The sequence below is a fragment of the Melozone crissalis genome, unplaced genomic scaffold, assembly GCF_028551555.1.
Source record: "Melozone crissalis strain CALT ecotype California unplaced genomic scaffold, PUWL_Pcris_2 ptg000004l_1, whole genome shotgun sequence".
NCBI lineage: Eukaryota > Metazoa > Chordata > Aves > Passeriformes > Passerellidae > Melozone > Melozone crissalis.
This window is the reverse complement of record NW_026535782.1, coordinates 17,515,740-17,587,828: the sequence shown is the minus strand read 5'-3', so window position 1 is coordinate 17,587,828 and position 72,089 is coordinate 17,515,740. Positions and strand designations below refer to the sequence as shown.

The 72,089-nt window shown below is 36.8% G+C and overlaps 1 protein-coding gene across 2 annotated transcripts; it reads left to right on the top strand.

Moving 5' to 3' along the window:
- Positions 1 to 18,537: 18,537 nt before the first annotated feature.
- On the top strand, positions 18,538 to 68,974 carry MDFIC (MyoD family inhibitor domain containing). 2 transcript variants are annotated; one of them, XM_054274072.1, is made up of 5 exons: positions 18,538 to 18,625; positions 19,061 to 19,216; positions 30,494 to 30,625; positions 52,746 to 53,021; positions 65,498 to 68,974. In XM_054274072.1, exons 2-5 carry the CDS (start codon positions 19,126 to 19,128, stop codon positions 65,743 to 65,745), a joined length of 747 nt encoding a protein of 248 aa, XP_054130047.1. In that variant the 5' UTR covers positions 18,538 to 18,625; positions 19,061 to 19,125; the 3' UTR covers positions 65,746 to 68,974. The 2 variants fall into 2 exon arrangements, with proteins under 2 accessions (XP_054130047.1, XP_054130052.1); XM_054274077.1 differs by lacking the exon at positions 18,538 to 18,625 and adding an exon at positions 18,766 to 18,812.
- The last annotated feature ends 3,115 nt before the right edge of the window (positions 68,975 to 72,089 follow it).

The following is a 72,089-nucleotide window of genomic DNA, read 5'->3' as shown; positions in this document are numbered from 1 at the left end:
ATTTCTGAAATTAAAAACTTTAGAACTTTAGAGTAATTTAGGTACGAAGATGCTAGATTCTTTACTACAGTGTGCAACCTTTTCTTAAACTGCTTTGCTACCCAATGAATGGATATTTACACATATGTTGCCGTTCAAAAAAAAAAAATTCCAAGGATGATCAATGAATCCATCGTTTCTCATTTGAACTGGGCAATTACAAACAGAATAGAAGAAAAGTATTAGTAGACATGGAACAAATGTGATCTGTTTGGGCAGAGTTAGTGTTGCTTTTGTAAAGAAAAGCCGCATCTAAAATTTTGCATACAATTCATGGGAGGAGTCAGCAACCACACAGACAAGAGCAATCCAGCTGCCAAAGTTGTCTTACAATGCCAAAAGGCTTTTTACAAGGTTCCTTGCCCTTTTTAGAATGCTTCTGAAAAATAGACTATGCTGCCACTGAGTAGCAGGAAAAGTCTTGGAATAGATGGATAATTGCTGAAAAGTTGGAGACAAAATAAGTTTATACAGTCTGCTTTCTCAGTTGGGGGAAGGTGCTAGCAGAGAACTACAAAAGTGTGTGCTAGATCTGTGCTCTTAAACATAGTGGAAAACGAAGTAGAAAGATGGGTGGAAAGAGAGATAATAAAGTTTGCTATATTACAAATTTATTCAGGACAAGAAGAATGAGGACCAGCTGAGAAGAGTTGAAGAACATAATCCTTGTTAATAAAAAAACAAGTGAAATGAAATGGAAATAAATGTTAAATGAGGTTTTTGTGGGGAAAAATAACTTCAGCTCTAGCTATATATATATATATACATATACATATATATGTATATATATATATAAAATTTAACATACACAACCTTCACTCAGGCACTATATCTTCAAGTTACAAAAAGCAGATAACTGTAAAGAAGCAGCTCTAAGAAACAGTCATCTCAAAACAGAAAATATTGTTACACCTCTTTGTAATTTCACAGCGTGAGCTTGTCTTGAACACTGTATATACTTTTTGTTCAGTTTTCTCTCCACTCTCTCCAATCAGAAAGACACAGAATAGACAACAAGGATGATTACAAGTATGAAACAGTTTCTATATGATTGTAAATTAAACATCTTCTTACTCTTCAGACTAGAAAAAAAAAAAAAGACATTAATGGAACAATAGTTTATAAAATCATCAAGATTATGAAGGAGCTAAAAAGGGTATGATTACGTACTGTCTTTTCTAGAGAGAAAAAGCAGCTATCAGATGAAATTTGAATAAGGCAAGTTTGAAACAACAAAAATCCTCTTCATGTAATGAAGTTATTACAGGACACTTGTGGTGTTAGAAGTTGATATAAGCTTGAAAATTTGGAAGAATGAGCTATTCAAAAAAGCTACTGAATAATAGCAACTACTGAGTTTGGCTACTTATAAACTGACAATATGAGTGGCCTGGTATAGTAGACTTAGGATATATAACTTAATAACTTTTTCCACAGCCTGCTGAGAATACTTGGGGCAGATGGTTGATGAAAAAATCAACATGAACTGGCAGTGTGTAGTTGCAGCGCAGAAAACCAACCAAATCCTGGGCAGCTTCAAAGGCAGCATGACTGGTAGATCAGAGGTGATTTTCCTGCTCTACTCTGCTCTTGTGAGACTCCACCTGGAGTACTACATACAGTTCTGGCGTCCCCAACATTAGAACATGGAACTGTTGGAACAAGTCCAGAGGAGGGCCATGAAGCTGATAAGAGGACTAGTGTCCTCTCCCTTGGAAGACAGTCTGAGAAAGCTGGGACTGTTCAGACTGGAGAAGAGAATTTTGGATGGAGACCTTTCATAACAACCTTCCAGCACCTGAAGGTGGCTTACAGGGAAGTTGGAGAAGGACACTTGATCAGGAACTCTAGTGATAGAACAAGGAATGATGGGTACAAGTCACAGAATCACAGAATAAACTGAGTTGGAAGAAACCCAAAAGGATTTTTGAGTCCAAGTCTCAGCCCAGCACAGGAGACCAAGAGCCACATCAAGTACCTGAGAGTTTTGCCCGAATATATCTTGAATTCCATCAGGCTTGGTGCTGTGACCATTTCCCTGGGTAAGTGCCCAATCACTCTCTGTGTGGAGAAACTTTTTCTAATATCCAGCCTAAATCCCCCCTGACACATCTTCAGGCCATTCCCTTGGGCTCCATAGAGAAGAGATCAGTGTCTGTCCCTCCTCTTCCCCTCATGAGGAAGCTGTAACTGCAATGAGGTCTCTTCTCAGTCTCCTCCAGGCTGAACAGGCCAAGTGACCTCAGCCACTCCTCACACGGCTTCCCCTCAAGGCCCTTCACCATCCATATGGTCCTCCTTTGGATGCTCTCTCATAGCTTTATAACTTTCTTATACTGTGGTGCCCCAAAGTGCACAAAATATTCAAGGTGAGGCTGCAGCAGTGCAGAGCAGGACAATTCCCTCCCTTGCCTGGCTGGCGATGCTGTGCCTGATGCACCCCAGGACGCAGGTGATCCTCCTGGCTGCCAGGGCACTGCTGACTCAAATTCCACTGGCCATCAATCAGGACCCTTTCCACAATGCTGCTTTCCAGTATTTCATTCCCCAGATTGTCCATATATCCAGGGTTGCCCTATCCCAAGCGCAGAATCCGTCACTTTTCTTTGATGAAATTCATGCGGTTGATGATTGCCCAGTCCTCTAATTTAGGTTAGATATTAGGAAAAAATTATTTTCCATGAGGGTGGTGAGCCACTGGAAGAGGCTGCCCAGGGAGGGCAGTGTGTGTCCCAGCCCTGGCAATGTTCAGAGCCAGCTTGGATAAAGCCTTGACTAATCTGGGCTAGTGGGAGGTGTCCCTGTGCACGGCAGTGGGGGTTGGGAATAGATGATCTTTAAGGTCCATTTCAACCTCTTAACATTCTATTATTCTATGAAATATAATTGTTTTTGCAGAGGCACCTTCTCCAGGCTAATATTAGAGACAAGGTAACGAGGTACTTTGAATTTGGTTTTACCTGATTCAGGGATGAGTGTTCTCTTATGTTCTCTCCTTATTTTACATATTTCCTTAAAAGAACCATTGATTTCCTTATATATTCCTATAAACAGGATTAATAAGTGCTCAGTTCTGCTTCATGTTGTATTTGGTATAGTTTTATTTCTAGAAAAGTTAATTTAATTGATTAAGATATGCAAATGCACCTCAAGTTTCATGCTATGGATGGAGAACAGGACATTGTTACTGTAGACAAAAAGAATAGTGACATTTTAGTTTTCAGGTATTCACTGTAATATTGCTATTAATAATCAGCTTCTTTTGGTACTAAGATCTGGCTTAAGACTGCTTATGTTTGATGAGTCAGGGATTTCTTAGTATTTCTTTGTTTTAAGGAGTCCATTTGCCCCATAAATTAGAATTCAATAAGAAACTGGAACATGATATATGAGCTACACCTATACAGACAAGCTGATCGTTCCCTGTTTTGCTTGAGGGTCCAATTTGTCTGGTTAACATCTGTGAATATACATTAAGATTCAACCCCAGCTAAAAGTACTTTTGACAGAGAAGCCCAAGTGGGAATGAGAACTTTATGCAAGGCTCAACACCTCACCTGCTATAAGGACACGGAAGCAGTCTGCAGAAATGCCCTCTGGCTGAGGGCCACAGGGCATTTCCCACTGTGGATTAGAAAGAGGACACTGTCCTTGAGACCCCTTCCTTCTGCCCTAGTGTTTTCTGAGAAGTGACAAAGCAAGGGCCTTAAAGCCAACAGACACCACCAGAAAGTTTCTCCTGCACAGCTTGATAGCAGCACCCTAACTTCCACAATTGAAACCTGTTTGCTAGCACATTTCATATTTCACAATGCATGCAAATGAATTAATCTTCAGAGCATTCCTATGCAGTAGGTAAATGTTGCTCTAAAATAAAAAACCCCAACCAGCCAACTCATGAGAAGACAGGAGACAGGCAGTGACAGGAAGGCTTCTGAAATTGCCTTGCATCTGGGCTCAGAATTCAGGAAATATTTTCATTCCTGCTATTGCATAGAGGTCATCTTGCTCTTTGATGTAGTCTAGAAAATGAAATGAGCTATTAAAGTCTGGATACATTGCCCCATTAAATTAGAAACATTTACAAGCCCAGCACTGCACATAAAACGTAGATACCACTTCTCATGATAAAACTATAACCAGACTTTGTTTCTTCATTTTGGATAGTGTGACCTGTGGTCTCTTTTCTATCTGGCTTGTAGTTTACTGCATTATGTAATTTTACACTCACTTAAAGGCCAGCCAAAGTAAAATACTTTGCTGGAAGTGAGATGTAAACAAATGTTTGATCTTGCCCTGCCATTTTTCTTAGGTCTTCTGCAGAGCTGGGTTACAACATGCCAGTATTCATTAAAGGAAATATATTTTAGAATCCATACTGTATTGCTCATAAATATTTCAAGGTACCTGCAAACCTAGGTTAAGAGCTATCTTGTCTTAGAAAACTAAAAAGACAGCTATTGTACACTCTTTTTCTTTACACTAAAATCATGTTCAGGAGTAACTAAGTGGACACATATGAATATTTATTTACAATGTCAACTTTAACCACTGCTTCTGCATGCTAGCTTGAAAGTAATCAACTAAACTAAGAAAAGAAAACAAGGAATTCTCACAAACCTTGTTGTTCTATATCTAAAATCTAAACTCCAAATATAAATTATTGAATACTTGATAATAAGAGCCTAAGTATTTTTTCCCATATTTTTACTTTAAACAGATACTGTAGATACAGATGTAGTCTTTTTGCATTTACATAAAGCTGGTGTTATTAGGAATATCCACATGAGAGAAGGTTACAAAGATGATCCTTGTAAGAAGGTGAATCAGATAGCATATATTGTAATATAGAGTACTTTTTGCTGTAGCTGAATGACACGTTTAGAAAAGCTGATACTTTGATGAGAAGATCAACTGCACAGTATTCTCCCAGAATCTTCTCCAGAGTCTCAATGCAAACTAACATAAGGACACAACGTATGTGTCAAGAGAAATAAACACACATTAAACCAGACATTCATTTTCCTCAAACTACACTCTGAAATCATATGCAACAAAATGCTGTGAAAAGATAGGAGTGCAAATTTTACAGCAACAGTCACATTTCAGATAAAGAAAAAGCTTTTGTATGAAGTTGTACCCACAGTCCCCAGCATAAAATATTAATAGTTCCAGCTATACTGCTTTATAACTGAGGAGGAAGTGCTCCTAGGAGAGAATAATTTGATTTAAAAAATCCTGATGTTCAACAAGTATTTAGTATTTGTAATTAAAAATGTATATCTCTTGGCTAATATGTAGGAACATTGGTGAAATATGTTTGATGATTTTTTTTCAGGTGTGTGATCAGAGCTTAGCATAAAGAGTCTCACATAAAATTGCAAAGGGCTATTGCTGAGCTCATATACTGAGACAAATTATCTTATTTTAATAACTTGATTGCTTTAAAATGCTCTTCCTTGTTTTTTGTACAAGGAGGAATCTAGTTAAATGCTGTATTCACTTGTTCTCTTTTTTTAAAATAGTCTGGGAGGAACTGAGTGTCATTGTCCTTCCCCTCGCTATATGCTCAGGTCAGGGATTTTTGTTTCTCACAGAGCACTTTTGCTTTACTCTGCCTCACCTCCTTACAACGTCCAGAAGAGGTGGCAAGCTGCTTTTGACAACATGAACCTTACTATGTTCAGTGTGAAAAGGGAGCTGGTTGTGGTCAAATGTGGGCAGCAAGTCGTCATTTAGAAAAGAGCTCCCAACTAATGGATAAAGTATTTTTAAGCGTGCTGGAATGGTTCCACAGCCAAGCTGTTATAAATGAATAGGCCTTTTGTTGTGAGCCTTGATCTCTTCCCTCCTTCTCCCTTTCTCCCTCCCCCCACCTCTTTGTCAGGAAGAGTCAATATCCTTCTAATTGGGTGTCCTTTCTGGACTTTTTCACCAGATTTTAGGCATTAGGAAAGTTCAAATCCTTAAACACAGAGCCCAGGTGCCCAGAAACTATTTTTTTTTTCTTTAACAGATTTATTGCCTCAAGAGGCATTCATTTCAGAAGCCTCAACAGTATTGTTATGGAGTTTTTTGCTGCACACAGAAAACGTAAAAGGAACTCAGTTGTACTTCACTGAAATGGCATTATCATCCCAAGAATGAACAAGCTGATTTGTTATGTCTTTAACAAGAGCCCCGCCAACTTCTAAATCATGTTGTGGGATTGTTCTGAAACCGTGGCCCAGTGTGCTTTCAGAGATAACTACCCTGCTATCTTGGTGGAAGCTCTGATTTTGTCATCACATCCTTTCTGACGGCCTGAGGAAAGCGAAAGTGGGTGAAGCCTTCTCTGTCAATAATACCACAGGTGAGAATGGCCAAACTGGAAGGCTGATAGGCAAGACTAAAAATCTGGTAATAGTGCCTCCTAATGGAGACGCCCCACATGGTGCTGGTGAAGATTATTTACAGGTGTGTTCACTGATTTTGCAAATGTTTGCCTTGAGAGTCTTAACAAATAATAACTACTTGGAATTCACTGGATCTTGGCATCCCAGGATCCCAGGCAAATTTAACCTTCCTAGGAAGCAAATACTGCCATTCTTATTTCATCTGGAATTAAAGGAGACGTGCAAAGATTAAGTGTTGCTCTTATAGATGCTGCGAAAGTTTGTGGTAGATTTTAGAAGAGTTGAGGTTTCCTGTGTTAAAAAAAAAAAGCAGAAGAAACTATGTTTAAAGAAATGCAGCTGGGACTCAGAATTTTTATAATAAATACTCATGTATTTTACTGTGCAGTTGTAGTCCATCTCCTGTCCTTTCCAGTATGCTTTTTAAAAAACACTATTAAGTATGTTCACCAATTCAGATTTCCTCCCTGTTGTCTCTGTGAATCATTTGTGGATATGAAGTGAGAACATCAGAAAGCTGAAGACAGAAAACTGTTGGAGTAAATGAGGCCTTCTATTCTTTTTTTTTTTTTTTTCCATAATGGTCAGTGAAAAGGACATATATGTTTTATTTCTTTTCTGACTAACACTCCAGGAAGTGCCAGCTTGCCAGTGGATCAAAGTTACCTGCTTCCTGCTTAGAGAGACTCTCCAAACTTGCCCACCCAACTCTTCAGCATCTTCCACTTTCCTTCCTCATTTCCATTAAATTAAAAGGGTTGAATTTTATATAACTTTAGACAGCTACATATGAGTTCAGAGGAAGAAGGAGAATGATGATCAGAAATGTCATTAGATTAGTTTCCCCAGTTCTAGAAATCACCAGATTACAACCTAATGTTCTGGGGTTTAGTTGTTCAGCTGCAGAAGACATTGTCTCCTTTTAACCTGAGTACCAGTAATAATTTCTTTGTAAAACCCCCACATTACCCAAACATGGCTGGTTTGTATATAGCAGGCTACTGTGTGGGAATGATTTGAGTTTCTTGGTATTCACCGTCTAAATAAATATGAAGTCATATCCTTGCATTGGCCTTTTACTTATAACTCACAACATTAAAAAAAAAAACATCCTCCAAACTCAACTTAAACTACCTCTCCAAGGTCTTAGGAGATTTTTCCACCAGAACCTCCCTTCTAATTCTGTAATGGCCTCTTCCTGGGTGTCAGTCCTTACTTCATCTATACTTTTGGGGATATAAATGAAAGAGGCTTGTTCCCATGAGACCAGAGAATTGCCACCACACTGGACTTGTTTCCAGCATGTGCTAACAGGCCAGTCTGGCAGATGATAATTGTTACTCTCTCACAGTGGCAATATGAAACTGAGTCATAAATCCTTCCTCAAATCACATGTGATCACACCTCAGTCTCAGCCCTCAGTTTCTATGCAGGTAACTGCCTTGGGCAACTATTTGCCCTTAGCCCTGCTCTTAGGGAGAGTAACATTCTCCTTCCAAATTCTATACAAACTTTACCTATGCCTGCCCTTCATGGGAGATGAGCTGGGGCTTTCACCTGCTTTCAGACCTTCAATTACCCAGAAAAATCTTTCTTTTTAATGTTGTTTTTTTAAATGTGCTTCTCTTACTGGCTGATGGGAAAATAGTCGTGTGGCTGGAATATTCCAACATCAAATATCTCTTGTGATTATCAAATGCCTCAGCTCCATTTCAGCATTTATGCACTCTCAAAAGCCAGAAATTGCTTCGTGTACTCCTCCACTATGAACACTGTCTCTTAATCAAACCAGATTAATAAGTTTAAGAGACAATGCCCACAATATATGTGAATTTTGGCAGGTTATGGGAATAATGAGCCAGATGTAAAGATGTACAGATGTACAGGAGATGTAAAGAGCAATAAAAGTTGCAAGCCCATAACCTAGAGCTTACACAGCCTGCAGAGAGCAGAAATATGTGCTGTTAGCAGAGAAAGCTACCAACAGGTTCACAGTCATTTACATTCAACATGAAAATGTTTAGATTATGTCTTGCCCCTAGCAAGCTTAGACCTGTTGACAGGGGTAAGCTTCAGTACTGTCTGATATTTGGTTCTAACTATATTTTCACTTGGAAAGGCCTTTGTATCCCAACACAGAACTAATAGTTTGCTCTAGAAACCCTTCATGTATTGCCTTTATAGTATTGTAGAAAAGATTGATTAAATGGTTTAATTCCTGTCATTTCTGAATTTTAAATTTATGTATCAATTATCATCTATACATTATTTACCCACACTTAGAGAAAATAGTTAAAATATTTGTTTATTCTATTCTGTTCAGGTGCTGTAAGCATTCTTTCTGATAGCTGTCCATAAAAGTCTACTGTACACACACCTTACCACTGCTCAGTAAGTGCATTGGAAATTAAAGTCTTTAACTTCTCACTTATCCCAAAGTACCCAAAGTAAAATTTCACTACATGGGCTATCACAAAGTGCAACATAAGGAAACCCCATCTATGGACAGCAGCATGGAGCATGTGTGTGTTTGTGTATTGGACCATAAAGCTGTAATGAAAATATTTTATGGCAGGATCCTCTCAGTTCCAGCTCAAGAGTATCAGATCTGTGACCTATGACACAGGCTCTGCTAAGCTAAATATGATGCTGACTTGGTTCAGTAGTTCATGGATTCACAAGTGGAAATTAAAAATCTAGGTTATGTTAGGGGATTGCAGGTATAGCCTGTGGTTTGCAAAGACAAGTGAGATATCATAAACTGAATGAATCTTCTGATTTTGCACAGTGTATAGTGCAGGTGACAATAGCACTTTTCCAGTTTTAACAGAGTTATGTCTTCTTTAATTGACTTAGTTGCATGATCAATATCACAAACTGCACATGGCATGCAGAAAACTGATTCTTTCTCAACACTAATATTTTATGAGATTGGCTGTGGATTTATAAACAGACAAAATATTTTAAAATGAAGGACAGAAATCCAAAGACAGAAAGACATAAGTAGAAAGAACCTAGTCATAAATTAATGAAACTAAACATCCTTCACACATTAAAAAATAAATTTTAGTACTGATTAATGCAGGGAGAAGCACAATTCCATCCCATTGATGCCATATTGTCACTTCAACCTGAACTTGCAATTTTCACAAGTTTCAGTATTTGTCTTTGAAACTGTTACCTGTCATGCTTAATGAAACTAAGTGACATTTGTATTTCTTTTAGTACATTAATATAATTAGAGTTTGAAAAAACCCACTTCAGGGTTAAAATAAATCATAAAACTTCATTAATTATTGAATGATAAGAAGTCCAGCTTGCTGGATTTTTTGGCAAAGTACCGTAGGTTTATGCTACTGTTACTTTGTCTCTTTTAATAAATATTGATTAGGATTAAATACTTTATAACATATCTTTTTCCAGTCATGAGTTCTAGGCATCCACCTTCACAAATGAGGATAAATGTATAATCTTGTGGTCTAGTGTAGCATATCCTTAGTGCATGCACACTGTGAGTGTAGTTAACTACACGGGTCTAGACAGACACTTACACAAACATTACAGAGTATGTACAGAAATCTGTCGTGTATTTTCTTCACTTTGTTTTACCAAATTCCCAGGTTGTGTATTTCCCTGAAAACTGTAGAGGAAACTATTGCAGCAGTTTTCAAATTGCTGTATCCATGGGTCGAGAGTCTGATTTTTTTTTGATCAGTGTGAGGCCTAAGTCACTCTACTGTTCCCAAGATCAACCACTTACATTGAGAAAAAGACAAAATATCTTCTGCTTTATTTTAAGAAGCTTTCCTGTGTCGTGGCACCTTGGTGCTATTTATTAGTTCTCATTCAATCAGAAATTTCATACAAGAGGAGAATTTAGTATGTGATAAGGCATGAGAAGCTTTGGATGCCATAGAAGAGTTATTTGTTGGTATTAAATGGTGGAAAACTAGCATTTTTAGTGTTTCTGCTTAGCTTCATGTTTTGTATTTTCCAACTACAGTTTTATATATATATAACAAGAAAATTAAACGGCTGATAAATTCTATGTTTCTGAAGATTAACTTCCATATTTTCCCATTGTAGCAAATAATTTAATTTTTTTTTTTTAATTCTTAAGATACTTGATCCCATATACAATGGCAGGCAGAAAGAAATACATATTGAATATATGCCTTAAGTGCTCCTTCACTTAAATTTCCAAGTGCGTATTTTGGAAAAGTGGAGTGAGTGGAAGTCTCTGCTCCCAACACGGCAAGTGACAAAGTCATGGGAGAAAATGGCACCAGCATTTTTGCTAGTCACTAGGTTTACTCCTAAATTATATTTATGGTGCAAATTGACTAAAAATGCACCTTTTATTCTAAAAAACAGGTATCAAATATTTTTGAAGACCAGAGTAGTAGTGCTTTAAAGTTTAACTAGCCACTGGAGAGGATTGGATCAGGTCAGGATTGATTACTACTGTTACACAATCAAATCTGACTTAAAAAAAATTAAAAAAAAATACTGACATAACAAAATTGGCCAAAAAATTAGGGAAGTGGTCAGAGATCCAGGATTGGAGCACCAGAGATATGAAAGTGAAAGCAGCCTTGCCACAATTGCTTAAATCTTCCTTGTCTGTTGTTCATGGTTATCAGAATTTTACTTTGACTATAAAAAAATTTATTAAGTCAAAAATGCAAATAATTTATTGAGAAAATATAAAGACCACTTTGGAAAACTTCAGAAAAATATTTCACTTGCTTAGGTTATCATTGGTTATCAAGGTAATTTAGTCTCCTGGCATTTATATCTTGGAACATTCTCTGAGAGCAGCTAGTATGTTAGAAGTATAAAATAACCAAGTACAAACAATCTTATTTTATTTGCAACAATAAAAGGAAAACAAACCCACAGCTCTGACCTCAAAATAACTGATTTTATGAGTTTACAGGAGCCTGTTTATACGTCTTATAAATATAAAACAATATGAAATAAAATTACACTCTAACTTTAAGACTTATACAGCTTTTTCATTAATACTTTAAAATGTTTTAAACAAACCACAGAAAAAGTAAAAGAGAAATAAAGGAATTTTACACTGTAATAGGCTCCTACAGTAAACTAAAATGTAATAACTTCTTTTAAAGGCAAACCACAAAAATTCCAGTGATTTTATGTCCACATACAAACATACATTCTTTCTCTCTCAATGATATGTGGCAGATATTACACATATTCGTGAACAGTATCATTGTGCCACCATTCACCAGGCAGGACTGCATCTCCTAGATGGATCCAAAACTACCAGCTATATGGGAGTCACTTTAAACCTCATTTGCATTTTCTGTTTTTATCAGTATTTTAGCTGAGGTATTATGACACCTTGTGTAAATATTTGGTTCTTGCACAGTAGGTGGTTTAGAATTGCCATTAATTGGTAGAAAGTATAACAGAATACTTTTTGGAGTTAGTATCTCTGTTGTGATATTAGAAATATAAAGCAGCTTTCAGTATTGCTTATTAAAATAATACAACTGAAATTATTCTAAAACTAATGGTCAGTATGACAACTATATAGTCTTTGAAATGGTATAGGCAATTTCCTTTTGTGTCCTTCCAGTTATTTCAGCAGCTCTATAGAATGAGGAAGGAAACTGGTCTAAAGACAATCGGTCCTAAGCTTTTCTTTTCCTTCCTGGGGAAAATCCCCATCCTAGCAGCACAGTCACAGAATTAGACCCGACCTGGACCTAATATTTGTATAACTTTTATTTTTCTAATTAAGAAACTGAGGCAGAGGACTATTTTCCTCCATTCCCTGTTTTCAAAAAGTAAAATGGTGTCTTTTTCCACACTTGCATGGGTTACCAGAATGGTCACCTGTCAATGTAGACAGACAATAACTTTTTGATACAAATGAGTTTTGTAACTGTGTTATTTTGTAATATTATTCTGTAAATTTCGTTCTGTTCAATGTGGAGAACTCACCCCCCCCCCCCCCATTATTTTAGGCAAATAAACAAAATCATGACAGTTAAAATACTAGTGGAACTGACTGAGAATAATATTTATATTTTTTTATTCCTATTATCTGCATTTTACATATACTATCTGAATGTGCACTTGGTGCTAAGAGTTTGCTCCAGTCATCTATATGGATACCAAAATTAAACACCAGGAGCATATATATTCAGGCAATTAAAAGAAATACTGATCATGATACAGAACAAAAACTCTTCCAAAATATTTTACTTCAAGAAAACTGTAATTCCCAATTGTTGTTGAACTGGCATTTTTTTTCTTTTTTTCAGTTGTCAACATACGGGTGAGAAATAACTGCAAGATAGCACAGTTGTGAGTGAGAAGCATGAGAAAACAAATTCTGTTTCTATGTATAGCAATGACTTTTTATCAACAATTTGGCTGTGCATTCAGTATTATGGGCTCATAATATGCAAATGCATTTGGCTGTTAATACACATTCACAGCTTACATGTTAGTGATTCCAAAGGAACTGTTACAATATATGCTCTGAATATGCATGAGGAATAATACGCAATATGGAAGTAAGAGCATTCTATATTATGAAAATATAAAATAGAATGCACAGTATTTTTAATACTCACTCATAGTGTAGTCTCTTGCAGCTCAAAAGGAGCATCTGTACTCTGTATTATCAGCTCATATTAAAGATGTACAGAATTAACTAATTTTTTATAGATCTCAGGATGTCTTACCATGACCTCACACAGCAATATAACATATAGTCTTCTGTTCCACTGCATTATTTATTCTATTTGTAAAACATTCTTGGTTTCGTATTTTCAGATTTAAAAATCTTTGGGAACAGATTGATTAGATACTCCTTTCACATAGAAATATTTTTGGTTTTGTAGAATTCTAGATAAGGTATTTTTAAAAACATAATTTGATATTGGTGATTAGTTTGATACTGCTGAGAAAAGGTAATGTAAATTTCATGAATACTCACAATTGTAAGGAATGTGCATGAAATACTAATGTAGAATAATGCCAGATCCAGATATTTCTCAGGGTGCAAAAGCATAAGGAGCCTTGTTAACCGGAAAAGCATCAGAAATATTTGGTTCAATTTTTTTTGTTGTTATATGCTATAAATACAGACTCTAGGATTATGAGGACTAAATATTGCAGGCAAATTCATTAAGTGATTATAAATTCACTAAGTCTCTATATAACTCATATTACAATATTCTTACAAAAAGTAAGCTAGCTACACTTTTAAATCAATATTCTCTTAAAATTCCTGCCCAGTTAACTCAAAAGATGCTGCTGTCCATCACTTGCCTTTGTTGAGATGATCTTTAATGTCACTACAAGTTCCAAATAATCTTCAATGCCTTAAAAATTAGTACAGAGCTTGAAAAATTAGTTTTTGCTCAATTTTATTTCTTCTGATGTCCTAAATAAGTTTTTTTATTAATGAAGGTACAATATTAACTGCAAAGAGAAAAGCTGAATAACTGAAGGAATATATGCAAATTAATTAACTGTTGCAATCCAGCACAGCTGTAATTGTATACTGAACACTTCTTGACTTATTTGTAGGAATGTAATGAATTACTAGTTGACATTTTGTTGTGATGAACCATCATTTTCCATGCCTCAATGTATGATCTGTTATTTTTCATGAGATCTATTACCTGCCTGAGTGAGCTACTTGCTTGAGCTTGCTAAGGAACAGCTGAAACTACCCTCAGCCAGGCCATGTGATGTGCTTTGCCCTAAGCAGGACAAAGCTTGAGCTGAATTCATCTTCATGCAACTCCTTGAACTTCATCAGAGTTACGTCAGAAAAAAATTAATCTTGGTGAATCTTCTTTGCTTGACTTAATAATTTATCAATTTTAATGAAATCTTTACCACCTGTGTTAGACAATATTTTACAGAAACTATTTCTTATACTACTATATTTCTTATACTTAGTCTAAATAGAAAAACAAAATGGAGAAAAATACCTTGAGCTGGCAGAAATCATTAAGCCTCATATTCCCTTTCTCCCCACTATACAGAGTCCATCCCATGGCAGAAAAACATCAAACTTGGATAAGGATTCTTTATCACAGGAAAACATCTTGCTCCCAGGTACAGCATTACTGGAACAAGATGCTCCTCTGAAAGATAATGCATATCTTTATTTCAGTTCTGGTTACAGAAGGAGTTAAATCCGCATATCTCTAGTTTCATTTTAGACATTTGACTGTTTATTTGTTTCTGTTAGTCCTCTTTGGAGTGGATTTCCTTGGCCTAAAAGGGGGCAGTTGCCCTGCTAGGACCAGCTGGTGTCTAAGGCACCATCAATCCCACAGCACTTCATGCTTTATGAAGTACAAATCCTCATCTACAACACAGCTGCAACCAGCTTTGCCCTGGCACCTGACAATTTACATGGCTTTTTAAAGGATGCTTTGCAGAAGGGTAATACAAAAGCTAGGTCACGAACTCCAGGAACCAAAAGTACTCCAAACCAAGCACAATAGTGATCTTCAAATTCTCTTTTATTGTCATTTTATGCATATATTGTGGGTATTTCTGATTTTAATCTATATTTTAAAAACTATTTTTAAAAAATTATAAGCTTCAATTGTAATTATGTTGTTTTACAATATAATTTGGTTTTAATTCCAAGTTTTTTTATTTAGCCCTTGTAAGTATAACTGTCTTTCCATTTCAGCACTGCTGCACTATACAATATTTAGGACAGAGATCCTGCCATGATCCTAATACTGAAAAAACTGGTGAAGTTTAGAATAATACACACATGTTAAAATTACATATTACAATGTTGAAAATCATGTTCTCAGGCATAGCAGAAGAATAACTTGAACTCACAAGTATTGAGGTACAAGCAATCAATCACAAAAAGATTCAATAATATTATTGCCCATTATTCAGAACTATTTAACGGTGTTAAAAGGGAAGCAAAATGTCTTCAGTTCCTCCTGACAGAAAGAAATGAGCATCAGTTAAAGAACAGCCTTGGGGAAGGAAAGGATAGTGTTAGGATGGAGGGAAAATTTGAGTACCTAGACTTTCATTGATCCCTAAGTAATAGTTATTGACCACATTTTTTATTTGAAGAGTTATGCACAATTTTCCTACAGCATTTCTGAGATGGGCATCTCTGCCACCTGCTACTTCCTCCAGCACAAACTATTTAAAATCCAAACACCCACAAACACTAAAAGTTTGCCTTGGAAAATTCAAGCTCAAAATATAGCTTGAATTTTTAATAATGTGAGCAAACAACCTCTGCAGCTGTTAATTTTGGAATGTTGTGGGCTTACTTTAAATAAACAACTTGCATTTTTCTGAAACACTTTTTTCTGTTCAGGGACGAGTCTATTTTGACTGCAGGTAATATCTTTTGTATGGCTTGTGTTGGAGCTCAGTCTAGGAACAGCTGATAAACAATTTTGTCCTGAAAACATGGGATTATATTGTACATTTAGTGCACTTTTAACAGAAGTGTGTTTTAAAGAATCTTTATAATAGGGAAAGATACTTGGAGGGCATTTTCCATGGTGATGGTAGTGTGGGGTTCTTTTTTTGCCAGGTGTGGTTTTGTGGGGGTTTTTTTGGGGGGGTTTCTGGTGTTTTTTTGTTTGTTCGTTTGTTTTGGTCAGGGTGGTTTTTTTGGTGTTTTTTTATTCCTTTCATGAAATGTTAGCTTGCCTACAAACTATTTATTTTCATTTTACAAGGCTTTTGAATTTCTCTTTTCATCAATCCCAAGATTTGCCATCAATTGCCTACAAGACCTGAATTTTATTGTTTAGTAATGGAAGACTATATCAGAATGCATTTGTGCAACAGCTAGTAACTTGGTTGCTATAGTAAGATACAGCATACCTCAGATTTGTAGCCTACTTGAAAGGCTGATGGTGTTAGGATCCGAACTGCCCACTTCCTGAGAATTGTCAATAATATTTTAGAATGATATGAATTTTACAGGAAAGTAATCAACAAATATTTGAGATTTGCGGTGCATTTGTTATAAGTACGCCGTACAGGAAGTACCAATGAGCTTTGCCTATCTGTGGTATCTCATTAACAGGAACCACATCTGGACCCATCTTCTTAAAATCACAGCCTTTGGTATGCAATGTGCTGCCTATTGCATAATATTTTTAATGTACAATTTCAGTGTATTGTGCTTTTTGTGTATTGAATTATCTTTCCTTTTCTTAATCAGATTTTGTTTAGGACTGCCTCCGACTGCATCTGTTGTACTGTCTGCTGAAGATCCTGTAAATTCACTTAGTTAGAGCTTTAAACTCTACAACTGAACCTTGTCAGGGTGACCTGGTCCCATCACCTTTTTAAAGAAGATAAACTGAACGTCATGGGAGTTTACCATGTGGGTTTCACAGATAAGGTTAAAAAAACCCACCGAAATACCAACCCTGGGTGGTATCAGCTCTCCATAGGCATTTATTATCCAATGAAATATTTTGAAAGCAGGGTGTGGTTGGCTAAATTATTGCTCGTCCCACAGCTCTCCTCTGTTTCCAGTTTCAGAGAGAAAAACACAACCTTGTATGTTGAGAGTGAGTCATAACCTTTCTTCTCCTACTGACTCACTTGGGAGTTTGAGGTAAGTCATTCTACCTTATGTTTTGATCCCTCTGCCACCAGGACAGCAAGGAGGGGAATGTGGAAAGTTATGCAATATTTGCATAGATGAAAAGTGTAGATATAGAGACCAACATTATTATTACACAGTAAAATAATAGCTTTGTTGGCCCCAAATGAATTTTTTTCACACAGCTTCTTTCCTACATAAAACATCTTTTTTCTCCCCCATTCTCTATATAAATGTTTAAAGAAAAACTATGCTGCACCAAAAAACACCTTAGGTTACTGAAATACTAAAAAATTATAGTATTTTTCGGAGGAAAACATGTGCACCTTTCATCACACCTCTCTTCTGCACCAACAATGACAAAAATAAAGCTGTAGAGTGGTGCAAAATTACTGATGACTTCTGAAATAAGAGTTAGCTCTGAAGGGTGTGGAGTTCACATAGAACTGGCTCCTAGTCAGGTATTTACACTTCATCCTGGTTGCTTTGCAAGCATGTCAGGGAAAGGCTAAACTTTAAGAAGTTAACGTTTAAAAACTGAGCATATTGCTTAGCATGTGTGATATGAAAATAAATATCTATCAGATATAGTCTCTCATGTTAGGATGGTGACAGTCTATAACTTGTATATTTTATATTCCCACTTTTGTTTCTCAAAAAATATATTTAGATATCTCACTGTCATGAGACATACCAGTAAACCCAGCATATTTACTAAACCATAATAAAATAATCTGCTTGTAAATTTTAAGGAAAATACATTTTAAACCTGGACACACTTGATTGACAAAGGTGACATACTGTGTTCCCATAAGCAAGGCAAAGCATGTATGGACACCAGCACATGTGTGAGCAATAATCGCAGTACCCTAGGCTGTGGGCAAGAACAGAGCATAACACTGATGATCACATCACACTGTGGCATGGGAAAGGTGTTATTTCCTACATGGAGAAAGTCCCGGTAACACTACTTGGCAGCATAGTTTGCACTTAAGGGTTCTACTTTTGAAAACTGCTTGTTCTATTCCTCGTGTTCTTTGAGTATTTCTGTGTGCCCGCTGTGAAGCCCCTTCAATAGATATAGGTGCACGATGCCAGTCGGGGGCAGGGGCAGAAGGGCGGTCCGCGCAGCAGGGCCCGCCGGAGCCTGCGGGGCCCGCGGTGCCCCACGTGCCGCTCCGCGCTCCGAGGCGCAGCCGGTGGCGGGCGATCCGCGGCACGGCGGCCAGCCCGGGAACCAGCGCCGCTGCCAGCGCTGAGCTGCGCACCCTGCCCGGCCTCGAAAGCCTCCCTTTCACATTCTCCTGGGGCTTTTTTTCCCTTCTTGCCTACTTCTGTCTGACGGGTTACGGTCTCCTGGGGGAATTTCCATGGCTGGAGGCCCGGCCGGGGCCAGCGCGGCGCCCCGCGGCCGGCCGGCCCCGCTCAGCCCAGCCCAGCCCCCGGGCCCGTCGCTGGCGGGCCGCGGGAGCTGCACAACCGCCGCCCCGAGCCGCAGCCGCCGGCAGCCGGAGCGGGCTGCTTCATTGTCCGGAAATGATGGAGAAGGAGTGACTGCGGCGGCGGTGGGACAGCGGGTGTGAGCGCCAGGCTGTGCGCGCCACTCACAGGGGAAGGCCCGCGGCCGCGGGGCGGGCGGCGCGGCGCGGAGGAGGCGGCTGCCGGGCCGGGCCGGGCGGCGGCGGGGCGGGAGCGGCGCGGAGCTCCCGCGGCCGGGGCGCGGCGCAGGGCCGGGCGGAGCGGAGCGGAGCGGAGGAAATGCGGAGGTAGGCGCGCCGCGCTGCCGGCCGGCTCCGCCGCGGCCGCCGGGCCCCCCCGGGCACCCTCAGGCCGCTGCCGCTCCCGCCCCCGGCCCCGCGGGTGCTCGCTGCAGGGGGCGGGGGGCGCGCCCGCCGCCGCCGCGCCGGAAAGTTCCCGCCGCTTCCCTACTGTCCCTCTTCGGTCCCTCGCCCCGAGCCGAGAGTTTCCTGCGTAAAATACATTAACGAGTCCTTTCATTTGCTTGTTCCTTCAGGGTCGCGTGTTAGTTTTGTTGGAGAGGGGTGCAGGCTCTCTGTTACTTGGCGAGAGAGCTGGCAGATGTCCCAAGTGAGAGAACCTCTTCCTCCGGGGCCTGGAGGGCCAGAGCAAGCTCCGACTGAAAACAGCTCTTTGATCTCTCTCCCTCGAGGTAAGTTGCTTTAAAGTTTCTCTGTAATTGTTGCGCGTTGTATTTGAATGATACATTTACTGATTTGACTAGTGGGTTTTAACCCCTCTTTATTTGCCCCTCCCTTCTGTAGTGTATCTCTGGAGCGCTTTCGCTTCACCATTTTAGTGTTTTAACCCAAAATTCCCATGAAAAAATTAACAAAAAAAAAAAAAAAAGTAAGGAAAAATTTTGCTGCTCTCAGCCCTGATTTTCAGTACTTGAAAAACTGCAGTCATTCAGAGGCAGATGTTGCTCCTTAAAAATCGCTTTTGTTTTTCTCACCTTTGTGTTTGTGTTTAGAAATTCTTTCCTGTAAAGCTGCCCTTCCAGGTCTTGAAGTAAATTATGGAAGTTTGATCCAATAGTGAGAGCCTTGTTCAGGTTGGAAGTTACTTTGCTGTGTTTTTCTTAGATTACTCTGTGATGCTGCAGCTAAAATCAGTCTCTGAGAATATAACTTGTTTCATATCAGCTGTTCAAAAGGTTATTTAAAAGTATGTTCATCTAAAACTATTTATGTCTTATTTGCTTTTGAACAAATTACACTGATACTCTGATCACCTTCATATAGAGAAGTTTGACAAAGTATGTTTTAGGTTATCCTCAAAATTGGGAAGCATGCTTGCCTGTCAAGTTCTGGTCTGTGAAGATGAGACTTTTCTTTGTTTATTTATTTACAGCTACAATTTTCCAGAATTCTGACAGGAATTTAAAAAGTCTCTGAAAAACAGACAAATAATCTTGTTCAAGAACTGTAACTTTATTCATAACTGGTTAACTGGAGCTGAGCCTGGTAATACAGTTGTGCAACTGAGGATTAAAAGTGCAGTCTTGTTTTTGTAACTAAGAAAATCAATAGCTATGTGTAATCAGAGCTGAAGACTTGTTTCAGAAACCAGAAAGTATCTGTAGCTAAGTGAAAAATGTTTTGGCAAGGGGGTTTAGCAAGTTGGCTTATACTTATCTTATTGTTGGATGGGTTTTGGGTTTTTTTTTTTGTTCTAGAGAATGACTCATAACTTCTAAACAGTAAAAAATAATAATAAAAGAGATTAATTGCAGAAGATCAAGCATGCAGAACTGAACTGCTAGAATCACATTTTTGCCAGAACCATCAGTACCTGTGATATATGTTTATTTTCAGTGTGTTGTTTTTATTTGCCATGTGGTCAACTGGCCACACTGGTTAAATTCTGCATGTAGGCCATACATCAAAGTTACTGAAGTGGTAAGTCAGTGAACTAACTAGCATGGAAGTGGTCTCATTCTCACAGTACCACTTCAAACATAGTGTTTACTATGAAGTGAAAGTCCTATGTATGATTGTAAATACATGCTTTTTTAAATGAAAAGTAAGGGAACAAATACTGATCTGTCCCTGACAAGTAATGTGCAGAAAATCTAAATGACACAATTAAACCTCCCAGCTTTCTGAGGGATCAGTAAGGTACAAATAAGCATTATGATTATGGTTTGTTCACTGGCCACACCTATCGAGGCACATGCTCAATTTTAAAGCTTATGTAGAGTTCACATAAAGACAAAGCAGAATTCTGCATTCAAATACATTATTTTTATTCTAATGAGCTTATATTTAAGGATAATATGGATTTTTAATGTGGATATTTGTTGCTTTTTTCTAGTCTAAGTTTGTTGGGGAAGTGGGGGTGGAAAGAGGAAAAGGTGAGTTCATAACATTTCCAGTCAATATTCCAGCATTTCTGTTGTCAGCTTTGTGGTGTATGGTTACAGAGTAAGGTAATTCAGATATTCCAGGGCTGAAAAACTAAGATAGTATGTCTGGGACTTTCAACAGCCCCTGTCCTTCTATTCTGTCCCCAGGACATCCAAAATTACACTGACTTCTCTAGAATTTGGTGATAATTTTAAAAGCTTTGATTGAAATTCATATTATTGACCTATAAATGACTTCATATATTTACAGTGAGATATCTGAAATCTGGGTTGACCTAGAATTAAAGATTCCCTAATCAGGAAAAGATGGCTTATCTTGTATGTATAATAAAGTATTAAGTGCATTCTAATGAGAAGGAATTTCTCATTTGTAACAGCATACTTTAATGGGCTTTATATATGTTTAACTGATATAGACACCTTGTCCTGGGAACATACTTTTCCTCTTGTGTAGTTCTGTGAGGTATCATCAAGAAATCCAGATGTACAAAGTGTTCCTTTTGCTTGCTATCATATACATTCAGATGGTGAAGAAAGGAAAAGAAACTTCAGTTGAATTTTGAATATTCAAAAATAGCTATCCCACAACATAATTAAGGACCAGGCAAACTTAATAAAGCTTAGGCAGTATGCAGGAATATTCATCAGTTGTGGACATGGTGAAAACTGGGTTGAGGTGCAATTTGGCCTACAGATGTGGTATGCTCTGGCTTTCACAATTTAAAAGAATTTTTCTGTGTTCGTTTAACCATTATACTCTCTCAACATATCCCCTGTCACTGTTCTTCCTTGTTAGTTCATTTTTCAATGAATGCATAAAATTAGTGAGAATCTGAATGCCACCCATCTACAATTAGTGGGCTGTGAGAGAGAGCAAATGAAATCATGGCATCTTCTTTTGTGGCAATGTCAAAATTCAACTTCAGTCCTTAAACCCTTATCTATGTCAGTGGGGTCTGCTGCTCTAAGAGACACACTGCAGGGTGGAAGGTTTAATGTAATTTCTGCAAACATGTTAATTTCTGCCACATCCTTCCAAAAGTGTAGCTCTGCTTGTGCACCCTTGTTCAAGATCCTAGTGATGCCTTCTTTCTTCCCTTACTCACGGACCTTGGAACCAAATTATGATTGCATCTACTTGTGTGATGTAGTCAGTGAATAGTGCCATGTCTCTGCTCAGACCACTTCAATTTGATTGTGATCAGGTATTTCTCAACTCATAGGTATCAAAATAATGTCCCTGAGGAAGGAATGTTGCAATTCATGACCGTTGGGCTCTATGCTTTAAGGAAAATGTTTAACATATTCAAAATTATGGTGTGATTATTGCCTGGACGATGGGTATGATTTTTTTTAAAAAAAGATCCTCTGCATTTGAATAAACCATGAGAGAAATAAACAAAAGAGAAATTCAGGGCTGTCATCTATAGATTATTTGGAATGCTTTTATCTTTGCTTTTCGGTAACTGTAAGCTAGAAAAACGAAGGAAAAATATTTAGTTTCTCAATTAAAAAAGTAAATAAAACCAGTAATTAACAAACAAACTTGAGACTGATAAATTCACTATAGTAAACCTTTAGATGATGGGAATTCACTAGAACTTTTTATTTTAATGGGGTGGGGAGGATGGAGAAAGCTAGTAGAAATATCAAGAATCAGATTCTATAAGTGACTGTTCTCTGGTGCAAATCATCTCACTGTTGCTGGGTGGAGATGCAGCTCTGATTTGGTATCTCAAGAAACCATATGCAGCAACTAATACTTCCATTCAGAATATGTACAAAGTACTCCTCTTCAAGAATGTGATTCTAATCTTCATGTTTTCAGTGCTTAACTGTTTTCATGATGAGGAACACGAAAGGAATCTGATGGCTAGATGAGATTGGGTGACAAAAGACTTAATGCAGGGGATGTTTGGACGTTCTTGAGGCAACAGTGATTGCTATCACAACAATTATTCCACTACCAGCAATGCCTCAGCGTTATGAGTAATATATTTTTATTTTAACGGTTAACCAGTGTACTCAGATTGCTCAAACTTACCAACTATTTCCTCTATAATTTTATCCCCTCTTGCTATCTGACAAGAGCTGAGAGAATCTGTATTAATTTGTTTCATTGCTATGTGCCAGTACTAAGGCATTTATTTATTACTGACTAAAATATCTAAAACTTTGGTAAATAGATGTCTGACTCTGGTTTGTCATGAAAGCATATGTCTGCTTTCAGTTTCACGTGCATACCGTTCCAGTCAAGTGATTCATGCCCTCATGGGTGTGATAGACTTGTATTTCATAGAGTTGACTGTAAAGATCTTGTATGAAGTTTGAAATATTTTTGTTCCATCTTACATCACAGGTTTATTTTATATCACAGTAATTCTCCTTAAATTTAGCTCTGGGCTCTCAGAAGTTAGATTTCTCTTTGCTTTAAACACTTCTTTTCTTTTCTTTTTTTTTTTTCTTTTTTTTTTTTTTTCCCTAGTAAGTAACATTCAGCAATGAGTGTGTTATCCTACTTTTTTATTTGGATCAGCCGTGCAGTTTTGAAGTAAATCTGTTCACCTCTACTTTGATTTGCATTGTGGATTGATCCTAGGGAGTGACCTGGATGGGATTCCTTTTGCTCAAAATAATGTGTAAGCTGCAGGAATGTGCCTAATACACTCCAGCCACTAGTAAGCCTTGAATCTTTAAGATTATATCTGAGAACTAGTTCAAAGTAGAAAGCCCCTGGAACATGTATTACATGGAATATTCTTAAAGTTAACTCTTTCACTGTACAGGCCCAGTTTTGTTGGCCATTGCTAGTGCATCCATAGCTGCCAAGTATTGCTTAGCACTTCCATTGAACTGGTTTTGTATACATGTGAAACTTCTTTGGATGAATGACATACGTGCATAACTGACTGTATAATTAGTATGATTATTTGTGAAAAGGCTTCACTTATATATCTGACCTTTTTAACACTTAAAACAATGCAGAATACCTATTTGCACATTGCTGTCCATTTTTAATTTATCGTGACTCAAATTTGTTCATGGCTGTCAAACTTCTAGTGCTTTCATAGTTATTCCATAGCTTGCACCTGGAAAATCCTATGTAAGAGTTTTCAAAAATATTGCTCAGTTAAATTGCTCTAATTTTTGAGAAGTTATTTTTTTCTGTGGCACTTCTGGAGCCATTGAAAGTTACAGCAAGATACTTAAGTGAAAACCACTGAAATTAAATTAATGCGAATAAGTTTTTTCTTTTTAAGTTTTAAAACAAACATCTAATTGGAGGCTTCTAACTCCATAAGTCATGGATTATCAGTATTAGTTAGATGTCATTAATGAAATGAGATTGTTTCAGGTAAATGCTGGAATAGGTATTCTGTTACACCAACTGTTGAATTTATTTGTTATATAAGATGCCTAAAAGTTTTAGGCATTTCATGAAGTAGATGGTAGGCGTTACTGTTAATGATTACACTGTGAAATGTGATTTTATCAGGGTTTCTTTGTGCTATTGTTGTGAACAGTGGAACTTTCAGTAGGAAGTAGCATCCTTAGTGGTTCCTTGCCAGCAAGGTTATTAATGAACAAAGGAAGTGTTCAAAATGCAGTGTTTGCCACATGCTCTTCAATCCCTCCCAACAATTGTAGACAGAGAACTGATTGTTACATTTCCTTTTGGGAACATTCTTTGACTTTTTTTATTCCTCATAGATCTACTTATGTGTTTGTGTTTATGTTTTGTGGCAATTGATTTTCTTTTGTAATTGCTCTTTCCTTTGAAGGACAAAATTTCATTTGGGATTATTTGAACCTGGCATATTTATTTTTAAATCTGCATCTGCTTGTTGTAGGAAACACTCAGGCCTTCTGATGGTTCATCCCAACAACTAGGTCAGCTTTAGGTGCCTAAGTAACTTTGTTAGTAACTTTTAGGTGCCTAAGTAATTTTGCTTCCAAATCTTTCCTTTGCCCCTACGCAACAAAACTGTTGGACCACCATTTGTGATTGCATTTTTGGAGATCAGTGATCACTGTGCCAGTCCATTTTGCTTATTTCTCTCTCCTTGATGAGAATGATGCACTCAGGTTTCCAGAAACTTCTCCCAACAGTTGTTTTTTTCTTTACATGCTATTTGGAGCAGTCCACCACCTTGCTGGTGAACAGAAAATGAATGTCATAGTGGCAAAGGCTTTGGTTGTTGCAGCAGTATTCATTAAATTCATTTTATATGCAAGCTCCTAAATTTTATAGACAAACTCTAAACCTGTTTCTCAAGTCCAGTTTGTCATTTTGCTGGTCATGCACTCTAATGATTCACATTCTTGGAAGAGATGGCTGAGTCAGTATATAAGGGTATGTGTCATCTAATGAACAGAAATCAGCTGCCAGTCAAACTCTGAGGACGTGCACTTAATGGGGGCACTTGTTTCCATTTTTGTTTTGTGTATGTTGTATGCTTCATGATACATGATAGAACATGTGTGAAATCACAGAGACCCATTTCTGAACAAGAAGATGTGGTGTGGCTCTTGGGGGCAGCTGCTATGTGAATGTATGAATAGACAAACCCTTGGAGAAGAAAAGTTGGTTGTTTGTCAGACTTGAGCTCTTTGAGGTGTGTCTTGCAAATACACATCCATTACCTATCTTTTTCTATCAGTTTTGTGTATTAATTTCATCTTCGCTTAATATGATTTACAATGCACAGAAAGATACACAAACGTAGCTCTGAAAAGAGAGATTATTCACTGGGATTGTCTAGGAATTTTTCAGGAATCAGTTTGACATACGTTCCAACAACTTTCCAAAGGCATGGGATGCAGAATTGGAAGGAATCCAGGGAGATTGCCCTATATACCTGTTTTGCCTAATATACATGGGTCTTTCTTGACAGCTGACTATTAATTAAGTTTACTTTTTGATGGGGCTGTTGTAATAGTAGTGTTGTTGCTAATCCAGACTACCGACATTATTCAGTTGGTGGAGTCTTGCAGAATGTATTTGTCATGTTGCAAAGGAGCATGTGTAACCAGAGGCATTCTCTAAACTAGAACAAAAGTTAACAATCAATATTACAATAGCCTTAAAGGTGAAAACAGATTTCTATTCTATGGAATATGTGTATTTCTGTGCAATTTAAAAATAAATATAACAAAATTATGGTAAAATGAATGTATGTACTATAGAAATGATTTATATGTATTTAAGTAATTCCAGAGAGAAAAAGCAGTAATTCAGTTTATTCGCTTATTTAATGAAGCAGTAACTTTGAGATGTGATAAAAATTTTAATTTTTTTCATTTAGTGGCTTACCAGTTGTCTGTAACATAGGTATGATTTGGCTTTTAGCCATCTCAACTCTATACTTTGTGAGCATGTCATATCTCTTACTATTTAAACCTTAAACTTGCATTAGTCCCTGGGCAAGCAGAGTTTCTGCCCATGCTTACCTTCAGAATAAATCACAGGGTGTTCTGTGCGGGTGTCACTCCCTGGAGCTTTTGACTAGAAGCTTTTCAGCCCTGGCACTGCTGTTAGTTTAGGGGAAGTACAGAGCCACACAAGTTGCTGGTTTGGGGCTGAACTGTGGTAGGTAAGAAGTCTGTGTTGCTTTTGTGACATGACCTAGAGTAACTTGCTGTGGTTTTGAAGAGAGATTGGATTTATACTTCAGCTCTGCCAGACTCAGAACATAATGAGTCTTTTCTTTCCATCATTTGAACTGTTAAGAAGAGCATCTCTTTTTTTTCTTGGCTGTCAGTATTGGAGGTTAGCCACATGAGAGTGGAAGGGTGTGCTAAAGGAAGCAGAAGCTGAAATACTAAGGAAGTCTTACAGAAAGAATTCTTAAGGGTAAGCTTGATTGAAACAGAAAAGTATTACAAAGTTACTTGAAGATGCAGTGGAAAAAAAAGTCATGCTTTTCTATGACCAGATCCAGTCATTACTATTTCTGTCAGAGTAAGGTCTTTGTGTTGATTCTTCATAAACTACTGTTGTGAAAATTCTTAGGTACCTAACATAAAAGTAAGGAATCAACAAAAGACAGGAATAGTCTTGAGGCTGTCTTCATGTGTGATTTGTTGTAATTGGTATGTTGTAGTGGCACCTCTAATATTAAAAAAAAGAAAACGTGATCCCATTTTCAACTGTTTGTTATAAGGGAATAACTGTTTGTTATAAGGGAATAACTAATAAGAGAATAACTTTTTCTTGAATATGTACCATGTCTCAGTTTGTACAAAAACTGAGACATGGTACATATTCAAGAAAAAGCAACTGAATCACGACACCAGTGTGTGCCTGTTTTCAGTAGTGTGATTCACCAGAAGCGATTTATGAAAAAATGCTCAAATATATAAAAGAGATCATAAGGTCTACTATTTCTAAAGCCCTATTGAACTAAGTCTGGGTGTGATGGGGTTAATTTTCTTCATAGTAACCCCTGTGGTGCTGTGTTTGGGATCAGTGACTCAGGCAAGGTTGATAGCACACCAGTGGGTTGGCTATTGCTGAGCAGCACTTGCACAGCATCAGTCAAGGTTTTCTCTTTTCCCACTTTTCTCTCCAGTCACTAGACTGCAGATAGGCCTGGGACTGGGTGGGAACACGATCCAGGCAGCTGGCCCAGCTTGACAAGAGGGCTATTCAACTCCACAACTCCATGCTCAGCAATAAAAACAGGGGAGGAGGTTTCAGGGGAGGTAGCCATTGCTTAGAGACTAGTTTGGGCATTGGTCTACTTGTGGGAGATGGGGAGTGATTGCCTTTGCATCTCCTGTTTTACTTTTCCTTCCTCTTCACTTATTAAACTGTATCTTGACACACAAGTTTCTTCCCTTGGGTCTTTCTGTTTTCTCCCCTTGTCCTGCTAGGGGCTGGGCAAGGGAGGAGAGGCTGCGTGGTCCTTAGCTGCTGCTGCCCAGGGTGAGCTGGGCACACCACAGAGCAGCATCTATCAGGATGAGCTATTCCAGTGGGTAATTCTGGAGTGCCAAGTAAGATACCAAACAGGTGTTTAATGGTGTAGGTTTCTGTTATGTGCAATTATAGGGAAGTCTTCATGTGAATTCAGTAGATCAAATTAATGTTAATTGTTTTGAACTTTCTAGCAAAATTGTTTGCTGCTCAATTGCAACATCGTTTCTGTTTAACTTTTTAATGGTGCTTCTTTTTTCTTGTTAACTTCTACTATTGTTTACATGGTCTTGACAGGCCATTTACTATATCCAGCTAGGACAATAAAAGTGCACATGAAAAATACACATACAGCCTAGACAATGAGAAGGAGAAAAGAGAAAAAATACTGAACTGAAAACAAGAAGACGGATGAAAAATAAATTCATATGAATAATGATGACTGATTGTATTCTGCACTCCTTCAGATTTCTTAGATAAAAATGTAATCTAGAGCACTAAGGGCCCCATAATATTAACATTATTGTTTCCTTATAGCCATTCATTGTTTACTACATGAAATAATAGGGTTCTGCAAAGTCATATCCTATATGAGAGCATTGTATACAGCTACTCTCTGGGTCTGTACTAGCACTGCTGGGTACATATTGTAATTTTGGTGCCATCAATGTAGTCAAGTAATTTAAGAGCAAAATCTCATAAAATAGCTCATTTAAGCTTAGTGTTTGTTGAAAGCAGAGTGCTTTTACACTAGCTCTGTCAAGACACTACTTACATTTATTCAGTCTATTCCAGAACACTTTTCAAACACTTTTGAAACATATTTGCACCTAATACTTAACTGCACAGGTTAAATCATCATACAGTCACATCATACAGCTAAATTTTCAATACAGTCACTTTGTATTTGATAGATACCAGGCACAAATAATTTGTATCTGATGTCTGTCAAAGGGGTTGAAAAACTCTGTATTTTGCGTTGTTGTTTTGGTTTAGGGGTTTTGTTTGTTTGATTAGTTTGGATTTTTTTGTTGTTGTTTTGATTTTTGTTGTTTTTTTAATGTTAATAGGATGACTAGATGTTAATCTAGGTAAGATTAAGTCATGAGGGCGAGGAGGAAAACTCATTAAAATCAGTATCTTCCCATTCATTTCAATAACTGCACCAAGTAGTTCCTCTCAGGATGAGCTTGAGCAAATACTGACAAGTTGTTGGTGGGAGGGAGGACTGAGAGCAAAGTAGCACCGAGGTAGCTAGGTCAGATGTTTCAGAGGTGGAAATTGATAGAAGGGGAGCAGCAGTGCTTGAAGGCATAAGCTACTATACACACAAGATGGCATATATTATTTTGAGTGATGTCCAGTGCCTCAGTTTAATAGGGTGGATAACAAAGGCAGAAAGTTAGGATTTAAAATCAAAATGCTATGGGTTACATAAGAAACTAACCTTTAGTATGTCACAGTAGCAAAAAGTGATTTTTCTGTGTCTCAGGACTGGAATAATTGCTTTACTAGAGGATACAGTATATGAAAGTGTAATACGGGTTTTATAAATGTATTTGTTTGAAACAAATAGAGTTAACAGACTTTTCAGTAGTTGCTCATCTAGGTTTACTGTAAATATTAAATGTTGTACATATACTGAAAAAAAATACATATTATGAAAATATTTAGTGTTTTACATATCCCTTGAGTAAGTAATATAAACTGATTATCTGTTGCTGTGAATAATGAACAAAGTAAATCCAGATTTAGAGATGTTTCCTTGAATGCCAGTAGGAAAAACCTGGAACAATCACGAACATAAAGATTTGTGTGTGCAGATTTGATTATTAAAACATTAATGACAGTGAAGATGAAAACTGTCACTTGCCTTGGTTTGAGGAAATTCTGGTCTCCTTGTGATAACTGGCAACATCATCAAAACAACATCTGTTACATTGTGAAATAAGCTGAAGAATCCTTCAAATAACCTTACTATGGAATTTTCCCTGCATCTTATGTATACTTGGAGAGAAGAAATACTTTTTTTTTTAATTTTTGGCTAAATGTTTACTGTTAATCAGCAATGACTTTTTAAAAGTATTTTTCTTCAACAAAAAATAGGTAATTGTGGTTTAATAATTTTCTGAATTTTTGTACTAGTCACTTTTGAAGTTTCAACTTGTATCTGTGTTTGATTATGTGTTTAATTATAAAAAATAGAGAACAAAATTTTGTGAAATTACTATAGATTTTATGTGCTAGACCCACATGTATGTGGGTAAAAAAATAATGGTTTTTTGTGTGACAAAGCTATTAAAATTTTTATATGAAAACTTTGTGGAAGGTAACTAAATAAGAAAACACCTCACCCCCCAAAAAATATAATTTGTTACAGAAGCTGCTGAGTTGCTGAGTATTATTTCGCACAATTGGATACAATATGACTAAAAGTCTTTCTTAATGAGAAATTATATTGGTCTAGGCTAGAAAACAAATGGAAAATCAACTTTATTGGAAGTTAATGCTAAGGAAACAAAAGGCGATGCTAAGACAAGTTATTATGTATGCCATCTTGCTTTTAATTTTCAAAATTAGTTTTGCTCACATAGAGAAAAAATACTGTAGAAAATAATATTTTGAAATTTCTTTTGACTTAGGAAAAACTGACCAAGAGACTGCTGTGGCAGAAGATAAAGACATAAACCAGCCTTCCAGTAATCAGAGTATACAAGCAGAGACACAAGAGCAGTCCATCTGGGGAAATCACACTGATGGTGACCTCATCAGAAGTAAGTATTTCCAGAACAAATTGCTGCCGCTGAGGCCTGCTTTCACAGTGTAATGGGATACTGCCTGTTGACTCTGTTAAATGTGTGTCAAATGCAATTGTGTTGCAACTCTAATGCACATCTACTGAATTTATTTCCCAGATTGACTCCTGTCAGCATGCATAAGCAACAAGTATAAAGAAAGGTGTGATTCGAGTGGTACAGAATGGTATAGACCTCTGTAGCAGCTAAGCCTTTAAAGCCTTAGTGTTACATTCTTCTCATTAATAGTACAATAGTTAGTACTGCATGTATGCAGCTGTGCTAGGTGTCATCACCCTCAATTTCCCAGGTAATGCATATATATAAGCAGCAGAATAAACTATGCTTCCACATGCACTGAGTACTGGTTAGGTGTAAGTTTTTTCAATGGTTTTGAGTCCTGAAGTAGTAGACCCATGCTATGGAACTGTGGAGTTTTTAAATTAGTTTTTACAGCTCCACATTCCTAGTGTATGTCCTGTATGCTTTAAAACATAAAACGGTATGCAAGATCATTCCTATTTTCCTGTCTTGGACTGAAGATCATATGCTATCCATTGTACCCTCTTGAGGCAAAAATATTTCTGTCAATTGCCAGAGGTAATACTCTGTAGTGCTCTAAAATTTTGTGAATGCTTGAACATTAGTTGTTTAAGGGAGGGGCAGCATAAGGAGCTATTCTCTAATTATTGGGTGTATTCAGAAACAAAATAGACTAAATGCAGAGTGGTGCTTCAGCTCTCTTGAGGTTGTCTGATCCCACATTTCAGTGTTAGTCTCTCTTTACAATGCACATTGTACTGTTGACAGTTGGGTAAATTCATATTTCTGAACCTACTGTTATCAAAACTTGTGATTTTTTGCTGCAATTATCTGTTTCTTTTTAGGTTGCTTTTTCAATTGTTTTGTTATTTTGATTAGTTGTTTTTTTAGTCTTATCTATACATTTATCTTCTCTGGAACTTTGTGTTAGTATTTGAAATTATTTTCAAATCTTAGTTAATCCTTTTTTTTTTTCTCCTAAATAATTAATCCCAGTATATGCTTACACCTCTAATATATTGAATAGTTATCTCAATCCTTTACAGGAAACTTGAATTTACCATATCAGATATTTAAATCTGATGATTTAAAATAATTATATTTAAATCTGATGATTTAAAATAATTTTTAAAGGGCTATAAACAGGGAGAGTTGTCCTGCACAGCTTGAGAGTTTACATAAGATTTACTTCATTCCAAAAGGTTGTTGTTTTAGATCTAACTGTCCCTGGACAAGCAATTGCTTTGTGCTTATATTGAGGATATGGAAGGGTGTATATGGCATCTTCTGCTTTTGGAATAGCCTCCTTCTCATTCTCTCTTCCTAGAAGTTTCCTTATTCCCAGATCCTTGAGGACTGTAGGGTGATTGTGTGCATCCTCTAATCAGTTCACCACCAAAACATACTGGCAGTGGCTGCACTGGGGAGTGTGAGGAAATGATACTTTTTTTTCAACATATAGTAGAATTTGCAGCAGATAGTGGAAACCTCTGGTGAAGTGACTTGATGATTATATGTAGTTATATCTATGTGATGGAAGGGTTAGTTGCTGCTGAATTTCAAAAAAAAAAAAAAGGAAAAGGGGGAAGATAGGATAAAATGTATTTCAGTGTGCGTGACTGTCCTCATCCTGGAGTCATGAGTAGCTTTACTCTGAGTCAGAGTAGCACTCTGACTTTTTGGAAAGCAAGTTTAGCTGAAAGCTGTAAGTTTCTAAAACTTAGTCTTAATAAGTGTGTAGTAGAGGCTTTATTATGAGTCATATTTGATTAGATGCTGTGATGCAAACCTCTCCTTGCTTCAGATAACCTTTAGTTTAAAGTTTTCTACATGGAAGAAACAAAAATGATGAAATCAAAGCAGTTTCTTCTTGGTTTTTTTTTGGGGGGTGTGAGGCTTATGAGTAGGGAAGTTTGTTCTCCTTTTAAAAATTGAGGAACAGTGCTTGACCAGTTATACATTTTGTAGTTTGCAGAAGTTTTACCTAGTAGCCAAGTTTGAAAACTAGAACAAGTGAAATAAACATAAGCTTTCTTATCACAAACAGTTACTTGGGTATTCCATGTAAAAAATAAGTGTTGTAGCTCAAAATGGTCTTGATTCAATCAGATCTATTACCCCACCAAACTAAAGTTCACAGACTGTTGTATATTGAAAGAAGTTTGAGGTTAGAAATAAACAGTGTTTTGATTATTACAGTATATTTTAAAACTCTTTCTAAAAATTGTTTTAGACAGCGCATACTTCACAACTGTTCCGCACTATTCTAATGATTCAGTTTCTTTTTTTCCCATACAGATTGTTTTCCATCCCCACAGTTGATACATACTCCATTTGTCTTAGCATTAGCTTTTACTTTATAAATGTTTCCAGCATTTAATTTCCAAGGTTTTCCTTGTTTGCAGCTGTTTTATCCTGCTGTTATATGGAATTAGATTAATCAGTCAGATTTACTGGCACACTAACAACGAAGCCCAGTGTTAGAGCCCCTGTAATGACTTCATTATGTATGATTTCTCATTTGCACTTGTGAACTCAGTTTACCAGGCAACATCAATAAACTAAAACACTGCCCCCGTTTTCCACAGTAAGATGTTTTACGTTCACCTTGCTTTGCCCTTTCACTCTTTTTTTCAAGCTCCCTTTTTGAGCCTCCAGAGATTTCCTCCAGATTAGCCTTTTCCCTGCCTGCTTTGGAGCATCCCTTCTCCCCATTAATGAAAATGTTCAGAATATCCTGGGTAAATGGTTAATCTTACGGGAAGCCTCAACCAAAGAATTTATTGTTTTTGAAGAGAGTTTGAGAATCAAAAGATTACTGTGTACTGACATATAAACAATGAGGGCTGCATAAGAAGGAAGCAGTTGTGTTACCTTTCTGTGGTAATTGTTAATACACTTGCATAACTGTTATTGGAAGATTGTTCAGTTGGAGAAGGGTCAGGGGAGAACCACAAATATCTCAGGAATGACTGGAGTAGTTGAAAACGTGCCATGTTGTGGAAAACCTCCTGGAATTCAATCTGCTTGGTGTTAACAAAAGGAATAAAGAGGGACTTTGCCTAGTCCCTAAGAAGCATGCCACAACAAACAGAAATTTGTTAAGACAGTTCTTCAACTATAGCAAGACAAAGGGAGAACTAAATATAATGTCAGGAAGTTCAGTTAGACTAGGAATAAGGTGTACTTTTTTAACAGAGTATTTGAGAACAGGAAAAACTGCCAAATCCTTGGTGGCTTTATGTGTGTTAAATTTGCTTTAGTCATCATAAGGTGGCAACTGCTATATATATCCTTGAATTTTAGGACCTGAGTAGAGTCTTTCCATAGTGGTTCCCCCAGCTGGGAAGACACATATTTTTCAGCACAGTTATTCTTCTGGAAAATGTTGATACCTGTTCCCTTCTCTTCACAGGCACATACGTATTTTTTATATTATTTCTGACTGTAGGAGTTCTGCTTTACGAAAGAGCTTTAGAGTAAGTCCATCTGCTATCTTTTTTGGCAGTGCATTTAAAATATCTGCAAACACCTTCTGCTTATTTTCATTGTATGGTCTGGTGGCCCATAATGAAGTGGTTCTGCTTCTGTTATCACTCACTCTTGGCAAGCGAGGAGGAGTGCATGTTAAACATGCAGCAGGGTAACCTGTGGCTATAGGAATGAAGCCATAGCAGTTTTTGCTGCTCTGTGTAACCACAATGCTGTTCTTTGTTCTCTGGAAGAGGTATGGGATTTTTTTCCCTCTTGGAGAAAAAAAGGCTATAAAGATGGATTTTAGAATACTTAGGCAGAATTTTTGCAGAGGCCTCTAGGTTATCTTCAATGTGTGTTGCTATGCAGGGAAGGGAATGTTTAGGAGGGAATAAAATGCCAGTCTTGAACACTATTTGCTTGTGAGGATTTAATCTCCTTTCCATTTCTCCAGCAGAAGCTTAGCTATGTGATATTTAAGAAAACAAAAAACATCTACCATAGATTCAAATTGTCATGAATAATTGATTAATAATAATCCAATTCTGAAGATTAAATACCTAAAATATGCCCATGTTTTACAGATAGAAAGGTCATTGCTATCCATCATTTTCTAGCTTCAATTGTCTCTTTCTCCTCCATGGAACACCGTCCTGATAAGAGTGGTTCTTCAGAGAAAGGGATGCTTCTTTCAGCTCTGTGGGGATCAATTTTACATGGTCTTCTGGCCACTATTTTATTTACTATATGCTTCTGAAGTAAAAACCTAAATATTTTTATCTTTTTGTTTTCTGTATTCTATGTTGACATTTTCACTTTACATGATTATTTATTTAATTTTAAGCTTTGGACATTCCTTTCCTTTGTCTGGCTAAGGGAGTGATTGCTATAGTTTGTTATGCTGTTTGTGTTTGAGTCTGTTGGTTTGGTTTTTTTTTTCCAACAAGAAGTAGCTAATCTGCTGTTAGAAGTCTGTTTTGTTTGATATTTATCCAGATATCATTTCTTGGCTGTTCTATGATGCACAGTCATCTTAGAATTACTGTGATTTCAAATGATCCTGTTTATTCTGTCTATAAAATAGTGCAAAGTGCTTGAGTTAACTTAAATGGTTCTTTTCAAAGCTAGAAAGTATGACAAATACAGTCTTCTTCCAGCATAACAGTGTGTGACTACAGAAATTGTGCAGAATAGATTAATGGAAATTATTCAAAATATATTACTGGGTTTGAAAGGTGTATTCTATTAGTTAAAGAAGTGATTTATGTACAATGTTCCAAATAGACCCAGGTATAAAAATCTGTTAACCTACGAATGAACAAAGCTTAATCAGTTCAATATTTATACAGCAGCACAGTATTTGATATTTAGAACCTTCTTTAAAAAAAGGTTAATCTATGACAAATCTGGCTAGTAGATGTAAAGAGGTCCTCCCTGAGAACTCCTCTCCTAGAGATTTTCTAATCCTCTCCCCAGCACAGAAGTAGCCTGTGTTGCTTCTGTTTCTCCCTTGACCTGGCAGTTCTTTTACTACAGCTGCTCCAAAAGTCTTCGAAAACCTTCTCAGGCCTGTTGAGGGGCCTGGTGAGTTTTACATTCAAAGCCTTTCCCTTTGATCTTCACTTTACCCTCTCCTGGGTAGAGAGGGATTTTCACAGGTAGATGTACCATTATAGATACACTCTTCAGAGTCTGACTGGATCTTTGGTGTTAGCCTGGAAAAAAGGAGGCTCAGGGGAGACCTTATCACTCTCTATACCTGCCTGAAAGGAGGTTGTGGCCAGGTGGGAGTTGGTCTCTTCTCCCAGGACAAGCAAACACAGTCTCAAGCTGCACCAGGGGAGGTTTATGTTGGTTATCAGGAAGAATTTCTTCGCAGTAAGGAAGATCAGATGTTGGAATGGACTGCCCAGGGAGGTAGTTTTACCATCCCTGGACATATTTAAGGAAAGACTGGACCTGGCACTTAGTGCCATGATCTAGTTGACATTGTGGTGTTCTGTCATAAGTTGGACTCGATGATCTCAGAAATCCTTTCCAACCTAACTGATCCCGTGTGTTTCTGTGCTTACAGAATGACATGAGTGTTGCTGTAGTAGTCCCTTGTACACCAAGCTGCTGCCAGGTGTATTTGTTTTCTGTATATCCTCTTCCCTTCAACTCTACATTGCTGAAAGGCAATGCAGCTCATGATGGTCTGAGATAGATGAGGAATTTGTATACTTTGTTGTCACTCCATGTCAAGAAATAAACTTCTTGCTGATTGATCCATTTACAGAACAGTAGTCAAACTTAAACTGTTCCAGATGGCCATAAGATAGGTGTATGTATTCTGCAAATCACTAATGGCCAGAATTACTTGGAGCCTTTTAGTTTCTGTTTTAGTCAACTTGTGATTCTCAAAATGTTATCTGAATTTATGGTCTGAGGCTGAGGAAGTTTGGATGGCAATAATCACCAGTAACAGACAAAGGTGAAATTCTTTGAGTAGTGTGAAGATTACTGTGCTTGCTGTGTTTGGGCCTGAAGTAAATTGTATCTTTATTTCAGAATATTTTCCTGTGTTGTATTGGTACTGTCTCAGAATTAATCATGCTGCTATGCCTATATGGGAAAGAATAGTTATCTTCTTTTTCTGATTATTTCCTCTTATAGGGAAAAAAGTAGAATATGCTTGTAATAGTTCCTTAAAGAGGAGGAATAAGAAAACTCTTGACTGCATTCTATGTGAAATATTATACTACCAAGCCAATGAGTCAGTGTGGTTTTACTCTTCTGTTTTCAGTACTAACAGTATTTAGTTAGCCATATTTAGCAAAGAAAACACTAAATTACAAAGTGTAAGGAAGTGTCATTATCTAAGACATACTTTGAGGAACCTGTCTGCTGGCAAAAATGTCATGAATTTAAACCATGGCAAAAGTTCTTTTTTTCTTGTTTTAGATTTAATTTTGTATTTGCTGTCATTGGTGTGAAAAGCATGGTGTAGGTTTATAAAGGTCAAAGGCAGTATATTGTATATTGTGTTTACATCATAATAATGAAATAAATTCTTGAAAATTGAAGGGTCAAAAGAGTTCTAAATATTTTTTATTTTTTTATTTACTGATAAAAAAGTGAAAGAGGGGGAGAGGGACTCATTGTGACAGGATAAGCCTCAGCTAAGTAATCATAGTTAAACATTGTTCTTCTTTATACAGCTACATAGAGGAAAGGGAGATCTGAATACTGCTTACTTCTTATGCATTCTGATAATATGAGACCTGTAGTGCAAAAGAACCCCCAAATACCTTTCTTCGAAGATTTTTTTATAAAAGACAAGGAGAAACAGGAGCCTATGACCTAATGGTGTCTTGTTGTGGTGTGGCTTTCTATTTTCCCTTAAATTTTTTTTCATAATCCAAACCCAAGGAACCTTTTGACAAACATTAAAATGTCAAACAGCTGTGCTCATTCAGGCTATTTCTAATACCAATTTTTAAAAATCATTTTACTGGCAAAGTAGGCTTCTACATATATTGAGGCTTGATTTAAGAGAATGGTTGATTATTTGATACCTGAGCCTTAACTCTTTTTGAATAAACTGGAGTGTTCTGGTGTGTGAGAAAGGTTTTTGTATGGATACTGCTCTTGAAGTTTGTGATTATAAAATGCAAACTCATACATCCTACCAGAAGAACTTTTCAAATTCTGAGTTTTGAATCATCGGACCCATGATTTTTAGAGGCTTAATTTTTACTTGCAAACTTTCTTCCCTCAAATTCTATGCAGTATCTCAATTATCATGTTTTCTCTTTGAACTATAAATATTATGACACTTGTTTGGAGAAAATTTAGCAATGCTAATGTTAATTACAGCAGAATTTCAGCTAAGAGACTTTTTCCTGTTGCGAAGGTTCCTCACATTTAAGTGAGTTTTATTGATTTATAACTCAAACTTAAGGTTGTATAATGTTTGCATAAAATGTCAAGAAGTTTACTTTTGAGACAAGTCAAGTAGAGCAAAGAGTTAGGCAAACCTATTAAAAATGGCCTGTGAGTCAGATTTGACCTTCAGGGCAAGTTTTTGCTACTGAGAGACAGCATAAACTATTGCCATTCTTTGGCAGATCAGGGGCAAGCCTGTCTTCAGGTACAGGTAACTCGGAAGTACATCTTCAAAAATAAAACCTCTTAGCCAGTTAGAAGGCATCTACCTTTCCCAGTGTCCTTTCTTCAGTAGGACAGGTGCATATTTTGACTGTATTCCATAAGTTGCAAGTTGAAATAAAATTCACATTTTGACAGAAAAGCAATGAAAGGTTATTGTGCTGACCAGAACTGGCTGTAAAAGCAGTGTCAAACCAGAATGGAGCATCCTTTAGGATTGTACAATTCAGGAATGCAGGAGATCATTGAACAGTATTCTTTTTGCTTGAATTTCAAATTGAAAGAAAATAAGTTTTGGTGAGATGATTTGGGATTAACCTGCCTGGAAAAACTTTTCTGAGGGATCAACCTCAGTTTTTCACAGAGATGATGCAGAAAAATATTTAGATGGTGAGGCAGGATGCAGAGTTACCTTGGATAGTGTACATGTAGTTTTCTTATAGGTGACTTTATCAAATTACACAATCTCATTTAGTATTTTGCAGCTCACTTTGTAAGTATGACTTTGTGAAGTATTTTCCTACTTTTATATATATATATATATATATATATATATATATATATATATATTCTTTCTACTGTGTGATGACTTTTTAGTGATGAGTCATTGTCATATTTGTAATGTAAAATCAGTATTGGTAAATATTTGTATCCAGCAGTAGATAGATGATTGGGTGGAACTGTATGCTAATCATGCTATGAAGTAACTGACAGAGTACATTCAGGCAGCTGGAGCAGCTGTAAGGTCTCCGTGCTCCCTGAGAGTCTTCTGCACAGCCCTTCTGTAAGCTGTCCTGTGCTGGATCAAATCCTGGACACTTGCAACTAGTGTGAGTTTTGTGTTTACAACAAATAAGACACTGTTTAACTTTGGAAATATGGAAGGGAAAAAACCAACTCAGAACACTTTTTAAAGGAGGAATTCTGGTAAAAGGTATCTGGTTTTTATCCACTCCTCTTCTTGTTCCACTCCTTTGACTGTTACTTGATGTACTTCTTGGTCTGCTTGATTTTCTGATTCCCATTTGTAGCATGGTGTTATGCCTTAGGAATCTTTTTCTTACAGTTTAGTTGACAGACTCAATTTTAAGTAAATCACTATTTGGTTTTGACTGTTTGTGTTATTATAGAACATCTGCTACTCTAGCATTTTCAGAGGAACAGAGAGATCCCATTTGCTGGGCTATGCTCCCTCCTTGAACAAGAGAAAATAACTTGGCAAAAGCTTTTGTTTGTTATTAAATCAGCATCCACACCAGGAATTCTGCTGTGATAGCTGGAATAGGGCAAGAAGTTCCAGTCTCATTATTTATATTTTGTTGAATTTTTTTTGGAGCAGGTCCTTATGTAAAAGGAGAGAAGACTTGCTTGAAACACAGGGAAGGTTTCCATAGAAAATATACTTTACTTTCAAAACTTGGGGATAGAAGTGCATTTCATGATGGCTATAATGGAATGGCACTTCAAACTATTGATTTTTAAAAAAACTCCTTAGAATTTAGGGTAATTTTGGAAGAAAGTAATGGGTGTGTATCAGTGATATGGTGGAATCAAAGTTGGAGGAATGCTGAAGGTTTGTTCCCATTTTTAATAAATTATTCTGTATCCTCTTTCCCTTATTTGCCTTTATAAAGTAAAAGGATAAAGAAAGGAATGGCCCATTCCTCTAATAATTCTGATGCCAAGCTGTTTTTCTCTTTTCTGTTTGCATAATTTTCTCTAGTGCCCCTTTTTCCTATTTTTGTTTGTTTGTCTATTTGGTTGCTTGAACAGTCCTTTGTTTCCCCACTTCTTTCTCAAATACAATGGCAAACCTGTAAGCAATGAGAGTGAGGTTGTGCTTAGAGGTTGACTGAAAGTATTTTAAAGTGGTTCAGTACAAAAGCCTGTTTCAGCATCTATGTGTTAACATCAACATTTAAACTGGTTTTTAAGCAATCCTTTTTTGTGTTTGCATGAGTAATCTGACTATTGGAGAGCTAACAGTGAATTTTGTAAAGATACTGTGCAATTCATGCAAAGCCCCCAGCTGTTAAATTTTACAACACACTACGAAACTCAGCTTCTAGAGCCATGTGATAATATGAGATTTAATTTTTCATAAAATAAAAAAAAAATTAACCTGGTCTTTGTTTGTAGCTACTGACAAAAGCAGAAAGTTAAAGACTGAAAACTGGGGAAGCCAATAAAAAACATGTATTTAAAAATAAAACATTGGTGATTTTTGAGTAGGTTGGCTTCTCTATACTGCACTGTACAGAAACAGCGAATTTTGGCTGAATCATCATAATGCTAATTAAATAAAAGGTAGTAGGGAAATATTCCATAATGATTTGTTAATTCTAGCAGCCTCAGAAAATGTTATGGCACAGTAAAATGTAGCCAGTTATACTCAAGAACATGAAAGAAAAGGGTGCTGGAATGAATTCCAAATGGCAGATAGAATGGCAGATTGCCAGGACTCTCCAGAAGAGTGGATATGGTAGTATTAAGAACAGTGTGGTTCTGCCCCCGTAGCAGTTGTTTGAGTGCTTCCCCAAGTGTTTTTGTTTGGGGCCAAGAAGTGCAAGTGAGGCTGCAGTGTTTGCCAGGCAGGGAAAAGCTGCACAGTACAGGGGCAGTTTGGCTCACCTCTCACCAGCCTGGGCAGGTGCTGCTGCTGGGAATGCTTTTGTGGCTGAAGGCTTGTGTCAGCAGCAAGGGAAGGTGGGTTGTGTTTGATGTGGTTGCTGTGCTGTGCGTTGGATCTTTGTGGGTAAGACAAGCTTGCTGTCTCAGCTGTGACTTTTTCAAAGCTCTTAAACTGTAAAGGACAAAAAAAAGTAAATTCTAATGCTTTCATTTAAAATGATGTTTCTTTTCTTGAAATCCTTCAGCTTACTGTAAAAACTTGTAATAAAATGTTTTTAAAATGCATAAATGGACATTTTTCGGTATTGCAAATAATACTAACCCAGCATGGATTTAATTTCTGTATCTGCACTCCATTAAAAAAAAGTAATTGTGATTAGTGCAGAAGGATTTTTTTTTTTCTGTGAATAAAGAGAAGTATGTCTTCTAAGACAAAATAAAAGGTTTTAAAACCAAACAAAACAACTGTGTTGCAAAAAGCACCGATTCCAACCATGGAGCTAATTCAAATTTAAATGCTGCTTAAAAATATTTTAAACCCAAAGATGAACCAAATAAACTTCAGTGGGTCAAATTGCATAGTTTTGTAAGTTGAAAGAACTGTTTTTAATAGAGAATGAAAATAATTCCATAGGTACTGTTGAATACCTTTAAACATGCTGGAATGAGAATAATCCGTATCTGCATGTTAGAGATAAAAACTAGTATTTTGTTGTTAATATCGTTTGGGCACAACAATTTCATAGGGAATTATATCTTGTTTCATGAACAGAGTGGAGAATCAGAATTTTAGCTCAGTGGTGGAATGAAAGAAAAATGTTTTACAGGTAATAACATCCCATTAAAACAATTTTTCTATTTTTTCAACTAACCTGATGCTGTCCTATTGAGGTAATGCATTTGTTTCTCTGAATTTTTGCACTTGTTGCTGTTGGTCACTGATGTGGCACTATATTTTTCTAACAGGACAGATTTGTAACTGTGTGGCTGAGATATCAGAGCTTTCTTATGTATTGTTTGAGCAGCTTATGCTTTGCTTCCTTTCAGGAAACCAAGTGCATCATTTTTACAGGAAGTTTGGTTTACAGCAGGCACGGTCAGCAGTCTGACTTTTGCTCTGCTCTAAGGGATGGACCCGTGAGCAGCTGGCAAAAGCTCATTTGGTTTTTGTTTTTATTGCTATATTGAATTCATGTAATCGAGGTCATTATGAAAACTTGGCCAGGATGTGTGGGTTTTTCCAGCCAAGTCAGAAAGAGGTCTTGCTAGATCATTTTGGTAGAATGTGATAAATAAGCAGTTAAGTAAAAAATATTTGCCTTTTTTCTTTAGTATTGGTGACGATGATTGCATGTTCAGTGCATTCAGTGTTGACTTTGACACGCAAAGCTCTCACTTGAAAAAGGTTTATGTTCAGAAAGACTCCGTTGCCTTTTCCCTTGGCATATGAAACAACTGTTTTTGAGTCAAAGTTAAACTGCCTGTCGGGTGGGGTGGGGAAGGGAGAAGACAGCTCTGATACAGAGATTCAGCCTTTTAGTCCATGGTTGCTTGTAGATTTGAATCTAGGGAAGAAAAAAAGAGAATATAGGTTTTTCAAGGACTCTAAAAAGAGCACTTTTCAAAGTATATTCTCAAGAATCTTACATGTAGAGCTTTCACAAAAATATTTTGGGTCAGATGGTGCCTTGTGACTTCAAGGTACACCAAAGAGTTAGTTCAAAGGTGGAAAAAGAGCTCTCATTTCTGGGTCATCCTGATGCCAAGCTGGTGCATTAGTGGCATACAGCCACCCTTGAGACAGCATTGGTGACAGGAGCTGTGCCTGGACTTTGTGTGTGATTCAAAATCCTTTGGTGACCTGGAGGCCCTGGAGTGCTTTGGGATGGGGAAGCCCCACTCATCCAGCCCATGGACTTAGAAACCTGGTGGTTTGGTGAGGGGTATCCTGTATCCATCTGCTGGACCCTGCTTGCCATAAGGGAATTCTTGCAGCTGAAGAACATCCATAAATGAGACTAAAGCTTCTCAGTGTGTTGTCTGTGCAGATAGATGCTGCTTCTCTTTCTCTTCACACTTTGCTTTTTCAGGATCAGGAAACAGGTGGACATTTGCTGCTCTCTCGACCATTTTTCCACATCTTTTTTCTCCTACTGGCAATCACTCTGTTAACTATGAAGTCTGCAGTTATGAAAAGATGGGTCATGAAGAGTTATTGTTGTGGACCTCAAGTCTTCACCCTGCTTTCTGACACAGAATTTCTATTGTGCTGCTAGTGCTGAGTGTGGCTGATTTTTGGCCTGGGCTCCAGGATCCTCTCTGACCTCGAGCAGAAGGGGAGCTATTGCTTCAGCACTTGATTTCTGTATAAGTATGAAATGTTTACCTTTGTTATATTTCACTGCTTATCAACTAATGAGTTATCATTTAATTCTTTTCTTACTTGTAAAATCTGTAGCAAATGCTTCAGATTTGCTGGGATTTTACTTGTGAATTGTTTTTGTTTCTTATTCCATACTCTTTTCTGCCCTCACAGAAGTAAAGTGGCTCAGCTCACTATTTATTCTTTCCCCTTGTCTCCTTCCCTTCCAGTGTTCTCTTCTTCTGGGTGGTTCCTATAGGCTCTTTTTTCTTTTGATGTTTTTGCTCTACTATTGCTTTAATAATGTAAAATCCCAAGTTTTGGCTGTTATTTGGCATTATTGTCCATTTGCGTCCCTTGTTACATTTTTCTTGCAGCTGTGCTTTTTTTCTTTCTTTCTTTCTTTCTTTGGTTTTCTGGTACTTTGTATCAGCCAATGCCAAACTTAGCATCAGCTATGTGTTGCAAGAAAGAATAGCATAAAGAAAATAAATGGAGCAATGGAATCAAAAACTCAGTTATCAATTTATATATTACTATATTTCTACTCATGTTCTGTGTTTTCCTGCCATCTTTTCATATAATCCTCTCTGTTGCTGTTACTGTGTTTTCATTCCTTTTTGATTTCTGCAATTAGTTTTGTTAATAGTAGCATTGGGTATTAAAATTATAGAGATTACAAAAGATGGTGCACTGAGAGCAGGTGATCACACCTGAGGTGGAACACTTTCTAGAATCTTCTGAAATTCTGTCACTTACATGAGCTGAGGATTGGAAATCAAGGGAGCAGTGAACATTAAGGGAATTGCTCATTCCAAGCATTTCCTTTGGGTTCTTTTTAAAACCAAGTACAGCCAGTTTATATGCATTTTTTTGTATGAGTTTAGCTGACCACTGTAATCTTGACATGTGCACACTTGATATATATCGTCAGTGGAAAATAAACCTGACCTCAGAATATCTTCATACTCAGAGGTGAATGCTGTATGGGCTTGTCTGAGAAGCTGCTGCCTCACCATCCCACATTTTTTCCTGTGGTAAAAGAGTCTAGTTTGTCAGTGGTTGCAGGGGTTTTGAGGAAGGGAGCAGGAGGTGCTGGAGGCAAGAGGACCTGTTTGTGCACTTGCTCAGGTTAGGCTGTTAATGACACTGAGGTTATCTCTCCTGTCTGGTGCATCCTGCTGTGCCGCTTGTGAGGCAAAACCCAGCAAGCCATATCCTGTTGTTTGTAGCTTCTCTTTGATGTTTTTTACTTTATTTGGGAGCAAGTAACACAATGGTAAAGGGCATCAAAACTATTTCAAATATTTGAGACTTAATGTGTCAAATTCCATGGGACATCAGTGTGCCTTTATGCAGTGGTACTACTGTATGTTGTAGCAGATACAAATAGCATAACTGCTGTAATGGCACACCAACAGCTTGGATTACCTTTAGTGGTTGATAAACTTTCTTTTAAAGTTGGACCTCCAGAAACAAAGCATTCTGTTCCTCAATGAGATGGATTGTATTGCACTCCTAGTGCCCTTTATAATTTCAGGGCCTGTCTTCACATTTAGGCAATTGCTGATTATTTGTGTTGAAGAAATAGATCTATTTTATTACATTATGAATTAGCAAAAAGCTAATTCTCTGATTCTTAATGCACTGGTTGTTCACTTCTGAGATCCAATGTTTTACAAGCCACTGTGTTTTATGAAGGAAAATGTAACAATAACCAATCAAACAAAAAAAACCCCAAACAAGTAGATGAAGATGCCTCTTAATAAATTACCTCTGTAGAAAACACAGGGTGAAATAACTAAAGATCTCACCTTAAATAAGAAAAAAATCTTAAATTATGAAAAAAACCCAAACCAGCCCACAAACTAGCTGCAACAACAAACAACCGAACAAGAAACTAGCTACAGTAGTAACTAATGAATTGTTAAACTCCATAAATATGCCCTAGGAGTGTTGGATTGGTGACCAGGAGTAAACCTGCTATTCCACATGTCTGTGCAACTGCTACCACTGCAGTACATATTTGTAACGCTATGAAACATAAGAGCAAATACAGTACAATTCTTTTCCAGTCCTAGCAGAATGCTTGAGAAGAAAAATGGATACAGAAATGTTGCAAGTGGAAAGTTTGTGGTAAAATTTCCCACTCTTGAATGAAACATTATGTAGGGATTTATTCCCCAGGTATATGGGTGTCTGTTACCTATAATGCCCTGGTTTGTGTTTGGCTCTTGATATTTTGTGGTGAGTTCCTGTTGTTTGTTCTCAAGAAATGACAAACTATGCTACAGTAAGAATTGTATTCAACTTTATGTAAGTGTAGTTTAACAATCAGTGCATTATGTGAATTCTCTTTATTTCTAATTATATTGCAATCTACCAAAAATTCCCAGATCATCTGCAAAGTTTATCATAGATGACAATATTTCCAGTCTCAGAAAAAACATTGCTAATGATGACAAGATGTGTTTGATAAAGAAGAATAATTTACTGAGAATCTAATGGTAATTAGAAGCCAAAGGGTATTTTGATTCTGAGATAATTGTTACAAGATAGGTAACTAAAAATGTTAGGGGTTTTACTCAGTTTAGCAAATATTTAAAATTTGCTGTTGCAGTCATTAAAGAAAATCAGTGGGCATTTGTTCATTTTACAGAATCACATCAGGAAGGATGTAGGATTTGTAAATAGAGGAAGTCACCCCATATTGCCAGTTGGAATGCTTTTCAACTTTGTAAACCCTGGCTACGAGCCCTTTTCATGCTTCCCTGTGCTAACCGCATCTCTCTGGGTATGTCAAAGACATCTTTATACAATTCCTGCAACCCTTCAAACAGTGTGTAAAGTCCTGCAGTGCTTCCAGAGGAAGGCACTGCAGGTGTCTTTGCACAGATATGAGAGTACTTTGGGCACTGTCTTGTGCACTTGTGTTGCTTCTCAACCCATAGACACACATGCACACGTTTGCCATTCTTGTCCACCTTTCACCAAGTGAAAGCTGACAGGATAAAATGTCTTTTCTCTTTGTCCCCTGCCAGCCTTGTTTCTGTTATACCAGGTGTTCCCTGGATGTGCTCTCAGATGTATTCTAACAAAGTGCTCTCAGTGTGGGTCCTGTAAAACTCGTACCAGCAATTTTACTACAGTATTTTCATTACAAAGGACATCCTGTTTCATAATAATATATTGTATTCATTTTGAAGATGTCCTCACGTCTTACAAGAAGGAATTCTAAAAAGGTGGTTGATGCTGTTAGTTGATACTTTGTTTTCCTTGTAAAGTCAGCATGGTATAAAAAATTCAGTGTAAAAAAATGATTTTAAAAGATAGATGGTGCCTTGATGGTACCTTGTTATTTAGTTAATGTATGCCTTCTGTGATATGGTAGCTGCAGTATATGCTATTTATGTCCCAGAAAATATTCAAAAATAATTGCTGACAAAAGCCACTTCACAGGTTGACTCAGAGGTACGTCTTGTAATCTGAATGTTAATATTCTGGATAGCTAGACAGAGAAAGCTATTGATGTAGTTTGAAGATCATATTAGAGACTAGTCAGGATTTAGTTAGAAACTGGGGATGGAGAAGGATTGAGATACTTGAGTTCTCCCAGTTTCAGTAAAATTTTATGCTTATTGAGCCTATAACACATACAATATATAATTTTCTTGAAAAGTTAAGATTTTTTTGCTAGTCTGTGGGAAATGTTGCCTTTTATATCTAAAGAATTTATGTTTTCTCCAGAAGTAATTTAGAATCACCTTAATTTTACTCTAGAATTCGGGCAGCCCCTGGTTTTACTGTGCAATTCTTGACTGTCATCTGCTTTATTTTCCCCCTTATGCTTAAATCACTGTTGCAAAGAAGCACTGATAAAAACCAGAGGCCTGATTCTTACCTCCCTTACATATGGTCTGTTCCATGTGATCCATGCAGAGGGAGTAGGAGCAGTGTCCACTGAGATCAAACAGTTCCTCCAGCTCAAATTAATTTGTAGATCTTGACTTTCAGTGTTAGCAGAACCAATCAGGACCTCTGTATTTCCAAAAAAACTCATCTTCCTATTGTAGTTGCAACCTTTTGGGGAAGAGAGAAGGGTTAAGAATACAGTGAAACAATATGATGTATTTTCTCAATGTTTGAAAATACAGTTACAGTTTTTACAACCAGGAGTTGTGCATTTTATTCTTCCCACATCCACCTGCAAAAATACCGTTACTGTGGCCTGATTTGTCATCATAAACTGTTGTGTCATACATAAGGAAAAAAATTGTTCTTCCCTCTCTGGGTGTGTAGTCAGATAACTCAGGCTGTAAACTGGAAAGTTTTTTTTCCATCACTTTCATTGGCCAGACTAGCAAATCTCCACGGATGTCTGTATCAGCTGCTTTGGAATTGCTTTTGATGTGATTAGGCTACTAATTAACTGTCTCAGTTCTTCTCTCCCGCCTGATGTTTTGTTTTGATTCACTTTGACTCAGAGGAGTCTGCATTCAGTGTATGTTTGTTTTTGTGTTTTGTATAAAATCCCTAATGATAGCTTAGACTGTCTTCTTTTGGTCCTCTTTTGGTTGAGAGTTTCCCTCTGTTGACATACATTTTCCTCTTAAATGCATGCATCAGAATTTTTCTTTTAAGAACAGCCGGGACTTTGCAAGGTGTAAATCAGTGTGCAGTCAGGGTGCATATCTATGTGAATATTCATTTAAAGTATGCTAAGAGTTTTACAGTCTGAAGGAGAATGTGCATAGTTACTTCAAAACCATCAAAAACCATAATAAATGTTTACTACTTGAATTCACCAGATAATAACCTTACAATTAAATTATTGTGCAAAGTCAGTTAAATAACAGCAGAAGTCACTGTATTGAGGCCCACTTTGCAAGGAAACCAACGAAAAGGAGGTGTGAAACACGCTAATAGATTATATGCTATAGCAGTATATGGCCTTTTTATTGCTTTTCCAAGGCAGCAGATTCATGTGCAGTTATTACTACCTGTATTATCTGCTAGTTTTCTATCAAAAAAGATTCAGTCTATTGAATCATTAATCTAATATTTATCATTCTTATTGAAAATCCACTAGTGTTAGCACTGTATAAAATATTGACTTAAATCTACTGGTTTTGCTAAAGATTAAAAACATATTAACCTGAAAAGCATGGTATTTCTTAGGACATTTTGAAACTACTCATTGTAGATGTTTGAAATAACAATTTTTCTGTGTTGTCTGAGGAATGATTTTTTTCTTAAATCTTTAACATATAGTAAGTGACCAGTACCATCCTGATTTGATGATGCTGAATGTTCATCCAACACACATTTGAAATTTTGATGTGTGTTGCATTAGTTAGTGAATATCAAGAATAACATTTTTGCTCATACATAGAGTGTAAAATGGGATCTTTTGTAGCAGCACACGGCCTGTTTAGAATGATATAACAGGCGCTGAATGTTCACATATCAAACAAAATGCCATCTTTCTGTAGAAAAGAGGTGTCAAAAAGTTTCTTTGTACCTTTAACGCATGTGATTATGTAGTACAAAATGCAGAGTTTGTAAAATTTCTTGAATATACAGGCAAAAAATGAATAATTCAAAACAACTCATAAGTTCTACATTCTATTGTATCTTTTATAACGCAGGCAGAAGATAGCATTGTGTTCCCAGTAGAGCTGAATTTGCACAAGTTACACCTCGGAAAATGCCAGATGGTCTATGGTCTACTTTTGAGAGCTGTCACATATGTAAAGATTTGAAAAAAGAAAGACAGCTGAATGAGAGCAGTGGATCATTAAAGAGAGAGTGAGAGTCCCTGGGTATCACTGTGTTTTAAGAAGCATTGTGTCGTTCTCCATATTACACCTTTTTTTTTTTTTTTTTTTTTTAGGATATACACAACCTTTAAAAAATAAGGTAAAAATATTTCTGTTCTAAACTGAGTAGTTGTGCTTTAATCTCGGAACTGTCAATTGCTTTTGTTCTTTATGCTAGAATGCGGTCATATGGTTCCTAATTGGTTTCAAGTGTGTTTTAACCATAAGATTCAAGTCTCCCTAGTGCAAAATTATCAATAAAGTTAAAATAAATTTAAATTGAGATAACTAATCCATTTGGGGTTTTATTCCATTTTGATTTGACCTGCGTATCACACGTGAATACTGTAAAGCCAGTCAGCTAAAAAGTTGTATGTTAATGCTAAAAGATGCAAGTAAGGGTACTTTGGGAACAGGATTACTTAATAAAAAATTAAAATAATAAAAAACCCCATAGAAAAGTTCCTAAACCATTAGTAAAAATAATAATAAAATCAAAAACCTGTAACTGTTCAGATTTCCAAGTCTTTCCATTTATCCACATTTTGAGAGAAACACACCTATTTTTAAAGACTGAATTTTGGATATTTTGTCAAGTTACTGTATTGTAGCAAAGCCCAAAAATATACAAACAATTTGTAAGCTACACCACCAATTTAACTGGCTTAGCAAAAGGTCATAGGTGTCAGTTTTATAAACTGACATTCAAACATAGAGAATTTTTAGAAAAGTCTGTTGCTTGTGTTTATTGAGGGAGGTTAACTGCTCCCCAGCAATTCTAGTTCATTGGTACAACTGCACTACTCCACAGCAGGGAATCATAGGCAATGCAGGGTGAGGAAACATTACATGAAATGTGAAAAACACTGTTCCTTAATTACAAAATTTGCATTTAAGTGGGATAATGAAGATAAAACTATGGGGTGCTGTAGACATAAACACTGAATTGTAGAGAGTAAATTTTCATTTCTGGTATTGGCAACGATTTATGACTATTTTGCACATACATGGAAAGAGAATCTACACAAAGGGTTCCTGGTAGTATACTTTTAATAATATTTATTCAAATATGAGAAAATTCCACAAAAATTTGGTTTGGGATGTTTATGAGAGTTTGGAAATGTTAACAAAATATATAGTGGTGCCGTAAGTTTTAGCTTTCGTATTTTCCAAATTCTGTACTGCATTAGTGTATAACTGTGAACCTCATATAAAGTGTCAACAAGTTCTCTTCACAGTTTAGTCAGACAAAACAATCCTTTTCCAGCCTGAGAACCAAGGACACCATTGCAGCTTCAGGCCCCAAAAGTGTAAACAACAGGGAATTGAGGAGCAATCTGGGAGGATGGAACTGCATAACCTGAAGCTGTAATTGGACCATTAAGCCCAATATGTAAATGGAGCAAAACCTCTAAAAGTGTGAAAAACTGTGACCCAGGGTCCATCTTGGGTGTAGTCTCAGCCAGGCTCTGGTACTGCCCAAAGTGTATCCTTTGAAGGCCTTTTAATGAACACCTACTTTACTCCTTTAACACTGCCTAGCCTCTGTTCTAGGTAGCCTCTCAAGGCATCAATAGCCCAGATTGAATTCCAAAGGGAAGAAAGTGCCTTTCTTATGCTTCTGTTCCTAGATTTTACAAACACTAATGCAAAATTGAAGGAGAAACAGTTTGAGTTGTCAATAAAAAGCCTTTGGGTACCAGTTACTTCTTCAGGTCTCAGATAGTGTGCTCCTGTTTTGTTGGCTTGGAGGTTTCTGAGCAGTTACTACTGGTAATAGAAAGGAATGATCTTTGATCTTTGTATTCCCTGTAATATCTTCGGGGAGTCTAAAACATGAATGTTTCCCCCAGCCCTCTCTTTCTTTCCTGCAACAGAAAATTATCACTTTGGTCAAGTAGGTTCAAGCAGGATTACTCTGACCTAGATAAATGTGGGCAGTCAAGGCTATCTTCTGAAAACGTTAGTGGCATTGACTAAAATATCAAGTGGCAAGAAAAGCATGAACCAGTTCATATTTAAACTATTATGAAAAAGAATCCTTTGTTACCTGTGAGCATGACCAGAACATAAAGTTTAAGATTTGTGTGAAGTTTAATCTGGAAAAATTTTTGATCATGGAGAAAGCAATATGAGAGCAGTGTTAGTGTTCTGGATAAAAGAAAAGCATTGGGGGTTTGTTAGGCAAATTTAGAACTGAGTCCTTTTAGAGATCATCTTGGTTTGTTTGTCCCAGTAGTATTTGTTGGAAAATTTGTTAACTTGTACCTGAAGTGATCAGTGGAGTAGTTTCTTTTGGAACAAGCTACCTATAATTATCTATATATATTTTTACCTTGATACTGTGAAATCATCAGAAAATGGATATGAATCATCTGAAAAGAGAATGAGCTGCAGCACTGTTTTTCCTTACTGCTGGCACTAATTCCTCGTCCCTTGGGTATCTAATAGAATCTGGACTTCTTCTTTGACATAACATTTTTAAATAGGTGAAGATTGGACTGTCTGGAAACCTCTTTATTTCCAAGCATCATGCAGTGTTTTGATTAGGAGAGATGATTGGGCTGATACTTTTTGATTGTGAAATCTTGTTGTGTTACTGTGTTTACAGTTTAATTAGTTTTCCCCCATGAAATCTGCATGATTTTTTCTAAATAAGAATTGTTACATTGAAACCACTTTTCTTTATTACTAAGCTTTACATTAAAAAGTTATGCATATTTTCTTTAGTTACAGACTAAAGAATACATAGAAAGTCCCTTTTCCATGTTACAAATATTCTCCTTTATGATACATTAGCTCAACACAAAATGGCCGAGTTTCATATTTGCTCATTAGGATGAGTTTATAGCATGTACTCTTGGAGACTTAGCCAGGTCACTGCAGATTCTTGCCTTGACAGGGGTTGTCTTTTTATTCCTTTGACCTTTTAAATGTTTTCATTAAATTCTGAACTGGCCCATTACATCCATTTCTTAACTTGTGATTCTGAGTTGAAAAATGCAGAGGTGGGGGGGACTTTTGGTTTTGTACCTCTCTGTAATCCGTGAGCTCTATGATTTAAGCTCAAACTTGTTAGTTACCTGGATATTCCTGTTCTTCTATAATATACTGGGTGGCTGAGTGTCAGGGGACCCCTACCACGTCACTCAGGTTATTTTCTAAATGCTGGCGGCCTGCATCTTAGCCCATTACTGTGGTCTGTATCTTTACTCCAACACTTTTTTTGTTCATTTGTGTGTATTTCACACGTTATTAATTTGATTACATCAATACAAATTTATATCAGTTTTGCTACATTCCTTCCCAATCTTGACTTTTTCCCTTTCTTCAAGTTACTTGCATTATTCTCTCTGTGTAGTTCATAGAGCTTTGCAAGCCTTTCCTTGGATTGTCAAATGGACAATCAAGGTCTCATGAAGATGTGACATGCTTTTTGAATAACTAATAATTATTTTTAATCTAGAGATATTTTTTGCTTTATTGTCTTGATGGGGAATGTTAACTTGTCAGTCTGTTTTTAGATCAATAAGAGCAAGGAAAGTTGCATTTTCAGTCTAGCCTAAAGTGGTCAGTTATCAATTTGCAATTTAAATGAACCTTTTCTTTCTTGTTCTTTAAGCACAACCTCAACGTTTGCCTCAGCCAAATGCTTCAGCACTGGAAAGGAGTGAGGAAGAAAGTGGTAAAATCCAAAATGGCCATGTGGGTCTGAGTAATGGAAGTGGAATTCACAATGGGGTCAAGCATATGCCTGCAGACAACAGAAAGCTTTCGTCTCCTGTTTCAGAAAAAATGCACAGAAAAATTCAGTCCACCTTGTCTGTCAACAGCAACAGCAGTAAGAAGAGTAAAATAAGCTCTGTGTTTTCTCAAAAGCCAGGTACCTCACCAGAAGGTAAGCTGATATTCTTACTAAAAAAACCAAACTGAATAAAGAGCAACCAAACCTCAGTAAAAATTATACAATCAACTGAAAATAATTGAAGAGTGTGACTCATGCTCCAGAAGCAAACAGAACTTATTGAGATAAAAGACATGCTTCTTTCCAAAAGGAAAATATTAAGTATTTGAAGGAAAGGGAAGGAATGGGAGAGCTCTTGCTTTCGACATTTGGTCAACATGATCTGATAATGTTTTAGTCTCTGTACTTAGTATCCTGAACTGATAGAAATTCCTGTCAACATTGTCACACGTACATCAGAAAAAAAACCATTAAAGTACTACTAATTCAAGTCATAGTAAATATTTAAATCCAGTAATGGCAGGCTCCGGGAGGGTAGACTTTGCTTTTGAAATGTTCTGTTAGCTGATATCCTGACTAGCTGTGAGGTCTAAACACTAGATAATAAAACAGTGACCTGTGCTTCAGTGTTCAGTGTGCCTTATGCTATATTTGGGATGTAGATAATGCGCACGAAAAAGCTTCATACTCCTGCATAACTTAAATAAGCAAAAGTAAATAATTTCTCCCATGTTTTAGCTATGTCTCTATGCTCTCACTTCTTGAATTTATACTTAAGGCTCCAGAGTTCCTGAGCTTCTCAAGCCACTGCCTTCCCATTAGTACTAATATACTCAATGGACTTTGCTACTGCCCTTAACAAGAGCTAGAAATTTTATTGGTTTGAGGCAGGCACAGATGTGACTGGTTAAGAAAAATCAACTCTGGAAGGAGGGGACAGACATAGATTCATAGAGAAATGGGAGATGGTAGTGTTCAGTGAAGTGGGGAAGATTCTCAGCCTAGATGAAAGGATGAGGGATCAGAAGGACCACATGTAGTGCCCTGAATGAAGCCTGACATCAGTGGAGTGACTCCTTTTGGCTTCAACTACTTTAGTCAAACTTAGTGAATCTGTGTAGTAATATAACAACAGCTTCAGTCAGACCCTTCCATGGGCTGGTCCCCCTACCTATTGTTTATTTTCATGTCTGTTTTCAAGAATCTACTGTTACTTTTCTGTTGCACTTTTAGTCCTCTAACATTTCTTTCCAAAATCACTACTTCATACTTCCTCTGTTTCCTTTTCTGTTACGTGAAATATCCTTTTATCATTCTCCTTAGTGCACTTTGAAAAGACTGTATCTTAAGAATCCTAGATAGATAGAGTCTATCTGTCATTCATCTGTTCATGTGACTGAAACAAAGTGCAGGCCTCTGAATTTAAGAAATCCAATCTCCAAAGAAAAAAAAGCCAAACTGTTGTTTCAGAGGCAGTGCCTATCCTGTTCATTCCCCTATACAATTAATTATGGCAAACATTTCCTTTATTCTTCTAAAATTATCCTGTAACGAATACAGTTGTTGGGGGGTTTTTTCTGTTTAATAACTGAATATCATTATGTCTAATTAAAAAGTGTTTGAGGAGAAAATTATTAATGTCTTAGATTTAACTTTAAATTCTAATGTCTGATTTTAATATCCAACACAATTGTGTTAGTTGCCATCACACAATATTTTTATATGCAGTAGAAATTTTGTTATCCTTAAAGGCATATCTGATTAGAATATGGATCATTAAATAGTGTTGTCACATCTGCTTTGAAAGAATGCACATTCTCTGCATTCTTTCAAAGCAGAGAAATACAGTATAGTCCTTATTGTCACATGCAATTTCACAAGTCACCTAAGAGCTAAGGTTAAATAAAGTCAGCACTGTACACTGGCATTGTAATGTCCTTTTGAAGGTAAGAACTTGGATATATGCTCTGAGTAGCTTGTCCCATTCTGCAAATGTCTGCAGCTCTAACTTTTCTGTTACTCAGTCTGACCAAAGCCCGGGTTTTATCGTGCAATGATTAATGTCTGGTGTATTGGAATATGCCCATAAGGGAATATTTGTTTTTAATAGTGATTTTCTGGTTTTGAAATTTATTTTGCTTTACAGTTCTCTGGCAGGCATGTTTTATATTTGTGTAAACACATCTGCATGCACACATATACAAGCTTTCTGACAGCTTCTTCAGTTTTTCAGTAAGGTACCCTATGGGGCTACATGACAGAACGATAAATTATAAGTAGTGTTCTTATCAAGCTGTTACCTCTCAGGAAGTATAATATATACTTCATTTATTCTATCATCCCAGTTTTTTTAGAAGATGCACAATCAGAAAGTCTGGCAACAGTCAATTGAAATATTTAGATTAACACAAAGAAGAGTTGACTATTTAAAGGAAAAATGATTTATTGATAGCTTAAAAATAATTGTGTTATTACTACATGTGATGTTAACCCCTTATGACTACTTCTGGAAGACTGCATTGCAAAAACCTGATATAATTAGCCCAGTTACTTGTTTAAAGGACTGTAATTGCATTTAAATCAGGAATATATGTATATATATGTATGGATATGCTTGAAAAATAAATCTAATCATACTAAGCCAGAAGAGTATATTATTAATTTCAGTGACTGAGGATTACATAGACATTCTTTCAAAATGTTTAATTTGAACCTAACTTCTGCAGCTTCTTTGTATAATTTTTGGGCAAACAGGCATTTTTCTGAGCAGTTTCCTCTTCTGATTCACTGAATTTCTGTAGAGGCTATTGACACAGCTTCCAGGAAGATAGAAAAGATACAAAGCTATTGAAAATTATTTGTGACATTGCTGAACTACTTGGCCTTGCTTTAATTTGTACCATCTTAACCTCATACGCCACTGGTTACTGCTGAAGAGTTGCTGGGTTTGAATTTACTTGAAGGTGTGTGTTTTTATTCAGGCACATATAGTGTATAGTGTAATAATATAATTTCTAGGCAGTTTTTTAAATGGTCTTATGGAGAAAGAGACAAACTATATTTCTTTTGTACTGTGAGTAATAAATCACCTAAATTAACTCACCTGCTTAGTTTACTGTAGCATCCAGAAAGCTATAGTAGAAAGATGTAAGGTAAACTTGTACACTTTCAGATGTTTCAATTCACAATAATTTTGCCATTCCTTATGTAGTACCTTGGATTTTATTCTTTAATTGCTGGCCTTGTTTGGTTTTTTAAACCTGAAAATACACACCCTGTATTTTTACTTCATCTGCCTTGTCTTCCTCCTTGAGTGTTTTGATCTGTTGTCAGTCAGGAGACTAATGAAATTAAATGAAGGAAGGTGGCCAGAGAAAAGGAATAGATTATGTCCTCAGAAGGAAGAGAAGCAAAAATTTTATCTGTCAAGCTGAGTTTAAACTATAGGAAAGACAAAATATTTTTCATTTTTATCCTTCTCAAAAGCTGCATTCTTATTGATTCTTCTTAAAAGACAAGAAGTGAATCTTTCCGGAGCACCATACTTCGTTGTAATGCAAAGTTTGCCCTGATCTAGTACTTTGTTCTAGAAACAGAACAGAAAGCCTGGAAGGGCTTCAAGCAGGATAGAATCAAGAAACCTGATGGGCTTGCCCTCCATCCTACACAGGAGCATATTTGGGCTCATGCTTATTTGAAATGTAGCATGCTGCTCATACTGCAGATTTCAGTATATATACCAGAAAGCTAAATGAAGTTCAGTATTACTTTACCCTCGCTAGCACATCTGCCTGTGAAGGTTGGTGCTGCTCCTGTTGGTCTCCAAAGTACTAGCTATGAAACCTCCCAGTCTGCCACCCCTCAAAAATTCACCCACCACAGTTAAGAACTCTTTTATTAATTGTTCCAGCTGAAAACTCCACTTGTGCTGTGGGTCATATCTTGTGAGCTTTTGGAGCTGAATTTGTGTAGGGAATGCTTAAAATGTAACAGATATTTTTGTAGCAGTAGTATAAAAGCTTTAAAAACTACTTTTTAAGTGAGTCTGTGGGATATGTGGCCATGTCAGCATTCCAGAATATGCTGGTTAGAAACACTTTCACATCCAGTGAGACTTAGGAGGTTGTGAGTGCAGTCACCAGTTCTGCTTTTCCTCCACATCTATTATTAATCCATATTGTCCCTGAAGAAATCTTACTCAGCTCCATAACTTATACTACAAAAAACCAAAGGAATTATGAAATAGTTGGAGTGTCACTCCTAAAGAGCAGTTTTTAAACACTGTTTCAGTTCTAAAGCTTTTTCAAAGGGACTGGATAGGTTTCTGTGAATATTGGGAATAAAAAAATTTTTAGCTCAAAGAAATTTTAATAATATTTTGAATTATTGATGCCAGAGGTGTCACAGTACTTCCAAAATTCTGGTTGGTAGGCCATTAGCAAAGAGAATTGTAACTATTTTGCACCCGTTTATTATGAACAGTGGAGAAAAACACCTTAGAAAGATAAAAAAGCTATTGTAAAGGAGTAAAAAGGAAGACAGTCTAGTTGCTGTGTTCAGATGCAGAGTATCCAGAGCCCTGATGCAGATCCAGATGCAGACCTTTCCAGAGAAACTTACAGAAGAGAGGAGGTCTAAAGGAGGCAGCAATGAGGCAGCAGAACAGTAGATCTAGATGTCAGGAAATGAAGACAGATGCGTAACTGAATACACACATATGTGTATCAGAGTGGTAGAAGGGAAGTAATAATGACATGCAGTTGGAGGAGGAAAGGAAAGTTGGGCAGGGGAAGGAAGGAAGAGGAATCTAATTAAGGGAGTGAGGAGCCAAGGTAGGTGCTTATTATTTTCTAAAAACCAAACCAAATTTTTCTACCAAGCCCTTATGAACCTTGATGTTATACATTTTTTGAATCAGAGCAATAATTTATGAAAAGTTACAGATGGAGAGGGAATACAGATTTTTATTTGTTTCTGACATGAAGCTCTCATTTCTGGTCAAGTTATTGTGACCTCAGAAGTTACTGTGTTTGGCAGAGAAATTCCCACAACTACAATGACTTGATAATTTGAGTTTTATGTGGTACTTCACTCAAAAGGCTTTGAGCATACACAATTGCAGTATTCATTTGGAAACAGTAGATTTTTAAACTATGCTGAGCAAACAGATCATGAGCCTGCCTCCTGTATAGACAGTGAGATCTTCTCCATTCTTTCCTTCCCAGGCTCTCTAAATCAAAAAGCAATAAAAGGCATCTTCTTTGCAATGGGTTTCTTTCAGGAGAGGTCTTTAGGAAGTGTAATAAAGCTAAATGCAGAAGTGAGCTAGATAAGGAAAGCCTGCAGCATGGGGGTGAGACTCTGGGGAAGGACAGCCAGTGCAGACTTGCCACCACATTGAAGTTACCGTTCATGCTTTCCCAGAAGCAGAGCCTGAAGGAACCTTCCTCAACTTAATAGACTGTGTTTCTTGTGCTGCTGAGCTTAGAGATGTGATGAACTATTTCACTGAAAAAAGTGTGGATGTTTTTTTTAAATCCAGTGTTTAAAATTCAACATTTCAGGGTGCATTTGAATGAGACATCCCTCTCCTCCTCCCCCTTCTTTTTAGTATAATGCAAACTTCATCTGTTCTAGATTTTGAATCAAAGCATGGGGTTGGGGACGCTATTTAACTCATGCTGCTGACCACATAAATTTATTATAATATCCCAAGTGGTACTGATGGCTTAACTGAGGGTGAAGCAAATCCAACAAACAGCCTTTGTGTTAAGCCAGGGTCTTAAGAGCCAGTAGGTGCATATACATGGAAAGTAATGTGTAGTTGTCTTAGCATGCTAGCAGACTTCTGTTTGAAGTAGGAGTGTTTTACTTTGGTTTCTATAACTTTATATAGGAAAAAGGGCTTCCAGGAAACTTTTCTTTAGTGCACATGATTTGCAGTAGGATTGTATTGAGTTTTTTTCCTCTTGAGGGACACCACAGCAGCACTAAGTTTTCTTTTATATACTGTTCAGTCATTTGATTGGTATTATTTACTGAAATTCAGTAAAAGTGTGCACCTATAGCCTAACATTGCAGAAGTATCTATTGGGCATCTCTCAACCTGGCTTATTTTTTAAACATACATACGCTTCTGAACGCCATCCCATAGCATTAAGTTTAGGCAGCTACTTGTTAGTATCCTGCAATCTCTCTACTTCAGCTGAAATTTTGTTATGTTTTAGAAATTGGTTCAAAGTGGATTTGTGTGTGAGCATGAAGTGCTAAACAGGGGTCTTTGTTAAACAAGGTTGTAAGGTTGTATCAGAGCACTGTCCCATAGACAGTGGGCAAATAACATTATCATATGGTCAAATGTGTGTTTTTTAAGAACGCGTTTTGAAGAGTGATGTGTTTTAAGTATGGTTTACATCATTTTTTTGCACAGAAGTCTTGAAAGGTAATTTACCTGGTTTTTAACAGGATTGAGTGGAGAACAGGGCCTGTAACAGAAAGAGGGTCTTTCAACAGCATCTATTTTATAAGGACATAGTCTAGCTAGCACCTAAGGACATAGTCTAGCTGGACCTAAGTTGTCTCAGTATTTGCAGTGGTGAGCAGTGGCAATGAAGGCTTCATATTCTAAGGAAGTCTTAGGTATTGGAAATTAGCAGATTTCTTAGTATATCTGTATGTTTGAAATTACTCCTGAGGTTATATCTGTATTGAGGGCTTAGAATATAAGCTTTGATGAAAGTTTCCATGTGTTCAGTGTGATTTGCCTGTTCAGGCAACATTTTAATTTTCTTGTTCAATAGAGATAATAGGTTTTTATTTTGAATGGTGAAATATCACGTATACTAGGCTTTTAAAGTATGTTTTCCTGTGTCTTAATAAATGTCAGTCTTTCATCTAGAAGTAACCATACTCCATACAACATGTCAGTTTGTTCTTTCAACCTTTGCTTATTTTCCTGTGGACATTTTCCTGGGTGCAGTGATTTTTCTCTGAAGATAGACGGTGGGTTGCAAAGGCTGCCCATGAGCCCCGCTGCAGGAGTGGTGGGAAGTGTGACAGCACATGTGCCGCTGCTCAGGAATTCTGCTCCCTCCCTGCCTCTGCAGGGCTTTAGGAGCCGTGTGCAGGGTGGTTCCTGGCTGGGGCTGTGCGCTCATCCCGCGCCGTGCGCTCATCCCGCGCTGCCGGACTGCGGGACGCCTGTAGCGCCTGCTGGGGCCTCTGTTCAGAGCTCTGCGGGGGCCCTCTGCAGCAAACCCCTGCTGAAGACCTCAGCTGTCACTTTGATTGTGGGTTTGCCCTTTTTGATTCTCTCTGTGAGACAGCAGAGTGCCTGGAGATTTGTTTTGAGTGGTCTGAACTTGGTGAATATAGTTAGTAAGAAGCTGACCAAGGTCGCCATCCTGTAAGTGAGCTTATTTATCACTGTAGACATGAAAAACTTTTATCGTATGTGACCTGCCTGCTTGGTATGATAGCTTTTTGAGTCAGTTTGTGACAGGTTAGTGTCAAACATTACAAAAGCAGCACATAGCAGCCTGCACATGCATTTCTCTGTGCATTTTTCAGTTCATCTTCTGCATTTCCTGTACAGTTTTGATGGTTGATAGTTCTCTACAAAATCTGTTTTTTAAGTAGAGCTGCACCTTTTCATAGAAATGAAAAGGAGGTTATACAAGGAAAATTTAAATAAAATAAATGTATGTTTCAGTATTTGAAAGAAATTGGATACCATAGTAATATCTGTATGCAGAAGTTTTAGAAGGAAAAAGTGGTGTGCGTGTGCCAATGTTTAAAGACATAGACAAACATTAAAATAGTTTTATTTTTATATTGTTTCTTTTCCTTAAATGAGTGTAGCTGTTATAACTGGGGTAAGTTAGAAATGCAGACTTCTGGGCTTTTATAACAGTGTGTAAACAGTTTGAAGGGATGTTAGGCCTATTTCTTGTCTGGATTTTGTCTGTGGTAATATTTAAAACCCAGTTAAAGTAGATGTTAGGTGTACTGTATCCACTTTATGGTTAAATCAGCACATGGTTGGATGTGTGTGTGTATGATATAAAGCAGCAAAAACTTGAACATGCTGGTTGTGTTCTGTTTGCCTTGGCATTGTTTAACAGTTTTGATAAAGTTCCCTAAGAAATTTGTGCCTTTTGGGGATGTGCCGAAGGATTAAGGGAACACCTTCACTTGCATTGGTTTTAAAAAGTGTCAGATGGGATGCCCCTTTTAACTTCAGGTCTAATTTTCATTCCATACAAAATGAAAGAATAATTGAAGATAAGCTTGAGTATCTGAAAGCTCACCTTTCTTCCCCAAACATGAGTTGGTCTAATAAAATGTACTAGCACTGCCTACAGATCAAGAGTGTTGTAATTTATGCCATTTAGAATAGCTTATGGGAGCTTGGATCTAGTCAACAAATGTGATAGAGTGTTTTGATGAAATCAGAAGCAATTGGTAAAAGAACTAGGGTAGATATAGGGGTTTGGAATTTTTTTTTTTTTTAAGGTATGCCTCTAGACAGTGTTCACACCCCACATCCTCACTGTTATGTAGTGACAGTCTCTAGTGCATCATTTCTCAATTAAAGAAAAGTGTAATGTAAGAATTGAAAAACAATGGAAATTTGAGACTGGTGTGGGTGTAGTGTGGAAGTCCTAAGAAAAAGTTTATCTTCATTAATGATTTGCCTGTGTAATGTGATGAAAATTAAATACTTCCACAGAAAGGGAAATCGCTTTAATGAAAGCTTAAACCTCAGAAACTTCAGAGTTAAGTTACTATCAACAGCAGTGCATCATGAATGTCAAGACTAATGGAGTGCTGTCCACAATAAAGATGTGCCCCTAACTCTTGATTGTGTTACTATGTCTAATGGGAAAAGAATATTCTAATTCTCAAACAAACAAATAAACAAAAAAGAGCTTAAAGAAATTTTAATCTGGCACCAGTATCATAACTAGTATTACTGTATAATTTCCTTTTTAGAAAAGACTAGAATATACTCAAAGTTCCCAGAAAACACATTATCAGACATTAAAATCACCAAGTTTACAAATACATAAAATATATTTAGTTCTAGTTGGATTAAAGTGATCCACTCCTCAGTCACCTGAAAAAAAAAATCAGATTTTGATGGGGTGAGGTTAAAGAGTGGAAGTTAAGTATAGTCTTTATTCTTAATGTTAATCTTAACATCTAATTAATATTAATCTAATGTTATTCTTAATTCTTAGTAAATTTTAAGGTTTAGACTAATATGTAATTTTCAATAGTCTCCTTGGTCTTATAAGCAGGAAAAAATTACTGGAGTGTCTTGTGCAAGCAATGAAATATATTGTAGTGGTCTCCAACATGGTAATGAAAAACCTGTGGTCATCTCTTTTGAAGTGAGCTTTGTATAGCACCTTCATGGCTGTATTCCACTGATCACACCAGCAGTCAGTTTTAGCTGTGTAATGTTTTCTGTGGAACTGTCAGGTTGCTGTAGGAATGTTGATACTAGAGAAGGGCGAGTTTTATGTGGCGTGGTGGTTTGTTATTACTAAAAAAATACAGTGTATCTTTTTCCTGTAATTGCATCTGTACATTAGAAGCCAAGAAATAGGGGTCAAACATGGAAGAAATTATTCTTCCACACATTTTATCCAACTGTATTACAGCCCTTTAGAGTCATGATTCTGAATTCACCAAGTTAGGTAGGACTAGGTAGCAGCATGCTTTGTCATGTGTTAAATAATTGCTACCTGGATAGCTATTAAAAGTCAATAACATGAAGAACATAAAAGCATGATTATTTCAAGTTTGTCCTTGAAATGTGAATCAAAGTTTATGTTCATTGTGCAAATGAGTCATTGCAAGAATGAAGAGAGCACTAAAGGGGATCTTTGCTTTCTCTCAATTGTTTGTGCAGGTTAAGTAAAATTGTTATATAAAGATTTTTTGAATCAAACATTAGGTTTGCCATCTGGGGAGAAGGAAATAAAAATAAAGAGTAGGTAAATAAATCCTTTTAGTGTTTCAGTCATTGAAGAAGGGATGGAAATAAAGACCCTCTGTAGAGTTTCCATAATAATACTAATGGCCAAAATTTTTTACTATGTCTTGGACCATTTTTCATAGCTTTTACCTTTGAAATACGTACATTTAAATCAATGTGGACTCTTCTTGTAAGTCTTGATTTGGTGGATTTTTTAGCCTAGGAGGGAAAAGTTCTTTTGTGGGTCTGGAAAATGTTTTCTGAGTAGAATCTCTGTTTTATAACCTTGAACTCTGTTCCTTGCCCATCACTAGTATTATAATGTCTATGAATGTGTATTCCTCTCCCTGCAATTTTACATATCCTTGCATGAAGCAGGCAAGATTTTTTTGAACATCTTATTTACAATATGTATACACACAAAGTTTCGTTATGGCGTACTAAAAAAAATTTCTAGAACGACATTTGTAGTTGTATTAGCTTCTTCAAGCTGTATTTTAAAGATGTGATATACTAAAACCTTAGTTCCTCAAATATAAAGGTTTCTTAGATAGAACTCTTGGCTTCTTTATCTTTTTCCTTCATATTAAAAGAAAATCTGAAAGGAGATTCTACCTGAGCATATTTAACACCATCTCCATGACAACCAGCTAATTAATCGCTATCAGTCTGGCTTTGGTCCTTTTCAGTGAACTGATACTCTCCAGCTTTTTTTCATATATCTTCTGTGTTTTCTATGAAGGTCATTTATTTAATGACATTATGTCTTTGGGAATAAAAGCTTTTTAATACAAGAAACAATTTTCTTTAAAGCACGTTAAATGTACCTGTGGTTTCCTCTCAGTTTTGTTTCCTGCACAGTAGTGGGGAGATTTTAAGGTTAGAGTTTTGAGGCTTTTTCTGAAATTTCTATCTTGCTTCCATCTTGCTTTTTCTGAAGTTTCCATCCTTTTCCTTTCGGGCATAAGGGTTCAGTAGTACATTATGACTGTGGCCACATTGCAGCACAGAAATGTCCAAGCTAAGTTTGCATCTAAGTAGTGTGGTAAGTAGGAATGGGCTAAGGGTTCAAGTAGTTCCTGTGCTTTTTGGGACAGATCTGGCTGGTCTGAGCCTCTGTTGCTGCATTGCTGTAGGTATTCATGCTTGCTTGTGTAAGTCATCACTGCAGTATCATGCAGTCAGAGTTTCTGCAATGTTAGAGGTATTTGGAATCAATCAACATGGCTACTACACAATTTTTAACATTTATAAATTTGCTTAGAAGGCCTGATAATAGTATTGCTGTTGCAAGTAATTGAAAATTTTCCCCTATGACAGCAGTCTTCAGCCTGCGAACTGTGAGAACTTAACCTCCATAGAATGGAATGTCTGTAGGTGCTTAGACAAACTGTCCATATAGCTCAATATCCTGCTGTTCCTAACAGACTGTCATAGAGGATACTTGTAGGGACTTGTAGGACTCGATTGTCCTACAAGAGACAAGAGATAGGGTGAGGTTGTGCAGGATATTTCCCCCAGAACATTTTTCCAGTCTTCACCTGGCTGTGGCTAAAGAGTTCAAAGTTTGCAGGCAGTAAAAAGAACAAAAGCTGAGGCTAGGAAGGAAATGTATTTCTCCATCCTGAACACATTTTTTATTTTCAAATTTTTTGTTTTGTTTCTGAATGACTATTCACTGCCTCTGACAAATTAAATATGTTTATACATATGAATTTATACACATCATGTAAATAGAGTATATCCCTCAATCCTGCAGTCTCCTTTTCACTGGCACATGTTTAGTTCCCATCCTTGTTTTCCTGTCATGTCTCATGGATGCATTATTGTTTGAAGTTATTCCATATATTTACTCTTTGGGTGCCATATTTTTTGCAGATAGTTTGTGGGACACCTTAATTATCTATGTAATTTAGTAGTACTTCTAAAAGCTGGTTATTGATGTTCAGGTATAGTTAAGAACTCTTGAAGATTGAATTGGCAATTCTTTTAATGTACTAAGTAGATAAATCTAAAATTAAAGGAAGAGAAGAATCTGTATTTTGACTGAATATTTTATATATTGTTGAAAGTAAGAAATGCATATAGCACTCAGTTAAGCTGGTTTTAGTGTGTGCAAAGAACAGTAAAAAAATCAACAATGTTTAGGCAACTCCTTTATTTTCCTTCACATGTATTGAGCAAACAAAATAGTTTCAGAAAGGTGAGATGAACTGGGAAAGGCTGGAAATTATTTTAGGCAGTTTCCCTCATTAGTTGCTTTTAAAATTATTTTTATCAGTTTGTGTAAGAATGTATAAATGAAGATAATAGATATGGATATTTTACATAATAAATGACTAAGGAGTTTGATCTGAGCAGCTCTGAGCAGTTTAGTACTTGGGATTTGTATGAAGTGAAGTGGTGTCAGGAAACTCACACAGAGCTGGAGATGAGTTGAGCTGCAGAAGTGACCATGAAGATGCAAAGACGGTTTTTTTAGATTATGTCTACTCCAAACCATTTTCATTCAGCTGCTTACTTGACATTGTGATGTATCTGGATTTAGAATGACATATTAATGATTTTCTCTGTTCTTCTTTGCCTTTTTTTTTTTTATTGTTTTGTTTGCTCCTGACATGCTACTGAACTATTGCATATGAAGATTGCTGTGTTCACTGTATCCTGGCTTGCTTGTTCTGTGAATTTCTCACCCTCTGCAACATTGTTCTGGGACAAGCGTCCTGTGGCATCTGCTCGTCGGAAGCGTGCTGCTGTTGCTGCGGTGACGAGGTGGGGGACGACTGCAACTGCCCCTGTGACATGGACTGTGGCATCATGGACGCCTGTTGTGAATCTTCAGATTGCTTGGAGATCTGCATGGAATGCTGTGGGATCTGCTTCCCATCGTGAAATATTTATCCCTTTCTATTTTATTCTCTATAAAACTGGAGAGCTTTTCTTTAATAAATTTGAAGAAAGACAAGGTAAGATTTTCACACTTGCACTGTTAATTCCCTTTATATAAATATTTTTTTAAAAAGCAATCCTCAAATCTGTATTCTAACACGAATTGTATAGTTTTGTATGTGAAACTAAAGCTACATTCCAGCTTCCTTTTGGCTTTGCAAATGGAAGAGTTTATTGAAAGTGAATTATAGGCCTGATACTGTGGGCCATTCGAAGGCAAAATTCCCATTTGAATCGAGTGATAGGTTTTGGTCAGAGAAGAGACTGCAAGGCAAACCTTAAGTGTTTGCCTTTACCTACTTTAATGTTTAAACACTCAAATGCCTCCATGCATAACATGCCTTTACAGGCATTCTGAAAATCAAGATTTCTCTATTTCTCTCTCTTTGGGTTGAAAGCAACTTTGCTCTGTTGTTATAAACTTAATTCAAAAGCCAGCATCAGAAATCTTCCACTGGTTTTGCTACAGTGGTCATGTTGGCAATATGTCTTTTGTTTTGAATATCTCATTGATTAGAGAGCAGTTCCTGGTATTTTCTGTTGCTGAGATTATCTGACAATCTAAAGTCAAATATAGGTTTTGCCCTGGGCTAGAAGAGTACCAGGATTTCTTTGTCATCAATCAAGACAGAATAGACACCTTATCATTTTAGTTCAGTACTATTATTACTTGAAATGCTTTCTGTTAAAAGAGACTTTGGAAATCTGTGTAGACATGAAACACATCCTCAGAGTAACCAACTAATAGACTAACGATACTTCAAAAATTGGCTATAAGAGGAAAATTATTAGAAGAATAAGAATCAAGAATTAAGTATCTAAACCAGTGCATAAAGTGGCCTCGTCATGGCTGTTTGTGGCTTTGGAGCCAGGGCTACATAACTTACTATGTATTTCTTTATGGTGTAAGAAAGATCTACAGAGGGTAGTAGAATTTAAACATGGCATAAAAACAAATTTAAATTGACTTTATTAAGGAATTCTTTCATATTCTTAATGCAAAAGCAAGTGAAAAATGTTTATTCTCGGATACATTTTAAATGCTATTTTTAAATAACTGTGTAAAAAAAGATCATTTAAAATATATGATATGCTTTAAAAATAAAAGGACTAGTATTTAAAATATTTGAAAAATACAGTTAGGATATGTTGGACCTAACTGTATATTCCCTGTTGCGCCATTAAGGTTTTCCAAGAAATATCTCTCTTTTGTAATTGTAATTGTGGAACACATAAAGAGGTTTGTGGCATTCCCAGATTTAGGGAATCAGTCTATCCATTCTCTTTACCATCTTCTAATTTCTACCCTCCCTGTCTGTAGCTCACAAACTGTTCTTTGTAAACCATCCACACATCTTGATCTCACAAACTTTCCTGTTTACACTCCAAGTATTCCATTTGTAGAACATAGATTTGTAGATCTCCTAAATTCAGTTCTTGTTACAGGAGTCATCAATAGCCAAAAGCATGTGTGTTGAGGGAATTGGCCAAAAATGTCTCTTTCTACTATGGTGAATTCAGTTTATGCAAATGTGACAAGCTAAAGATCACAGGAGTGTGAAGCTATGTCGACAAAAGGTCTGATATTAACCAAAGCTTCTTCTTGTGAACACTGACTAGTAGTGCCTACTACTGCAAGTTATCACTGAAGCCAAATCCTTAACTCTGCTAGGGAGCTGGGAAGTGTTACATTTTGCCTTAGCATATGCAATATTGTGGTGTATTCTGATGCAATGCAGATTCACCCTCAGAGGGTTTCCTAATCTTTTTTTTTGATAGTTACTACAAGTATTATTCTTATTATGTTTTTTTTTCTTTCATATATTGGGCCAGATTCTGATCTGTATTCCATAAACTAAGTGCATTTCCATTCATGTCAGAATTTTTTGTTGGTTAAATTCCAGTTAGAGAGCACAAAAATATTATGGTAATAGGCAGGCTAATAAGGAATAATATAGTTAAAATGATAAATTCCCAGTGCTCAGAATCAGGCTCATGGGGCTCAATTATGACTCCTAAAAGGCTGAACCACATTGGGAAGGGGGAAGAGGTGCCTTGGTTGAGTGGCATTGCCTGGAGGCATTTTGTCTTTGTAAGGCATAATGCCTCTGGGGAAATTGGGGGCATCACAGTGAGCTTTGGGACTCAATGCACCTTGGAAAAAGTCTAGACAGTACTTTGTCCATTGCAGGTGTGTGGTTGACACCGTGGTTGTGGGAACATGTTCTCTGGGGCTAGACAGCTCCATGAACTGTTTTTCCTCATGTCCTTCTGGCCACAGAGGTGAATTAGGGCTGTTTCTTGTCTGATTGTGCTTTTGGGACAGAGAAGAGGACTCCCCGTCTCTTGTCCTGCCCTAATATCCATGCCCTGCTGGAACAGTTCTCTGCTTGGAAAATGCACATTTGTGTATCATGCTTTTAGTGGATGCTAGATCTTAATAAAAATTACTTTTACCACAGGTTTATATGGTTAAAAACAATAATTAAAAATACCAGTGTAGGGAGTTATTTTCCTGTGTAAAAGTTATCTACGGAGTTTGTCCTGCACAAGGCCTTCTATCTACTTACTGGAACTTAGTGGGTTTTTGATTTATTGAAATTATAAAAGCAATAATTATGAGAACTTTGTTCATATGTGTATGTACTTTTTCTCACACAATTGGACATACACACACAGTGTCTTTTCCCACCTTTTTTGTGAAATACAAGGAAGTGAAAATAGTGTTATTAAACCTCATAATGATTAGAAGTATCAAAGTATTACAGACAATTGAAAAAAAAATGTGTATTTTGTTTGACATTTAAATGTAGTCTGCTACTGTGTGTCATAGAGATATTAGCACTTTTGAAAAATATATCTTTGTAGCAGAGAATATTAGCATGTAGTTTAAGGAATTCCTTTCTGTATTTACATCCTTAAATTCTGTTTTGTAATTTTCACTCTATAATCAGTCTTGTAAGCACCTTGTGTAGTAAAAAAAGCAGAATCAGAAGTCAAATGTGAAAATAGAGTTTAAATAAAATGAAAACATTAGAATTTAATTGTCTATTTTATAATAGTTCTTGTGAACTTGTACAGTGTTTCAGTTTATAGTTCTGCAAACTGGCCCATTTGAAAGACATGATGTTTGTACTTTATATCAATTGGATGTGCTACTTGCAAACACTATTTTGAAATAAAAATCTTTATTTTGAAACTTTTGGATATCACTTTTTTCTAGTCTTGCCTTGTTACTCCTCTGCAGAATAATTTAATGTCTTTTTGTGTTTTTTCTTCTACTTTAACCCTTGGGTGACTTGCACAGAGGGTGAACAGGTGTACAAGTTGTCTTACAGGTGGAGCTGAGCCAACTCAGGCACAAGAAGCTGTGCTAGCATGCACCTCCAGCAGTAAAAAAGTTTGTCATTAAGAGGGAAAATTCATTCCTTGGTGAAACTGGATTAATTAGGTGAAATTACAGTAATTATTAAATTTTATCAAAATGAAAGTTATTTTAATACATCCATTGCAAGTCTTCACTTTACTAAAAACAAGCTGAATTAAGAGTGCAATCGGCTCTTAGGATTCATATTATTTTTCTCTCATGTCAACTTAAGCTAAGTGTGAGAATCCTTATAATACCTTAAAACTGCAGAAACTGCATGTCTGCAGTCTTTTGCCTAATTTTTCTACATCTATACCACCATAGAGGGTCAAAAAAACTTGCTTCTCTGGCCATTACAGAGGAAAGATGATAAAACTGGCAGAAATTGTGTTTGGGTGTGTATCATGAAGTCTTGCATTGAGATTGTGCACCAAAATAATTGTTTTAGTAAAAGAACTTACAAATGCATAGAAAAAATAGCATCCTTTGACACCTATTTTAGTTGGTCTAGCCAGGATCCATAATACATAGGATTTGTAGAAAAAGATGGCTCCTGTGAAGAAGGATCAGGAACATTCAGGCGCTTTTGGATTGAATAATGGCTCTATTTCAGTCATAGTTCTCATGTTAAGAATTGTACATTGACTTAGATGAATCACTGATTTTATAATATTCTGAAAGAGAAAATTTACTGAGGTCTTCACACACTTAGGCTTTTTTCACATTAACTTAATGGTTGCAATATTTGATATATATTCTTGGAGAGCAGTGCCAATTTGTATTGATGTATCTCCATGTTAATGCTTTTATTGTCTTCAGTCTTGTAACTTTCTAAAAAGAAACAGAACATAGAATGAATGATGTATCTGAAATCTTACTCTTGGCACCAAAATTAAGTTAAACATTAGAGAAGTATCTCCCTAGTGTATTGTCTTAGTCTTTGAGTGCATACACCATGTACTGGAAAACTCCACATTGTGTTGATGGTAACAGTAGTAGCTCTAGAATCCTACAGACATTAATCTTGCATTTTCCCTTACCTTTCGAACCTTTTGCCAGCTCTTAGCACTTCCAAAGAGAGCAGGGAGACCTTAACTCAATTTTAACCATGAAAGAAGTTTAGTAAAAATAATACGCTGCACTCACTTCCAAGATGCACTTGTTGACTGTGCTCAATGCATTTGAACGTGCAGTTGATTGCTTGTACTAATTTTAGCCTACTCTTAAACACTTGCTTATGCTATTTACTAGTGATTTGGTGCTAGTGTCATGAAAGGATGGGTTTTCTCACCTTTAGAAATCTTTAATATGATGGACTATTTCTAGTATAGTTGGAGAGAGAACATTCTCTGAATTATCATTCTGTAAAACAGGCAGATGTTTAATTAGATTAGGTGTTCTTAATGTCTTTGTGATTTTTAATCATAGGTTCATAGAATGGCTTGAGCTGGGAGGGACCTTAAGCATCATATAATTCCAACCTGCTTGCCATGGGCAGGGATGTCTTCAACTGGATCAGGTTGCTCAGAGCTCCATCCAACCAGGCTTTGAACACTTACAGGGGTGGGGCATCCACAACTTCTCTGGACAACCTGTTTTCATGCCTCATCACCCTCACATTGGGAATTGCTTCCCAATATCTAATCTAAACCTCCCCTCTTTCAGCCTTAAGCCCATTCTCCCTCATCTTATGACCTTACATGACCTTGTAAATAGTCTCTCTCCATTTGCCTTTTAGGCTCCCTTCAGGTAATGGAAGACTGCAGTTAGGCCACCCAAAAGCTCCTTTTTCCAGTCTGAACAATTCCAATTCTCTTATCAGTTCAGCACACTTCATAAAACACTGTGTACAATCCTGTTTTCTTATTTTATGTATGCATATTATAGCAATTGTTAGTACATTACCATTCAGTACTCATAAAAATGGAATGTAAGATGAAAGACTGTATAATACCTTTTATACATTTTATAGTGCCCTACTGATTTTTATTCTGGTATGCATTATGCTATTTTAACTGACAAAGTACTCCACTGTAATTGGGGCTCTTTATATCATCTCAGTAGGGTATGTAATTGGTGCCCAAGCACTACACAATTCCTCTTCAATCAGTGATGGAGGATTCAGAAATTTGTCTCCTCTCCAAGTTGCACAAAGTGACCACACTGTGAATATGCTGTACTCCAGTATATTTCATGTTACAATCCTACTTTTTGAGGCACCAGATTCACAGTGCCTACCTTTGTTTCCTTAGTTTTTTTGCAATGTAGTATATTTGGGTTTGTTTTGCTTTTAAATTTTGGTTCAAAGAGAATTGAAAAGGTCTTCATTGTGGAAGTCTGGGACAATATCAAGATACATGTTGCATTGTAAGTCGTTTCTTCATATTTTCTATGTTCTCTGCTATATGCAACTTCTAGTCAAAGAGACTTGTAAAAGTGATGTCTTTGGAACTTTGGACTTGGCATCTAAATAACTGAAGCTCAATAGTGTTGAAATATTTGAAAATGAAAATTAATTGATTAGGTCTTGCTCAAATAAAGTGCCAGAAGTTCTATCAAGATGGATTCTGCAAAATTTTTCAAACTGAAAATCTTTAAAATAGTTCTGCTTACAAGAATAAACTAGCATGTTAGTTTCAAACTAGCACATTTGAGAGTGGAAATATATGTATATATATATGTCTGTGTGTGTATGTGGTGTATATGTGTGTGTATATATATATATATATATATGCTCTAGTTTTTTGATTCAGAGCTACCTTCAGTTACTGAGGACTAATTAAGAACAAGCTAGAAAGAATAAATGTATTAAACAATGCAGTATTTCTTTCCTCCCTAGGAATTGCAGCTCCATTTGTCTGTTTCTTCATGTGAGGAGGAGACACCTTGATTACATATTTAATGTAGACTAACAGCAGTG

Coding starts and splice junctions, on each gene's coding strand:
- MDFIC (XM_054274072.1), top strand. CDS start 19,126: ATGTCCCAAGTGAGAGAACCTCTTCCTCCGGGGCCTGGAGGGCCAGAG. Junction 19,217..30,493: donor TTTGATCTCTCTCCCTCGAG/GTAAGTTGCTTT, acceptor CTTTTGACTTAG/GAAAAACTGACCAAGAGACT. Junction 30,626..52,745: donor TGATGGTGACCTCATCAGAA/GTAAGTATTTCC, acceptor TTGTTCTTTAAG/CACAACCTCAACGTTTGCCT.